The 72,089-nt window shown below is 36.2% G+C and overlaps 2 protein-coding genes across 2 annotated transcripts; one reads left to right on the forward strand and one right to left on the reverse strand.

The window, feature by feature from the left end:
- The first annotated feature begins 14,649 nt into the window (after positions 1-14,649).
- Positions 14,650-15,313, forward strand: LOC131069076 (germin-like protein subfamily 1 member 1). Its single transcript, XM_058004386.2, has one exon. The coding sequence runs from the start codon at positions 14,650-14,652 to the stop codon at positions 15,307-15,309; it is 660 nt and encodes a 219-aa protein (XP_057860369.2). The 3' UTR covers positions 15,310-15,313.
- A 29,961-nt stretch (positions 15,314-45,274) lies between these two features.
- Positions 45,275-45,769, reverse strand: LOC131069084 (uncharacterized). The gene has a single exon (XM_058004391.1). It carries the CDS (start codon positions 45,767-45,769, stop codon positions 45,275-45,277), a length of 495 nt encoding a protein of 164 aa, XP_057860374.1.
- Between the last annotated feature and the right edge of the window lie 26,320 nt (positions 45,770-72,089).

A 72,089-nucleotide genomic window follows, 5' to 3' on the forward strand; every position in this document is an offset into this window, starting at 1 on the left:
AAAGGTCCGGATTTCTGATTGTCTAGATAGACAAGAGCATAATCTCCTACTTTCACACTTTCTTGCGGTTAGACATTATTTTTAAACAGAGCAGATAACAAGAAATGAAAAAAAAAAAGAAATGCAAACTATAGTTAGCGCCTAAAAATTTCAGACAGATTAACAGAGTAGACAATAGCACTAAACAGATAGAAAAATGTCAAAGGTCCAGATTTCTGATTATCTAGATAGACAAGAGCATACTCTCCTATTTTCACACTTTCCTGCAGTCAGAGCATACAGTCGCGCTAAATAGAATAGAAAAGTGAAAGGTCTAGATTTCTGATTGTCTATATAGACAAGAGCATACTCTCCTACTTTCACACAGATTATAATTAAACAAAGCAGATAACAGAGCAAATAACAGATCGGATAACAGGAATTCAAATTCCCACAAAAATGTTCGTGCTAATCGCAGAGCTATCGTGTTGAAACAGAAATAGAAACATAAAAGAACATAAACAAAAATGAAACAGAAACAGAAAAGACGCTGTTGCGCAGAAATACAGAGCCGCTATTCTGGAACCTGCAAAATTTTTTTTTTTTTGTTTGTTTTTGCAGTCGCGCTATTCTAGAACCTGCGTCTCACAATTCACAAAAACCTAAAAAAAAACATTAGTTCTTAGGGACATGGGTCCCACTGAGCGTGCCAAAATGAAGAGGGGAAAACAGATTTGAAGGTCAAATGATCAAAACATAACAAAATAAACATGCAAAATGCTAAAATATCATTAAAAGACCATTTCACCTTGCTATTTTACCTTCTCCTTCGGATTGAGCTTGATGAAGTGAAGGTGCCCCTTGATAATGCTCCACTTGATGTGCTCCTTTGATTGCTGGATGTGGATGGCTTTCCAATGTTGTGCACAAATTGAATGGATTTGAAAAATGATAAGGATGAGATGATCAAGTTGTCAAGATGATTTCCTGGGCTCAAAAGGGCAGTATAAACTTACTGGATTTCAAGATGTTTTGAATGAAGGGATGGAGCCCTATTTTATAGGAAGAGGAGAGGAAAATGGATGGCTATGATGAATTCAAGATGAAGGGCTAAGAATTACTTGTGAGCTCACACAAGGTCCAAGAGAGGGTGTGGAGACCAAGAATTATGCCTTAAAGGCATTTCATATCTCCACACTCCACAAGATGCATTGGAGGAATTAAAAATTCTCCAAAAAAGGATATCATGGGGATTGGAGGAATAAAAAGGAATTAAAAATTCCTTGGGAGAGGGGATGCCTAGAGGAATGTGTGATTTCGAAAATCTTACATTCACCTAGGAAAAGAGCATTTAAAGCTAGTGGTTGGATGAAAAGGACAAAGAGTTGACTTTGTGACTAATCATGATGATTAACCATTAACGACTCATTAGGAGGGGGATTAGAGGAAATGTTAGGTGGGATTAATATTTGTAGGAGAATTTGACTAGGAGAGAGAATGAGTGGAGGGAATAAAAAATTAGAAGAATAATGTTAAGTGAGTTTAGAGAGTTTCTAGAAGAATGAATTAAGAAATGATTTGTAGGAATCATGTAGGTTAACTAATTAATTGAAATTAATTAGCTAAGAGGAAGATTTGTGAGGATTTGATTTTTTTAGAAGAATAAAGAAAGGGATTTATTTAATAAATCAATCATATGCTATAGTGACAATATTAATTATATTTAATTAATATTGAGAGGAATTTGAATTAACATAATCAATTAATTAATTATGCGAGGAATTAAAAATAATTAAAATAATTATTTTTAAGTGTCTACAATACCATATCTAATAAAAGGAATATTTTTACATAAATCGAATTGGAAATAGATAAAATGTGATTCAAATTTTAGAGTGTATTGTTTAAGTCAAACTAAATTTAATAGTGAGGTCTCTAGAAACAAGTGCAGAGACAATAGGGACTTTTCGGATAGTCAGTGAGGTCTCTATTGTAGATGTTTGTGCTGTGCACAAATGATACCGCAACACACAAACAATAGCATAGTGCACTATCATACTATATAGATAGAAAATGTGATTGCCATGAGAAAAACCTTTATGGACCTACATGAGTTATGAGGATAGAAAATGCTAAAATGCAATAAAGTAAATTGTATTAATTACTAGTTATTGAAAGGAAATTTAACTAGAGAAATGGAGAAAGATTACCCAAAGAATAAAGAAAGATTATGAAAGATTCTATAGCATATACTCTCCCTAAAACTGCATACAAAATACCAAAGAGAAAGGTTGTGGTGACTCTTCATGGGTTTGTTATAGTCAAACCCCCACTTTGGTGTTTCCATCTTCATGGATAACCAAGATGGATTGAGATATAAAAGACATCCAAAGAGACACAAGAGAGAACAATATGGTATGAAAGGAATGACAATGTAATATATTCATATAGTGCTTCAAAGATGTAAGTTACTAATATCCTAGTAGAAGAAGACGAACTTTCTAGGAGCAAAGTTGCCTTCACATGGCTTCCACAAGAGAGGAAGAGCAATATCAAAATCTTCAACATTAATCTCAATATAGTATCAAGTTCTTCAAGAGAACAATATGCGATTGTGCATGAGGGATAAAAACAAGAATGCATGAGAATACTAGGGAAATTGTGAGAGATATTGAATGAATGAAATATAGGAGGCAAAATAGAAGTTTGAAGTTCAAAATAGCATGTCTGGATTCATCTCTAATGCTTGGGACGTAGGATGACACTACTAAAACACAGGAAGTGTAACACTCCAATAGTTAATCTAGTCATAGATTTTCACATAATGCTAGGGCATCACATGGATGTTTTCACATAGTGCATTCATCTAGGAGAAATCGAACCAAGGGATCAAGAACTAGACTTATTTTATTGGAATTGAACACGTTTAATTAAATTAGCAATTACACTGCACAATTTTCTTTTAACAATCTACAAGGGAGGTTTATGTGATGTGAAATTGTTGGGTATGCAATTTATGACATTACATTTTTAAGCACTCTTCTTCAATTTTATTTTTAAATAAAATTATTAATAATAATTTTTTTAGGTAAAATTTGGACAAAATATTGGAAGAAAATAAAGAAGAGGGAAAAAAATTATGGAGCTACATGTCATTTTTTTCCCCCAAATATGCATATTTCTAGCTTATCTTTTCTTCAAAGTTTATTTCAATTCTTAAGAAGTGATTCTACTCAAGTTTAAAGATTTTAAAAATTGTGAAGCTTAGAGAAATGTTAGAGTTACAAAAAAATTGTGTTATATCTTCATCATATTATAATAATATTTGTGTTGCATCTCCAATCTTTAATTGTCTTGCACAAACTCATTATTATAGCTTTCATTTTTCATCAAGATCTTTTGTGTTTGCATAAACACCTATTTAATGTTTACATTATATCAAAACTTTTGGAGTGATCACAAGCACCAACATGCAAGGTTAGCAAGATTGAGGTCATTTGTAGCACTGGGAGGATTGTCGCCATCCATCGAGTTTCGAATCATTGAATAAATTGTCCCAACACATAAAAAACTCAAGAATTTGTTCACATTGTAGAGTTAACAATAGTGGGTTAAATCTCGACTTAGTTCTAGGTATCAGAGGAGACTAAATGCATTGAAAATCTATGGTATTTAATATGTGTGTGTGTGTGTGTGTGTGTGTGTGTGTGTGTGTGTGTGTGTGTGTGTGTGTGCGTGCGTGCGTGGTTTTTTTAATGCAACAAGGTACCTATTCCATACTTGAAGCAAATGTCTACACTTAAAGCACAATTTAAAATGAAAGTAAAAGCTGGTTTGGTTAAGAAATCGAATAGCCTAGACAAAATATCTTAATTACGTCTATTTAAAAAGTGGAGAGTGATCAAATTTGAATTATTTTATTTTACTTTGGAATCATTTTATTTTCTACATAGACCCTATTGTTTAATTTAAAATTATTATGTTTATTATTAAATATTAATATTTTAATATGTAAATGACTTGAGTATCAAATTTAAGATTTTTTTTTTTCCCGAACTCTTTTAAACCATTTATAAAATACAAAAATGATAAATGCCTCTTCTAGAAACTTCTTAAAATCAATAAATCTTAATGACCTCCCTTAGTTTGGAAAATCAATGCATAATTAAGGTCAATTGAATTAGATATCAAAAATACCCAACACAACTCTCTCAATTGGAAACTTGATGATTAATGTTTATATGTGCAAACACATAACTTAGCAGCTACGAATGGCAAGGAAAACACTATGTATTGGTAATGGTAGCCGTATGATCAAATGAGTATTATTAAATTTAATTCCCCACGATTGGTTCCCTCATTTTTGCCGCTTGTGGTCACTTCCCATTTCCCTTTGACCGCAAGTTTCAGACTACCAAAAATAGCGGGATAAAATAAATGAATTTGGCTTAATTTGTTATTTCGTTCATTACAAGTACACTTGTGTTGTTCCATACTAATAATTAACTTGTCTAAATCTGGCTCATATACTCAAAGTAAGTCTATTTATATTCACATATAATTATGTGAAATTTTATGTTTCTTTTGACTAATGCTCTAATGCATAAACTTTGTTATCTATTAAAATAATATTATAAAATATTTATTATATTAATTCATTAATGTGTTTTAAGGTATTTAAGTAAAGATTTGTTTATTATATATTGTAAAAATTTGGTTAATATAGTTAAGAAAAAGATGGTCCAAAGATTAATTAATAGATTTGTAAGAGAGACAATATATAAAAACAATTTATAAATCAATTTTCTCGATAATCAATTTTTACTGAAACTAGATGACTTAGATTAACACCTTCGCTTGTGATGAGTTCAAATTTGTCCTCCAAAAACATATTTGTTTCATATGTTAGATAAAATAGCTATGGATTCAATTAATGCACATAGTGTAGGTTAATGTGTCAAAATATCCGTTTCCTTGTATTGAATAAAGAAAATCATACAGGGGAACTTACCTCAATCTTTCATAAATCAATTAATTTTTTTAGACGAATACAACTTTATAAGCAATTAAAGTACCTAAATTTTTTTCCAAAATATGTGTGTCCATTTTTGGTGGTTTGTGCCACTTATTTACATAAATATTCCTATATACATGGTATTATAAATCTTAGTGCTCCCAAAATGTTGAGATCTATGAAATAAAAATTAAGTTTGGAGCTTGTTGCTTTATCTCGAGGCTTGATTATGAATCAAATTTGGTGAATAAATATTTCTATATGTTACAATTTGAAGCAACATTTTATTAAATAATATTTCTCCACCATTTAATGTTATTACGCTACGTCCAAATTTGAATGAGGGTAACATTTTGGCATTGCTTACAAAAATGACAATCTTATTAAATTCTTACAAAGCTAAATTTGAGTAGTCATATGAATCGTCAATTGACATTTTTTTCATAATTATTCACATTGATTTGCATATTCTACCATTTTTCCAACACCAACCACTTAGTTTGGTTCATGAAGGAATGTAATGATGAACCTATCAATCACTACTTATTAGAGAATAAAAAGGCTATGAAATACAAGCTTTTAGCATTTCTTCTAATGCCATCATAACCACTCCAACCAATAAATTAAATTCACACTATGATTCTCAATTGGAAAATCATGCCTTTCCATTATAGTTTTCACTCAATATGTATAGGTCACACAAAATTTAATTTAGATTGAAAACCACTCTAATAACATGTTGAAAAATAAAAAGAGAATGTTTTGATTTGATAAAACCCAGAGAGGCCAAAACCATTACATAATAGCCAACAAGGTTAGACAAGTGGGAGAAACTCACAAGCAGTGAGCAAGCAAATATTTGGACTAATGCAACAAACCGACGAGAACAAGGGTCCCGAATCCCCAACTTTACATACTTAAAATTAATGGGTTCTAGAAGGAACCCGAAACCATTAGCCAAACAAACCTTGCATGGGAAACAAAACAACCAAGGAAATAGAAAACTAACAATGGCTTTTGAAAGGCGACCCACAACCTTTGGCCTAAAGGATCGCCTTGGAGAGAGACAATCTCCAGCAAGGGAGGAACAAAGACTATCTTAGACAAGGAGGGAGACCATAAAGGTCTAGGAACACCTAGAAACCTTGTGGAACGAGAAATACCTAGCCATTCCCAAAAAATACTAAACAAAGGAACCAAGGAATGGTCTAGCATAAAAAATAGGATCTACTAGAGGGGCAAGCCACATAGGATCTTCAGTGGCTAAGCATGACAAAGCATCTGGGACACCCACGAAGACACCATACAATAGAAGGGGAATGAAAACACAAAACCCACCAATTGCCAAGGCAACACCACTGAAGGGACAACCAAAGAAAACAAGGCAAAGTAGCTACCATAAATAGGGACACCAACGAAAGCCAAAGGGATCCCCCTTGCAACACCTCCAAAGACCCAGAAGCCACCATAGCCGCCACTCTCCAACAAGCCCTCCTTCCTAAGGAATAGAAAGGAAAAGCCCCCAATAGAAACACCATAGTGCCCACGCTCATAACCTTATGACCTCTGGCAAAATAGAAATGGGACAAAAACAACAAGGAAACCTTGTCATCGACATCCACATCCTCATCTCTACCTCCCTCGCCTTCTGCAACCCCTCTAGAAACCCTAGCGGTGCCAACTGCACTTGTTGTAACTCTCCTGCTCAAAAAAAGAATGTTGAAAGATCTAAACCATGATAATATTAAATTATTCAAAATAATTACCTATATAAAAGTCAAAATATATATAATAAATTGTCCAATAACTAACATGACACTAATTATTTAGCTTAAATATTTTTTAAAAAGAAACCAACACTTTTGATACGAAACTATGATCTTTAAGTCATAAAAGATGGAGCTCATCCCCAATATAAATACTTAACAACATTGCCTCACTAAGATTTGAACCTTAAACGATAATGAGAACAGCAATACGACAATAATTCTAAAATATTTAAGTCACAAAAATGCCAATTTTATTTTCAAAACAAACTGAGTGAAACGAATGGAAACATGTGGAAGCCATTTATTACAACATGCGAGTACCTCGTTCGATCATTTTGCTTTATTACGAAGCCCACAAAAGTGGCCTTTCTAGCAGTCGCAAGTTGCAGCGACGTGGGGAAAATCTAGAAACCTCTTATTTTTTAACACAGCAAAGACCTGTCGAAAACGGGTCTCTTACTCATTTCCTCCGCCCTTAAAGGCTACTGCACATTATGTTTTCTCATTGCCCTTTTAATGGCTGGAACTAAAATTTTTGGTCAAAATCCTGAATTATCTCCCTGCAAAACTATTGCAATTCAATAGCGTTATCTTTGGTTTGGGCAGCAAGAAATTGGAGGCGGGACTAAAAATTCTACGCTCTATACAAAATATCTCCTCTATTTTAATGGTGTAGAAACATGATATTCCGGGAATGGTCTAGTGGGCTATAGACAATGTGCATCTTATCTCGTTGTCAGCAATGCAGATGAAAAACATGGCATCCACTAACACACCCCAATTGCTGAAGAATTAATCAACACCGGCCAGCCTTAAACAGCACACACTAAGCTTTGACTGCTTAGGTGGCTGTGGGCCCATTCTCTCTCTCTTAACGGACTTCCGTCGGTTTCCGTTTAAAAATTATCGCTTAACATTCAAATTCGATTAACGGTATTCCCGCCTGTTTGATTGCTTTGGGCAAAGCAAATGGCAGACGTCAGATATCTACCTAGCAGCAGTCATTTAATGCTTCGCAGCTCTCATTTTCATATTCAACATGTGTTATTGTCGATTTTTTCCACTTCCCCTGTTTCATATTACTTACAAGTAAAAAGAATTTTCCATGCCGTGTGGCTTTTTTCCAATCTGGATGGGCTAAAACTGTTTATTAATCTTTACCATTAAAACTGTTTTTTCAGATGATATCTTCAGAAGAATTACAAAATCAATAATATAAAAAGGATACAAATTCCAGCTAAACATTGTAACACTAATATTTGTCTATTCCATCCTGTAGCTTACAAATCTGAAAAACGGTGAAGAAAATAGTATAAACGATTGTAACTTGGAGGGGCAAGAAAATGTAACTCAGAGGGGCAAACTCCTCCACCTGCATTTCGTGTACACACATTGAAAAACAAATTACTAAATCCATTTCATCTTTGTAGTTTTAATGGTTCATTTAGAACGATACCTCTCAGCGTATTCTATATATATTATTAAATATATATAAGCTAGTTACCACTCAGTCATAGCATGCAGTAATAAAGATTGGTATAATATAATCACCAAGGAGGTATCTTGCACCAAAATTGTCTATGTAAACACAACAAACACATTAATTAAGAGTGCAATAGTGTTCTATCAGCGTCCGAAAACTTTTTATGTTTGGTTATTTTTATTTATGTTTATATGTATAATTAATCATGATAAAATTATTTAGATTTCATGTAGATATACATGAAAAAAATGATAATGATGATATAAATCTAATTATTTAGATAACATTATAAGACAAACATATAATATCACATTTAACATAATAGATATAAAAATTTATATAAAAAATATTGAGCATACTTATATAATATAATTTTTTTCAATAATTGTATTTCTAATCTACTTTTTTCTTAAATATGCTTACTCAATATTTGCATAAAAAGAAATTCATTAGAAAACTAGATAAAGAGATAAAAATACAACAAACCAAAACCACATAATCTATAAGAAAAACATGGTATGCCTATAATTGTTGCATACAATGATCTACAAAACCTTATCATAAGTATACAAAAGACTAATATAGGACTAATTACATTAAAACCAGTATAGTCATTTCTTTGTCAAACATGTGGTTTAAGGATTATATATTCATGTTTTAATACATGCCAACATGTAATCTCAAAAAAATTATGACACATTGTTGTATTGTGACAGAAAAAAGGTAAAAAATTAAGAGCTTTATGGTTGGATAATTTTAAAGATATAATATTGTGAATTAAATTTTGATGTTTAGAAGAGAAAGAAATGTAAAAAAGATGAACAACAACAATGTGTTATATGTTATATGTGGTATAATAATGCATGTTGCAAAGAGTACACTTGCATCATTATTTTAGGTCATGTATCAAATCCAAGTTTTAATACTCATCAAATGGTTGATTAAATATGATATATTTTGATTTTAAAGAATTATAATTTGAATTTATAATAAACTCTGTACATAGAATTAAAAAGTGAAATTCTAAAAAAATGCATAATTTAAAGAAACAATTATCAACAATAAAATCTATTGATTTAGTTTATTATCTTAATACTATTTATGTAATTAATTTGCATCTTAAATGTTGTTTTTCTAAAATATTTCATATATAGTTTGAATTGTGAAAACTCTTTTCAATTTAAAAATTAATTGATTTAATTGAAAAACATCATACTATACTAATAAAACCACGAATTAATATTTAACAAATAACATCACAAAAAATAATACTAATAAGATTACTCATTTTTTTCTAAAACAATAAAATGCATGTTTTCCTAATTATAAACAAATAAGGTAAATACCTAATATGGACAAATGAAATAATTTGATCCAATAAAAACTATATTATAAGGAAAAAGAGTATCTATGTATATATGTTTTTGCATTCACATGGATTTTTAAAATTTATTATCGCATATTAGTGTCTTTGTTTCATATCTTTAAATAATTAGAATGATAGTTTATAAGGTGTTGATATAAAAAATAAAGTTTTTGATGGTTGAATGTAACATGTCCATTGTTCTACCCATTCAATTTACAAACTTTTAACCCATAAATGAAAGAAATACATTGCAAAAATACAAGTAATAAAAAAAATTCTCTTTCCTTTCAAAAATAAGATACATATTTGAAATAAATTTCTTTTCAATTTTCATTTCATCATGAATCATATACAATATCATATTCATAAATGCATGAATACATTTACATTTTACCTTTAAAATTTCTATTTACTTTAGGAATATTTGAATACATATAAAGCTTCTAAGAGCTTAAAGAAACATAAAAGATACAAAATGGTCCAGATGTCCTTCCTGGCATACATCCTCAAATACTAGTTGCCGACTAAATGATGAAGAGCATCACTCAAGCGCATTTCCACCCAGCCAAGACTTCACAGTCCCATGTGCCTCTTCTAATAGAGCTAACCCGACCCTTCAACGAAGAGTTTGGTTTGGTGACCTCATAATAATACAACCTTATGAGCATAGTGTTGTGTCCTAAATAATTAGAGTTGTCATACATTGGCTACAACCTACATGTATGATGTTCCCTGTCTAGTATGAAAACCTGGATCATAGTGAACCAATAATGTACATAGTGACAACCTATACTACTATGGCCAAAGAATTTGTCACCCAGTATTTCAAGTGAGAGTCGTATGTCCGCCCACTTGATTGTTCTATTTGGTAAACTGGCCACTAATTCTATTCCCATACCTTTTCCACAAGGTTAAATAATAGAATGTCTATGTAGGTTATTCCCATCCACAGATTACCCTAACCCCAGGATTAACCAAATCAATCATTCCTGCATTCTAAATATACACTTCATAGCATAATACTATCCTAGCCATTACATACATATACGTAATTATGTATCATAAGGAATATCAAGTTTCTATCACCTCAAGAATGCATATCCTACCAATAATTCAATATCAATCATTGCTTTAAATCAAGCTCATGCAACAACATAACCTATATATAACATTACTCAAAAAGAAGGTAGAATCCTCATGCCCGTATTATAGCTTCCACGCAAATACTAATTCCTTTCCATAAACACGCAAGCTGCACAGATTATCCACTGGGATAAGAATTCACTCTCTCTCTCAATGATAACCACTAACCTATTCTATTGTAATGATCATTTAGAATAGTTGTGGTTTTTCATATCTTTCCCTACTATTCCTTCTTCTACTTCTCTACATTATTACATTATATATATATGGATACCTAATGGGATGTGTCCCTTACATTCTATTATTTTCTCCAAGTGTGTCTACTCATTTAGGAGCTTTGCAACTTTTTGTGGTGGATTATGGTATGTTATTCATCACAATTCTAGCTCTGGTAGATTCCTTGCTAATAGGAATTGACATAAAACTAATCTGATGCAGGCATTATAAATTAAAATCTATTGGAACAAAATAGATAAAATATCCCATAATTCATGGTGAAATGGGTTTAAAAAGCATTAGTTGAGCCTAAGGAAACCTCAATTAAAGTTATCCACAACATAAAGTATTATACTTGAAATAAGGAGATTACAAATACCTTACCGAAATTGGTCAATTCATTTTCTTCAAGATGGCTTGCTCCCTTAAATTGGGAGAAACTCTGTAGCATGAATGTATAAGTCAACTATCAAACGAAAAAGCTCCTCTCATGGTTTCTATTTTTTATCGAAGTAGGTGTGATCAACAAAATAATTAATTGAAAACTCTTTTAGGCAACTAAAATTATCTCTAAACTATAATTTTCTATTTGCACCATAAAAGGACCTAAGTGCCCCACCATTAGGAGAAAACTATGGGAGATTATATGGTACATTATAAAACTCATAAATTAATTATACATGACATGTGAATATTTCACTACAATATTAACCTCAAATGAAAAATAGGGCAGTATACAACATTTAGTCATGATTTTAGTCCCTTTATATATAAATGAATACACTCTTAGATTTAACACCTAGGAATGGAACACTCACATGGACAAACAAAAGGCCCAATTCAAGTAAAATAGCAAAGAGATTGGATATTATTTTTATATTTCCTAAGTGGATTGAACATGATGATTTAATAAAATGTTAAATAATCATATGCTTGGTTTAATATCACCTTTTTTTGACTTTACAATTCATTGAAGATCATCTTAAGCCCAAATGCACCTTCTACTTTAAAAATATGTAGTTTGAAGATCAACCTTTCATATATCTTGTTGAACATTGATGAAGTGAGCTTATAGAAATAAGAATCACCAATATGTATGTCCTAAAAAACTCATTGTCTTAAAAAATCCATAAAGATTGGAATAATAATTATAATTTTCAAGAACACTTTGTTGATAAAGAATGGATAAAAATGGATAAAAATGGAACTAAACACTCTCAATAGATTTATCATAGTTAGAGGGATGGACTAGGATCAATTCATGAAGAAAGATCTTTTATCTCAAAATTAATAATTATCCAAGCAAAGGAAAATAAAATCTAGAGGTAAAACTCTTGAGAAATTTAGCTGGCTAAGGATGAAAAGACCATAAATTTTTTAACAACATAACTAGGGAAAGGAGGAGCTTGAAAAAACACTTCTGTAAAATTTCATAGTCGAGAACCTCTCATTGATCCTAAACCCATCAGAGTTGAATCAATCTTATTTTTCAGTGAAATTATTGCAAGTGAGGGGGATTCAAGATTGTAGGAGCAAATAGACTTCTTATATTCCATTCCCTTTACTAACCCAAATGAAGATATTCAAATATAATTGGCTCCTTTTGTTAGGAGGAAATGAATTTGGATTTATTCAAAGTGAACTCAAACAAAGCCCAAAGGCCTAATGGATTTCTTGTTTCCTTTTAGTAATGTTGGCATATCATTGAAAAATAAGTCACGGTGGCTTGTAGTGAAGCACAAAGATTCAAAAAGTAATAAAATAACTTGATTCTATATTTATTGCATTAACCCCTAAGAATGCTTCCCTTGAGTCTTTTATAGATTTTTGAAAAATCTCCCTTTGTAACACTCTATATAAAGTCCTATAAAAGTCAATGAAGGAACATCTAAAAATACACACTCCCTTTTCTAATCGCCCAACAACAAACTAGCTTAATCTTTGAGATATTCATCATTGAAGGTATCAACACTAGACATTAAAGAAGTCACTCAATTTCCAATACAAATAAAAAAAGCTTGATAATTAAGCATAATATTAGCAAAACATATGGTGGAGTAATTGGAGATTACTCATGAAAATCCTAAAAAAAAGTTTATTTCTATGCTAATTTGAGGGAATTGATCTTCAAATGAAGTAGAAGTTGAAGCCTTTTTGCTTGGTTTCTTATTGTTTGAATCATGTAACATTGACAAAATAATAATTAAGGTCAATTTTATGCTGATCATTCTATGTATATAGAAAAGATGCTCTATTAATTAAAGAATAAATATCACTTTGAATGAATTTTCTGGTGTACTTGGTAATTTAACATCTTTAATTGCCATCTTTAATTGCCACTTATTACTCTCAATGGTTGACCTAGCATTAACAAAACATGTAACCAACTATACATTTTCTCTTCATGTTATTATAATCATTCCACCTTCTTATGTAGGAGTGACACTTCCCACATGTTTGATTTAGTTAAAAAAGGTTTTGACCTCATTATTTTGTGTTAGTTGTTTTTCACTCCATAAATATACGATCATCATTTATTTCATTTATTTTACTATAAAATTCAGAATAATGAAGTTGCTTATTCACTTTGGTGGTGAGTTATAGTAAATGGGCATCCTTGTGAAGATCAACAAAGCAGATTAAGAAAAGTTTTCTTTCTTCCACACTAGTGATATTACAGTTATGAGATTTTACAGCCCACTATCGGGTGTTTTGGCACTCCGTATACCTAAGAAGAGATCCTCAATCCATTTTGTTAATATCCTACAATTAGGGGAATCTACGAGAACATGTTTCTTTGAGCCATTATGTCAAACCGTTCAGGTCCCTTGTCTATGCTTAAACATTTTACATATCCCTCTGCCAAACAATTTTTGTTTGCATTCTGTCAAACAGTTCACATTCCTTTTCTATGCTTACACATATTAGATACGTGCGTGCCAGAAAAATTTCAGCTACAACATCTGCAAAGATGTTCTACCGTTTATTGTGTGACGGACCTCCATACCCTGTTCCAAAGCTCCCATTTTCGCACAGGCTTTGAAGATGTTGGCAGAGGTTGCGGTGTTTGGCTTTACTCCTACTAATCACTTTTAACTCAAAGCTTCTAAATCCTATTCAAGGAATGCATTTTGTGCATATCCTGTAATCATGCGGGGTAAAAGATGACAGCATAGCTGCTGCTAAGTCGGCTTGCCCCACTCCGTATTGAAGGTCCTGGAATGGAGAGTATGCTTTCTCTGTTATTGCTGCTCAGGGATCTTCAGTGCTGATTCCCTTCAATGGAGAGTAAGCGGCGCCCTATTCAAATCAATTCCCTTCCATTACGCTTTCTTGGATGTCCAAACCCTGTTCCAAAGCTCCCATTTCAGCATAGGCCGCCAAAACACAGCGAAATAAAAGATGCCTACGGGCTGCGATCAAACATATACGCCACAGTCATCCATCCAAATCTGCGCGGGAGAAATGTTTGTTTGAATTTGTAACGGAAACGGAAACGGCTGAAAGCAGACCTTGGCAAAAGGAATGGGCCCACAACTGCCACCTAAGCGGTCAAAGGCTTAGTGTGTGTTGTTTAAGCCATCCCATCAACACCCATCTGAATTGCATTCTATTTATAGCAAACACACACAAAGCTCAATCACAAAACCACTGCAAAGCGCTTTTCCTAATTGATCAGATGGCTTCACTATTTCTCTTTTCCATTCCTCTCCTTTTGGTGTTGTTAGTTCCAATGATAAGTGCAGACCCAGATGCATTGCAGGATTACTGCGTGGCGGATACCGATTCCTCTGCAATCTTCATAAATGGGTTGCCTTGTCTGAGTCCAAGCCAGACATCTGTAAAGCACTTTACTACCTCGGCTCTGGGCAAGCCAGCCAATTCATCAGGAAACCCACTCGGGTTTGGAGTGATATCTACGACTCCACAGATTTTGCCGGGCATTAATACGCTGGGAATTTCAATCACTCGTGGAGATATTGATGTGGGTGGAGTGGTGCCTCCTCATACACACCCGAGAGCCACTGAAATTATCTACATTATGCATGGAAAATTGGTGGTGGGGTTCGTGGATAGTTCCAACAAGTTGTTCTCTCAGACTGTGAATACTGGCGATGTGTTTTTGTTTCCCAAGGGGACTCTTCATTTCCTTTATAACGTGGGTGTCAGTCGTGCGAGTTTGATAGCTGCATTTAACAGTCAAAATGGAGGGGTTGCTGTTACTCCATTTGTTACGTTTGCTGCGAATCCAGGCATTCCCCCTCAAGTTCTGAGCAAGGCGTTCCAGATTAGCTTGCAAGAGGTGAATAAAATCAGAAAGGGTCTGGGTGGGAATTAAGATAAATTGCGTCTTTTCATTTATGTAGCCCATAATAAGTGATATCACCAGCGCTGTGAAACCATTCCGGAGCTCGAAAATAATTGAATCCGTCCTTCCTATCATTTGTTATCTTTTTCATTTTCGTTTATACAAGTCGGCCCAATTTCGGATGAACTATTTAAATAAGTTTTATGTTGTTCAAGTCAAATTGTATTTGATAGAGGTTTAATATATTGTTTTTTATATTAAAAGCAGCTAAAACAAGAGTGCTGATCTAGATACATTTACATTAACAGCAGACGAGCAATTGTTAGCAGAGAAACAATAGAATCACAACCTCCTAAAACTTTCCTCTATAAAAAACTTTAAAATTTCTAACCACATTAACAGAGTTTAAAAGAGTGATAGTAAACCATAAAATATGTCACGCAGGGCTAAAGATAAACAAGTCCAAGATTATCCAACAAGCAGTATAACCATAACTATAACCAATAAGGCCACGAAGGCCATTCAAAAACTCAAAAAACCACCAAGTAGCTAACATCCCTACTTCCTTTTGCCATGACTCATTTTGGGTAGGAGCCTCCTAGCCCATTCCTTAGTGAGAAATTTGAAGAGGTCTTTGTAGTCCTCTTCCTCCTTTTTACCGTTCTGAGTATTTTCTTGCAAAAGACACAGAGTGGTCGTAGAACTGTGCATGACATTCTACGCGAATCTGATGACCTATTGCAGTCTTTTTTCGGCGACATTCGCTCTACTAGCAATTTCCTGCACTTGTTCGTTCAACGCGTTCACTTTGTTCTCCAGATCCAGCAGCTTGCCATCCGCTTCCTCCTTGATACTGCTAGCTTCCTCAATAACCACCATTTTCTCAAACCTGAGGGTAGGGGAAGGGGAATTGGCCTGAGACTTGGGATCAACATCCGAGATCCCAAGGTTTTTAGGGCTCTCAGAGGCATGGGTAGAGCTATCAGAATGGGGGGCCGAGGTAGAGTGAGACAGGGTTGCATTATCATAGGGATTAATCACCGTATCATGGGAAGAGGAGGGGTCCTTAAAGGATTTCTCTTTTTAAGGGGGCTTGGACGCCAGTCTCACAGAGCGATGGGGAGTGTTAGCTTCATCAATGATCTCCACATCAGAGTCAATTTCTTGGATTCTCACTTTTTTGGATTCGAAGGGTTTTGAATCCTTCGAGTGACAAACACACTTGGGTATGTGCAGGATCATGGTGTGCCAAAACAGGCCCTTAAGTGGCAATGAAATTTCAGAAAATCAGAGTTATGCAACTTGACATGAAAATTTGAATAAGTTGTGAACATTATTTTTAAAATATGTAAGAAGAGAATATATAGAAAATTGAATGTAGTTTCTAAGCTACTAGTTGTTTTTTGGAAGAAAAAAAATCCTATTTGATGAAAATTTCAAATTTCAATGTAATGGTACTAAAATTTCAGGAAAAAAATAAGAAGTAGACGTATGTCTGACCACCCTAATCACAATCAAATCATAATATTTTTTTATAATATTTATAATAAAAGTATTAGACTTATGTCCGGATGTGACACACATTTTTTTTAAATTTTTTAGAAAGTAAATAATTATTTATGAATTTTTTACTACAGCTTTTCAGAAATTCATAAATTCCTACGTCTGACCACCTTAACTTGGTCAAAACTTTATGAAATTTAATTTTTTTAAATTTTTCCCTATAGTAGACGAAGCATAGGATGTGACGCATGTTTCAGATTCAAAAATGTTATACCAAAGTTATGAGTGTTTTTCAATTAGTATATCAATCAGACTATTGTCAGAATTCAATTAGAAAATAAATAATAATTATTTATTAAAGTCGAAATAAGACAAGCCTTATATTGTTGGAAAGCTGAGAACATCCTTAAAAAACTCTTCGTTTTATCAATTTTGGCTACAAAAAACGTCATCAGCCACCAGTGTAAAGTCTGGAAAATCAAGGAATACTAAAAAACACGTTTTTTCAGTTGACTTTTCAAGCTTGTCACTTCCAAGCCAAATACCAAAGCATTCCCGAGCCGAAATTTGAAATTTGAAAATTTGACTACAAAAATCAGATATCCGATTTTAATGTATAAATTTGTGGTCCCCAAAATTTTTCCCGTTGCCGCCTTTTATTTACTAAACAACCACATTAATGGCGATGGTAGAAATCCGATATCCAATTAATATCTGATTGGATTTTATTAGTCATATTTTAAAGAGAGAGAGAAAAGGAGAGGGAGAGAGAGAGAGAGAGAGAGAGAGAGAGAGAGAGAGAGAGAGAGAGAGAGAGAGAGAGAGAGAGGAGGAGGACGAGAGGGAGAGAGAGAGAGATTAGGGGAGAGACAGAGAGAGAGAGAGGAGGAGAGGGAGGGGAGAGAGAGAGGGGGGAGAGAGGGAGAGAGACACAAATTGTGTCGTTATGGGTCATATGTTGTCCTAAGAGGTTGTAAGACACAATATGACCCCTTAGGACACAATATGACCCAAAGTGACCCCTTAGGACAACATATGATATCATATGGTGTCATTAGGGGTCATATGGTGTCCTAAGAGGTCATAAGGGTTCATGGGACACCATATGACCTCTTAGGACACCATATGACCCCTAATGACACCATATTGGGTCGCTTTGGGTCATATTGTGTCCTAAGGGGTCGTAAGACACAATATGACCCCTTAGGACACAATATGACCCAAAGCGACCCAATATGGTGTCATTAGGGGTCATATGGTGTCCCAAGACACCATATGACCCCTATGGACACCATATGACCCCTAATGACACCATATTGGGTCACTTTGGGTCATATTGTGTCTTACGACCAGACACAATATGACCCAAAGTTACCCAATATGGTGTCATTAGGGGTCATATGGTGTCATTAGGGGTCATATGATGTTTTAAAGGGGTCATATGACACAATATGACCCACTAGGACACAATATGACCCATAACGACCAAATATGATGTCTTAAGGGGTCATATGGTGTCCTAAGGGGTCGTAGGACACAATATGACCCCTTAGGACACAATATGACCCAAAGCGACCCAATATGGTGTCATAACGGGTCGTATGGTGTCCTTAGGACACAATATGACCCAAAGCTACCCAATATGGTGTCATTAGGGGTCATATGGTGTCCTAAGGGGTCATATGATGTCTTAAAGGGGTCATATGACACAATATGACCCACTAGGACACAATATGACCCATAACGACCAAATATGATGTCTTAAGGGGTCATATGGTGTCCTAAGGGGTTGTAGGATACCATATGATCCCTATGGACACCATAGGACCCCTTATGACAACATATGGTGTCGCAAGGGGTCATATGGTGTCCTAAGGGGTCGTAGGACACAATTTGACCCCTTAGGATACAATATGACCCAAAGCAACCCAATATGGTGTCATAACGGGTCGTATGGTGTCCGTAGGACACAATATGACCCCTTGAGACACCATATGACCCACAATGACACCATATTGGGTCGCTTTGGGTCATATTGTGTCCTAAGGGGTCGTAAGACACAATATGACCCCTTAGGACACAATATGACCCAAAGCAAGCCAATATGGTGTCATTAGGGGTCATATGGTGTCCTAAGGGGTCATATGATGTCTTAAAGGGGCCATATGACACAATATGACCCACTAGGACACAATATGACCCATAACGACCAAATATGATGTCTTAAGGGTTCATATGGTGTCCTAAGGGGTTGTAGGACACCATATGACCCCTATGGACACCATAGGACCCCTTATGACACCATATGGTGTCGTAAGGGGTCATATGGTGTCCTAAGGGGTCGTAGGACACAATATGACCCCTTAGGACACAATATGACCCAAAGCGACCCAATATGGTGTCATAAGGGGTCGTATGGTGTCCTTAGGACACAATATGACCTCTTAGAACACCATATGACCCCTAATGACACCATTTTGGGTCGCTTTGGGTCATATTGTGTCCTACAGACTCCTTAGGACACCATATGACCCCTAACAACATGATTTGGTGTCTTAAGGGGTCCTATGGTGTCATTAGGGGTCATATGGTGTCCAAAGGGGTCATATGGTGTCTTGGGACACCATATGACCCCTAATGACACCATATTGGATTGCTTTGGGTCATATTGTGTCCTAAGGGGTCGTAAGACACAATATGACCCCTTAGAACACAATATGACACAAAGAAACCCAATATGGTGTCATTAGGGGTCATACGGTGTCCTAAGGGGTCATATGATGTCTTAAAGGGGTCATATGACACAATATGACCCATAATGACCAAATATGATGTCTTAAGGGGTCATATGGTGTCCTAAGGGGTCACCATATGACCCCTATGGACACCATAGGACCTCTTATAACACCATATGGTGTCGTAAGGGGTCATATGGTGTCGTAAGGGGTCGTAGGACACAATATGACCCTTAATGACACCATATCGGGTCACTTTGTGTCATATGGGTCGCTTTGGGTCTCTCCCTCTCTCTCTCTCTCTCGCTCTCTCTCTCTCTCTCTCTCTCTCTCTCTTCCCTAATCTCTCCCTCTCCCTCTCCCCCCCTCTCTCTCTCTCTCTCCCTCCCCTTCTCTCTCTCTCTAAAATATGAGTAATAAAATCCGATATTGGATTTAATCAAATATCAAATTTCTGCCATCACCATTAATGTGGCTGTTCAGTAAATAAAAGGGGGCAACGGGAAAATTTTTGGGGACCACAAATTTATACATTAAAATCGGATATCCGATTTTTGTACCCAAAAAAAAGAAAAATAACCTTGTGGGCCATTTTGTGGATTCCAACGGCCCACAGTCTGCATATTCTGTTTTCTGTCGAGGATCACGGGTTTTCAGACAGGTTGAGACAAATTTGTTCTTTTGGGAGATTCTTAAAGTCAAAACTTACAATGTCAATCATGTAGGAGCATATGTGTGTGGAGGGAAATGGGAAGTAGTAGTCGTCGGAAGTCTAAACGCAAAAGAAAACTTTCAAATGACCAAATTGAAGTGTATAGAGAAAGAGATAGAGAATGTCATAGGAGGAGAAGACAAGGTAAGTTAAATATTGCTAATGTTACTTCAAGTGAAGAGGAAATTGAATTTGAAAATGTGTCACAAGTTATTGAAAATGAAAATGTAGATTTTGAAAGTGAAAATATTAAAAATTTTGAAAATGTTGAAAGTGATAATGAAAATGCTCAACATGTGGAAAATTTTGACATAGGAGGTGAAAATGTGGAAAACTTTAACATTGAAGGTGGAATTGCTCAACCAAGTGAACCATATGTAACACCTAATTACTTTAGAAATGAAGACCCTCTCATGGATGAAAGACAAATTCCAAATCCAAGACCTTCAAGAACCCCAAAATGGTTATTTGAAATCGCTGAGAACATTATTGTGAATCTTGAAGGCAAGAGGTCAACAAGAACCGTTCGGTTGTGGGCTATACAACTTTTCAACCAAAATTTTAGCAATAAGAAATTGACTGAGTAATGCCAACTCTTTGTTCAATAGCTAAAGATGATAAAGATGAGACCATTGCTAAAAAAATTGAAGATTCGTATGAACAAGAAGATTGAGAGACATTCTATTATTGCAAAAAATCTATTTGACGCTCTCAATTCTATTGGAAAGAATACCAAAGAAAGAGATAAGAGAGCCACTCAAAGAGTGATTACAACCTCCTTAGTAAGCCATCAATTGAGGAAGGCTTGTCAAATGAGACAAACTTGGGTTGATTTTAACATAAACCGTAAAACTTTGGATAGAGCACTTGCACGAAGACAAAGACTTGACGATCCACTTCAACAAGATACATGGGCATTTGGTGGGAGGCTTTCACGTGTTGATAGAAAGTTGACTGACAATGTGAAGGAGGAGATTCAACAATTTTGGCACTCTAATTCTAGAGTGTTACCCAATGTAAAGGACGTTTTAAAATTAAGAATTGGCAACCGAGACCGCACACCGCATCCCAAAAATTTCTTGGAATCAAGCCAAACAATGTTGTACAATTTTTTTTGTGAATTACATCCAACTTTGCAATTATCACAAAGGGCCTTTGAATCTTTGAAACCATTTTATTGTGTTCCTCTTAAGATTCGCAATACTTATTGTTGCAAGTACCATGCGGAGTTTTCAATGTACCATGAACTTTTATGTCATATATGTTCTACGATGCATACTAACGAGATGTTGTAGGAGTGTGGTGCAATGCTATTTCCGAGATCATCAAGAGACTTGCAAGATCTATTTTTATGCCTTAGAGATGATGGCTACTATTTCTATAGAAATGATTGTTTGAATGAGAAGTGCTCAGAATGTGGTGGGTTGTCAAAGTTTGTTTCATGTTTTCATGAGGGCAGCGAACATGAGTTTGGAAAGAATTATGTTGAGAAAAAAAGATACGAGACAGTGAAATATACTTTGAAGAGTGGAGGTGAAGGTTCTAGATGCGAATTCGTCTCAAGAGAAGTGAGTATTGCTGATTTTATTTTGGATTTTAAGGAAAATCTTTTCTACAAGTATGCAAGGAACACCCATAGGTCTCAATGGTTGGATCGGCTATTCAGGATGTGTAAGAACTCTTTCCCGATTAGCACTATTGTATCGGTGGTTGATTTTGCAGAGAACTATACATTGCAACCATAGAATGAGGTACAATCTTTGTACTACAATTCAGTCCAGATTGCTATTTTTGTTCACATTACATATAGACATGCTCCTGATAGTACAGAAGAGGACACGAAGATAATTAGGGAGTATCATTTTTATATGAGTGATGATAGATCACACTCCTTTGAGTATGTGCAACATTCTTTCGAGAATTTTTTTGAGTATTTGCATGAGAAAGATATTGCAATTGACCGACATATAATATGGTCAGATAACTGTACGGGTCAATTCAAGAATGCCCGTATGTTTTATTGGTTGAGTAGAATGCATGTAGAGAGGTGTATACCTCATAATTGGTGTTTTTTTGAGGCAAGGTATGGGAAGGGAGAGCATGATGGAGCAGGTGCATGTTTGAAGAGAGCTCTAGTTAAGGAGCAATTGAGGATTTCAGGTGCAAATTTCTCTGATGCACGTTCTATTGTTGATTGGTGTAGTTCAACATTGTCACATGGAGGTACTCTTGATTTAGCAGTGAGAAGATTCTTTTGGTTGGTTGAGGAGGAAACATTGGGAGATAGATTGGATTGTCAAACAATTAAAGATTCTTCAAAGATGCATTCATTTCTCAGCTCAGATGCAAGTACATGGACCATTTGGACACGAGCGTTGGCTTGTTTTTGTCAGAGTTGTGTTCGATGTGATTGGGATCAATGCGATTCAAGTGAGTGGGTTGATACGTGGGTTCCCCACTATCTAACTCCTTTATCTCAAACAATATCCTTGTCAAATGATGATATGGAAAGTTCACTTGAGTATGATCGTCTATCAGATCTTGTACAGCCAGGACATGTTTTTGCAATTGTCGCACCGCAAGGGAATGAAGAGAGATCAGAATATTGGTTGGCACGATGTGTACAGGGAAAACAAAAGCTAACACAACCAGTGACAGATGATGACGGGTTCACATATCCTATAGGTTTAGTTGTTGTTGTGGGAACTTGGTTGTGAACATACATGATTAGAAAGAATGACATACTTGCATTTGAAGACTATGAGAGACACAAAACCATTATAATATATTCACACCTTATTATAGCTATAAATGTCAAGTTGTTGAAGCATCAAGCAAAATTGAAGACCAAAGAGCTATGGACAGTGACTACTGTTGATCATGAAGCAATACTGGATACTCTTAAGCAAAGAGATGACCCTTCAGACACTTGAGTAGTAGGTCTTTAATGGTGCCTTATTTTTTTTAATCATGCATTTCATTTCAAACAATGATCATCAAACCTTAATGTTCAAGTTTGTTACGTGTATATTAAGGATGTGTTGAAAATGCAGGTCTATTGATGAATGGTTTTTTTTGGAAACACGGTTTTTGCATGCACATAGCGGGTACACTCGATATAATCGGAAGGGATGTATTTTTGCAACACGACTTATTATCATGCATTTGATGAGCTTTAAAATTTTTGTTATTAGAGAACACTATTTGACTATTTTTGATGATATAATTATCGCAAAACCTTTATGCTCATGCAGGTCTTTTTTGATGATATACAATAGTATCACATTATGATTTTTGCGTCAACATAGTGGGTTTTGTTGATATAATTCGAGGGGATGTATTTTTGTGGTATATAATCCCACCTTTTCATTTATTATCATGCATTTCAGTTGAAGTGATTATCATGAAGCCTTTATGTTCATCCATGCATTTTATGTGTAGACTAACAATTCTTAAAAATATAAGTTCATGCTAGATCATTCGTCGTTGACAAGACCCTCTCTTGGTGATGGCACATATTCCTTTGTGCATTAATGAGATAAAATTTTGTGCATAAACATTAAGTCAAGTGAATGTATTGCTATTTAGAAATGACCATATCTACCATCATCTTCAACCATGCTGAGAAATGCAGTGAGAAGGGCTTTAATCAACATGCGTCTTTCTTCAAAGTTATTCTTGTATACTTTGTAGAGAAACTGGTAAGTTTCGTAATTATACAAACTTTTGCGTCTTAATTATACATTCGATTGAGTGAGACTGACGATTTTTTTGCCAACTGAAAAATTGTTGCCCTAATAAAACCATAGGGCAACTTGAACAACCGAGATAGGCTTTTGTAGGGACCCCTCTCTTGGCCTCGTAGGTTCAAACGGATTGTTTACAGGTGCCACGGATTCTGAGTTAGGGCTCGTCAAAGTTTGACAATTTTGAGCACTTAGGGCGCTCAAGGGACAACACTGGTAGGGTATGACCCCGAGCATTCGATCGAGTGGGGGGGCAAAATAGGAGCATGCATAGGGTAATAATGCCTAACTGGACATGTTGGAGCCGACGATTCATCATTGCGATGAGCTGAATGAGAATTTGGCCACGCGACAACATTCGATTGAGTGAGACTAACAATTTTTTCACCAACCGAAAAATTGCTGCCCTAATAAAACCCCGAGCATTCGATTGAGGTGGGGGATAAAATAGGACCATGCATAGGGTAATAATGAATTGTATCAAGTATTGTTCATTAAATGAATTGTATTGTATTGTTCATCAAATGAATTGTATTGTTCATTAAATGAATTGTATTGTATTGTTCATTAAATGAATTGTATTGTATTGTTCATTAAATGAATTATATTGTTCATTATACAAATAACACTTACGATGAAATGAAATGAATTGTATTGTTCATTAAATAACCATTATTAACCATTGTTAATTATTGGAATGAAGATTAAAGATTTCCATGATAACACCACACACAGATGAGAAACAATTTATATGATCGAATATCAACTTTTGTATATATAATAATGTCAAATGATTACAAATGTATGTCCATACACAACTATGGCATAAACTCCAACTGAAACAAAATGTATGTCTAAATACGTGAATGTATGTCCATATACAAAATATACATGCCAACTAGACATTTAAGCATCCCAAAACTATCTATAACATCCTAAGCTACTGATGGATCATCAAAATCGATCCTCTTTGCCACACTGCTTGGCTCTGAAGGATCCTGCACAAGAAAAACAAACCATGATTAGTATTAGTTATATTATATAATTCACATTCAAAAAGTTAACATAAAAATGAACTATAATTGAACTATTCACGTTTACCTCATCTCCACGTTTTCTCTTCAACTTTGCAGGACTCTTGATGTATGTCTTCGGTAGAGGAGGTATGTTTTGAATATTTTGATACACAACCTACATATGTTCAGAAACATGACATTGATACAAGCTAGCATATAATTGTCACTGATAATAACAAATTATATCTACTAATCAAAAAATAAAATAAACACATATCTACTCAAGGCATCTCTTCTTCTTCTTCTTCAGGTATACTTGGTGTAGTCATCAAGGATGTGAAGCCAAGAATTCTCTGTATATATACACAACAAGTATATGAAACTATCAATCTATGTCTAGACATGTATAATCACTATAAGTTATTTAAACTATTCATTCAATCATATTTGCATTCAATTACCTTTCCCTTGTCTCCAACTGCACTACCAGATCCTAAATCACATTGCCTCGCACTCGTGCTGCTTGTGCCCTACAAGAGTAAAATAAGATATACATGCAAGTTACTACATAATCTAATTAATACCAATATAAATGATGAGCATGTATGTACAATAAAATACAAACGACTAGGTGCAATAATATATGTACCGTCAAGCTATCAAGGCCAAATGAAATGGCCGACAAGGTGCCCTCCTAAATCTATCTCAACTGCTCATTGGTCATCAACTGTTAAATAGACCATGTAAATAAAATTTAGTACTTAATATTATCTAGATTATAAATATTTTATTAAAATATAACATGAACTGTGAAAATACAAATCTTACCAATACATCATCAATGTATGATGACAGTGCCTCCTCACCTCTAGCATGTGAGGACTCCCCAGGGTATCCTCCAGTCTGTGTAATAATATCTGGTGCATCATGCATCTCATGCACCTCATAATCTGCACTGTCCACAAGAGGATCAACGACCTCTCCAACTGGACCCAAGCATACGTGCCCACACATGACACAATTATGGGGCACACATATGTGTGGAGCCGAGGATGATGTGTCAATGCCATCGGATGCACTGCTACCATCAAGAGTAGGCTGAGCTACTGACCCAGCTTGAGAAACCAAAAGGCTACTCAAAGAGTGAATAGCCGATATGGTCCGTGAAGCCGCCTCACAAATGATATCAGGATGCTGCACTGCAGGTGGGGGATCAACGGGAGGAGGGGGGACATATGGGCCCTGGACTACTCTAACTGCCCCGGGTCTATTTTGGGGCATACCTAAACCTACACCCTGGAAAGGTTGGATGTCAAAGTAGTTCACATGTTTGCATAAAAAAAACTCAGCATACAATTTTTTTATGAAATAGAAGGGGATATCAAGATTGTTGTTGGGTGGTTTGTCGAAAACCATCCACCAAAGATCCCAAAAGTTTTTCACAATAGCATCATTTGTGCACCATTTAATAGAAAGTTTTTTTTTTTGGGATCTATGGGTTGACTAGTGCGGGGATTGACAAACAATGAGGCGATTTCGGCTTTGGATATCTCGAGATCCTTGATATCCTTATACGACAAGCCATCTGCATATTTTTGCCTCTTAGAATCTCGCCACAAAAGGACGACATTGTGCTCCTCAGTCATGGTTTCCATACTATTTATGATCGATGTGAGAGGATCAAACATTGGGTTTAGACGAGGGATCCTACGATATACTTCTGCAATACCCCTCAATTCATTCAAATTTTGTGCAATCAAATCCTAAATTGAGGGGGGGTTTGGCAAATGAGGGTTTGGTTGTTGCAGTTGTGGTTGGTCAATGTTTTCATTGTTATCCCCCATTTTTAACCTAATTGAATGTAAACAATTAAATTTAGTTAACAAATTTAAACAATTTGGTATTTGATTTAAAAAAAACCTAGTTTTCATGAAAAAACCATATTTTCAATGAAAAATCAAATAAAAATTAACAAAAAATACAAAAAAGGAATGAAAATGATTGAAAACGATAAAATTCTTACCTTTCAATCTATTTTTTAGCAATTTTTTGCCAAAACACCAGATATCGGGTGCACCGGATATCGGATTTTGATAAAATTGCGCAACTCGTCAGTTAAAAATGACTCACGGGCTGTCACTGTTGAAATATATGTCTCAGAAAATCGGATATCCGATTTTTACACTTAAATTATTTTAAAATATAATAATATAATAATATATTATATAATATATTATTATATTATTATATTATATAATACATATTGTATTATATTATAATATATATAATATAATACATAATATAATATAATATAATATTATTTATTATATAATATATAATATTATATAATAAATTATTATAGTATAATATAATATAATATTATAATATAATATAATATTATAATATAATATAATATTATATATTATATAATATAATAATGTATTATATAATATATATAATATATTATATAATATAATAATATATTATATAATATAATAATATATTATATAATACGTATTGTATTATATTATAAAATATAATTATATATTATATAATATAATATAATATTACAGCCAAGGTGTTCGAATTATCATTTGTTCAACTAGCATTAAAAAGGATAGGACATAATAGTTCGAAACGCTTATGATTACAGAGATATCAGATTTGGCAAAACCAAACAGATTGTTGGGTTGGATCAAGAACTTCATGTTTCCTACTAGCTAATTTATGCGTTACCAAAATTTTAAGAATACAGATCGAGAGCTAGCAACGAAGGCAAAGGCACAGTCAGTACTATAGCTAGCATCTCCTTAGCCCACAGAAGTTCAGGTTCCGGGGCCATCAATGACCCCGTTTCTGTTGATCCGGTTGGTTAATCAGTCCTATCACGAAGATCGTGGACTAGGGTTTGAACTCGATCTACACATTAGCCGGCGGATTGACATTTTCGTCAACAGGAAACCACACGAAACCATGGCCTGCCTTAGCGGATCTGTTGAGAGAGAGTGCAGAAAGAATGTTATTGTGTAGGGGAAAAAGTGACACTAAGCAAACATGCCCTAATCTCACTTTCAATCACACACTCGTGGAATACGAAAGAGCCTAGAGGTATCACACAATTGGCTACTTCTTTTTGTGGAAGAGAGAGCCACGAGCTACCTATTAGGATTTCTATTCCTTTGTTGCAAATGATAGATAAAATGATGCAAGTTCAACTACTAGCCCTAGAGTGCAAGTATGAACTAGTAACAAGATTGCAAGATTGAGATTAAGTGATGAAAAGATGTAAACACAAGGATAAAAGGAGAATGTAGATGTGTACTTGGGGTTAAAATCTGAGTGGAAATGTTCGGGACAGGGGCGCATGCGCCACTGACCTGATTCTGCACCTGAAACTGCTCCTTTTGGCAACCTGAAAGCTGTCGAAAAGTGCTGAAAACTGTTGTTGTCTGAGGGACCAGGGTGCCCAGCGCCCCTATCCCAGGGACTAGGGCGCCCAACACCCCTGTCCTGTGAGGACCAGGGCGCCCCACGCCCCTGTCCTAGGTTTCTGCTCTGCAATTTGGTGTGTTGTCCCATCTCAGTCTGCTTCCGTCAGATCTACAACTTGCGGCGTCCTTCAAATTCGAAAATCTGCACTTATATCTGAAAAGGGTTATAGGCGGCTATATAGGGTTTTGCCTTAGTCAATCCCCCGCTTTGGTGATTTCCACCTCCACGAATAGCCAAGTTGTATTGTAAAAGTAGTGTGTGTGCAGACCTTGTGTGTGTGCAAGATCCTAAAATGAAAGTAAGCAAGCTAGAGCAACCTAGAAAGTAAACCCTAATTGCTTGTAAATGATAATGTAAATGCTCCAAATCAAGATGCAAAGTGATCTAAAGCATGAATACAAATGATATAATGAGGCTTATGCAAAGACATGAAAACAACATGAAATCATACCCAACCCCAAGGGAGGGGTACAAGCCAATCTTCAGTCGGTGATCCCTCATTGCTCTTCAATGTCTTCAAAGCCCTAAATGGATGAATGAAATTGATGAATCCTTGATGGATAGATGTTGAATGTTGTTGAAGTCTTCAAAGATCTGCTCTTTCGCTGCCTAGAAGGTCCCTTAAAACAAAATTTTGATCCTTTCAAATGAAGAAAGAGAGCTCTTATATATGAAACCCTAGGTCTTAATTTCAACTTTTGGCCGACCTAGAGATTGAATCTCCCGCCAATTTCTTGGGGTTAAGCTTTATTTTATGATTGGATTGCGCTCCTAAAATTTCAGGAAAAATGTCCGGGACCGTGTGCACGCCGGGTGCCATGGTCCCGACAACTTTTCACCAAATTTTCAGGGTTGTCGGATATGATGATTTTAGAGCGAATCTCGAAGTTACAGCTGATTTCGAGATGTTTTGACCCCCGAAATCAAGCCCCCAAGTTCAAAATAGGACCTAATTAGGGTTTTTGATTAAATGATGTATTAGAGGAATAAAATGAAAGGGGCACACTTTAATGAAAAGGGCCCAACTTTATGATATGGGAGATGATAAAATAGAATCTTAGACCTAATTAATTTAATTAATTAAGTGCTAAAGGGGAAATGCAATGCAAAATGCAAAATGCGCCAAGGCGGGTGCTAAACTAGGTGTGAAATTGTACCACCCTAGCAAGTGCGTACAATTTACGACGCTACATTTAGCCCCCACTTTAGCGGTCATATGAACACTACATGCATATGCAAGCTAAAGTACAGAAAGGTAAATATTATTTGAAAAAGGATATATCCATAAGTCTGTCGAACGAAGCCCCCAACGGTATCTGCGGTACACAGTTAGGAACCGCACCCTACAAAACACACGTTAGATCACAAAAATCACCTAATGCTTACTAAGGAAGGTGATAAAAATTCGAGGGTAGCTATATGCCCCCCCCTGTTTCGGCTTGCTAATTTTAGTGAGTTGAAACAGGGTATCATGTTTACCACTTCGAATTGTTAAAGAATATTGATGACAAATGCTCACAAGAAGATTTGATATGAGATCAGAAACTAATGGAGAATCATTTGGTAAGAAAGAGGACTAAATCTCAATTCCAACACAACAAAGAGTGTGAGGATTTGAGAGTTCTCTAACACAAGATGAAGGATGTAAATGGAAACAAAATGCAAAGAGAAGAAAAGATAAGATAGTTGAAAAGGGATATCTTGTAGTATGTGTAGAGGAGATCCTTAGAGGAGAAGAGGTCTTTGTACAAAAGACACCTTTCCCCGAGAGGAATTGTCTTAGACAAATATAACATCTTCTAGAATAAGACAAAGAAGAGAATAAGAATGCAATACTTCCTTCTTTTGCGAGGTGAAAGTGATTCTTAATGAAGGATGACGCTCTTTTTAACCCAATTGGGAGAGTGAATTCATTATGGATGTATTTTACCAAGTGCAAAAGAGGTTGTAGTCAAGGACTTACACCTCTTGTAAGAGAGAATCCTTGAACAAACAACAACAAGTGCATACAAGGAATAACATCAAGTAATAAAGTTCACACCATCCACGAAATAGGAAAAAGTGGATCCTTAGATAAAAATAAGGAAAGATCATTGCCTCCCAAGGATAAGGACAATGAGAAGGACTTACACAATCTTCTAGGGAGAGATTTAGACATAAGAAAAATGTACTACATACTCACATGAGTTCATGCAAGCAAGACATTAGTGTATGTAAAATGCTCCTCACAAGAAGTGGGTAGGATAAGAAAGAGAATACACATCCTCTCCCATATCTAGGAAAAGAGGATTCTAAAGAAAAGATGATCAATATTTCCACACTATTACCCCAAAGGGAAATTTTAACCATAAAAAGAAGAGATGTATGAAATCACTCTTGTCCCCATAGGAACAAGAGATAACATTGAAAAATTAGGCTATTATGTTGCTTCAAAAATATGATTGCACTTGAAATTGTACCGTCATGAATGACAATGAGCCCCCAGTAAATGAGCTACCAATGTCACATAATGATGAGCAACATAATAGCCATTAATGTTATTTAAAGACATGATAGATTGAATGAGGTATTTGAATATGACATGCTGAATGCTCAACTATAAGTGAGATCAAAAACATGTATAAAATGATAAAAATTGAAGAAGGAAAGTTACGAGAAATCTTAGAAGAGAGATGAGTGTAATTTATTAGAGCCTTATCCCTGGAGGAAAGGACTTTATGATGAATAGGAGATAAAGATTCATAAGTGGATTTAGAAATTTGAGGGGAGTCATAAAGAGATTTGTTCATCGCCAAGATTTCCTTATGAGGGGAATGAGAGTTGATAGAAGTAGAAGATGATTTAGTTGAAGTGAGATCATCATCACTACTAAATATAGAATTCACATTGAGAGATGGTCTTTTAGATGCTTTGGTGGGCTTACAAAGATTATATCCAAGTCCAAATGAATATTCATGCATGGTATGTTCTAAAGGAACTTTAATTCCTTGTTCATTTGCACCACAACCATTTCCACTATAGCCACTCTTAGCCAAAATATGAAAACCATGACCATAACGATTAGCCATTTTAGAAAGAGAAGGTGGTTTTTCATAAGACAAAGAATCAAATTCTTCAGAATTAGAGATGTGAGGAGAAGAAGTTTGAGAAGCGGCCACAAAATTATTGCTCATAGGTTCAGGTAAGACTGATTGATCTCTAGTTTCTTCCTTCTTTTTAACTTTAAGCTCTCTAGGAGGAACCCTATAGTCACCTACAAAGGTGGGATTAAAATCAAGAGATCCCCAATCATCTTCTGCGAGAACCTTCTCAGGATCAATAGCAGTTTCATGTGTAGATTCAAGTTGAGAAGAATCTTCTTTAGGAACTTCAGACTCATCCAAAGAATTTTGATTATCAGAGGGTGATGATTCATCCATAGGTATCTTTTTTAACGAGTCATCACTAGAAGAGGAAGGCTTAGAAGAACTCCCTTTGGAAGTAGATGTTTGCAAACAAGCTTGAAAATTAGTATCACCTATCAAGGTATATGTCTTATTATTATAAATAAATTTAACTTGTCTATGCAATGTAGAGGGGACAACTTGCATACTGTGAATCCAAGGTCTCCCTAATAACAAGTTGTATGTTAGATTTCCCGACATAACATGGATAGGGGTAGGCAAAGTAACAGGTCCCACTGTGATGGGTAAGGTGATAATACCTAATGAAGACTTAGCCACATTATCAAAGCCTCGAATGGGATGAGAGTCAAGCTCAATAAGGGATGTATCCACATTCATCTTATGCAATAGATTAATGCTACACACATTAAGGCCAGAACCATTATCTACCAGTGTTCATCTTATAGCAGTGTCATTTATGATAACCACAATCATCAAGGGATCATATTGATGTTGAATTTCACTAGTAGGCAACTCATCTTGAGTAAACACAATTTGAGCTTTAGGATTCATCACAGAGTTAACCAAAGACACTATATTACTAGATGTATTAGGTGGAGGAACATTCAAATCTTTCAAGGCATCTTGTAACATTCCATGATGAGTGGAAGAAGTTTGGATCAAATCCCAAAGGGATATCTTAGCCGGAGTAGTTTTAAGTTGTTCAATAAGATCATAGTCCTTACTAAGCATTTGTGAAATATGAGGAGCTTGGGAAGGAGGAAGTGAAGTTGGGATAACTGGAGGAGGATTAGGTTGCCTATTGTTTCTTGTGTTATAGGTATGAACGACCGCATTATAACTCTCTCTAGTCAGTTTCTTAGCATACTCATAAGGGCTCTTAGTAGAATAACCTCCTTGCATAGTAATAATAGGTTTCTTAGGAGTGCAAAAAAGAATCATTAGCATAACCACCTTGAACCACTAAGATAGGCTTATTTAAGGTTGAGAATTTTGAGAAGGACAAGCACCTTGGACAGTGAAGAGAGGTTTGTTAGGTGTTTCATTCACATGTATCAAATTGATTGAGGATGGCTTAGAGGAATGAACAAAAGTGTTGGAAGAATTGTTGATAGCCTTCTCTTGCACTAAAATCTCATCATGGATTAAATCAATTTTAGGAGAGAGACAAGGGGTAGGCATTGATGTTCTAGTAGGCAGAGTAATACTAGGAAAGGTCATATCATCCTCTATCATCAAAGGATCTACATGGGGAATAAACTCTCTAGGAGAAGGATCAACATTACTCTCTAAAGTCTCACTTTTGAGAGGGAGATCTTTGAAAGAGATGTTAACCATCCTGCTTTGAACTACGGTTTCCTTATGAGTAGAACCAAGTTGAGGAGAGGGAGATGCTTTATTTTTAGAAGGAGAATAATTGAGATTCAAGGAAGGTGAGAAACTATCAAGGGAGTTTTCAATCTTTATTTCATCCCCTTTGGCTAGGGTTCTCTCATGGGGTAGAGAATAATCTACACCTTCTTCTAATGGTTCATCCCAAATAGTGAATTTGTTGAAAGGAATTTTTGAAGTATTGTCAATTTCGGGAGAGGAGATAACATTGTTTATTAATTCCTCATCCTTAGGAGGGAGAGCATCAATAGATGTGTTAAACTCATCCTCTTTCCTCAAAATATGTTCAGTATGATCTTTAGGGGAGAGAGAATTAAGGAAATTGCTTATTATTTCATCTTCTTTCTCTAAGGGATGCTTATGGGTAAGACAAACTTTAGGAGAAGGGTAAGCATTTATCATTAATTCATCATCTCTAGTGGGAATTTTGTTGGAAAAGGAAATGTCATCACTAGGAAATGTAGGGATCATGTCATCTTCTTGCACAAAAGGATCCTCATGAAGGGAGTGTTTTTTAGGAGGAACATGAACATTTTTCTCCAAAGATTCATGCTTAGGAAGGAGATCTTTGAAAGAAGTGTTCATAACCTCTTGTTGCACTAACATGCCCCCATTGGAAGGACCAAATTTAGGAGAAAATAAATCAATGTCCATCAATACCTTTTCACTTAGAGAGGCATCATGTAGGGAAGGTGAAGTAACATTAAGAAAGGTGTTTATGATATCATTCTCTTCCTCTAGGATAGCTAAATAGGAAGGGCACATTTTAGGAGAATTGTCAAGATCACTCTTAAAGTCTTCATCCTTAGAGCATGGGAGAGTCTCAAAGGGATTGGTAGCAACTCTTTTAGGCACTAAAATGTTGTTATAGATGGATGGAGGTTCTTTAAGAAAAGGAAAAATTGAAACAAGGGAAGCTAACCCATTATCCCATCTATGAAATGAATGCATCATGACAACAAATTTTCCTCTTTCAAATGATAACACATGCAAAATAGAAGGAAATGTTTAATTTTAACCAATGCAAGCACTTAGAATGTAGATTTAGAAAATGAAATTTATGATTCAAATGAGTTCCTAAATCAGATTTGAAATTATTGATCCCAATTAAGCTATCCACAAGTTCAACTTTGAATTGAAAAATTAGGGTTTTAGCAAAAATTTCCTCTAAATTTTTGAATCTTGCAAGAAATTAAAACTTGTAAATACAAATTTGAATTTGAAATAGCATAAATACTCAAATTTGAAAACATAAATTAGAATTAGAGAAGATTGGAGTTCACGTCGGGTTCACCAAAAATGTGTAGGGGAAAAAGTGACACTAAGCAAACATGCCCTAATCTCACTTTCAATCACACACTCATGGAATACGAAAGAGCCTAGAGGTATCACAAAATTGGCTACTTCTTTTTGTGGAAGAGAGAGCCACGGGCTACCTATTAGGATTTCTATTCCTTTGTTGCAAATGATAGATAAAATGATGCAAGTTCAACTACTAGCCCTAGAGTGCAAGTATGAACTAGTAACAAGATTGCAAGATTGAGATTAAGTGATGAAAAGCTGTAAACACAAGGATAAAAGGAGAATGCAGATGTGTACCTAGGGTTAAAATCTGAGTGGATATGTTCAGGACGGGGGCGCATGCACCACTGACCTGATTCTGCACCTGAAACTGCTCCTTTTGGCAACCTGAAAGCTGTCGAAAAGTGCTGAAAACTGTTGTTGTCTGAGGGACCAGGGCGCCCAGCGCCCCTATCCCAGGGACTAGGGCACGCAGCGACCTTGTCCTGTCAGGACCAGGGCGTCCCACACCCCTGTCCTAGGTTTCTGCTCTGCAATTTGGTGTGTTGTCCTGTCTCAGTCTACTTCCGTTGGATCTGCAACTTGCGGCGTCCTTCGAATTCGAAAATCTGCACTTATATCTGAAAAGGGTTGTAGGCGGCTATATAGGGTTTTGCCTTAGTCAAACCCCCACTTTGGTGATTTCCACCTCCACGAAGAGCCAAGTTGTATTGTAAAAGTAGTGTGTGTGCAAGATCCTAAAATGAAAGTAAGCAAGCTAGAGCAACCTAGAAAGTAAACCCTAATTGCTTGTAAATGATAATGTAAATGCTCCAAATCAAGATGCAAAGTGATCTAAAGCATGAATACAAATGATATAATGAGGCTTATGCAAAGACATGAAAACAACATGAAATCATACCCAACCCCAAGGGAGGGGTACAAGCCAATCTTCAGTCGGTGATCCCTTATTGCTCTTCAATGTCTTCAAAGCCCTAAATGGATGAATGAAATTGATGAATCCTTGATGGATAGATGTTGAATGTTGTTGAAGTCTTCAAAGATTTGCTCTTTCGTTGCCTAGAAGGTCCCTTAAAACAAAATTTTGATCCTTTCAAATGAAGAAAGAGAGCTTTTATATATGAAACCCTAGGTCTTAATTTCAACTTTTGGCCGACCTAGAGATTGAATCTCCCGCCAATTTCTTGGGGTTAAGCTTTATTTTATGATTGGATTGCGCTCCTAAAATTTCGGGAAAAATGTCCGGGACCGTGTGCACGCCGGGCTCCATGGTCCCGACAACTTTTCACCAAATTTTCAGGGCCGTCGGATATGATGATTTTCGAGTGAATCCCGAAGTTACTGCTGATTTCGAGATGTTTTGACCCCCGAAATTAAGCCCCCAAGTTCAAAATAGGACCTAATTAGGGTTTTTGATTAAATGATGTATTAGAGGAATAAAATGAAAGGGGCACACTTTAATGAAAAGGGCCCAACTTTATGATATGGGAGATGATAAAATAGAACCTTAGACCTAATCAATTTAATTAATTAAGTGCTAAAGGGGAAATACAATGCAAAATGCAAAATGCGCCAAGGCGGGTGCTAAACTAGGTGTGAAATTGTACCACCCTAGCAAGTGTGTACAATTTACGACGCTACAGTTATAGGTTTCAACTTCAAATAAAAAAATATTTCAACTGCAACGCTTCAGGAAATGAATAGTTTCAACTGCAACGATTCAGAAAAGAAAATTTTCGGCAGTACTGTTTCAAAATAGAGCATGTGAGATCAGAATTTATAGGAGTTTACTAAAACCGGGACGCTGCTTGCACATACCTTTCGGCATTGCCATTCCACAGTTGGAGACCAAGATCAGTGAACATTATATTTAACGATGGTTGGATCCAATTTTTATCAAAACAATTGACTGAGATCGATCTTGTTATGGATCATTTCATATAATCGAGCAATTCATAAATAATACAGTGATCAGATAATACAGTGGTTGGACATGGCTGATAGAGGACATTTGGGTTCATGGGTGGATGTGGGCTGGGAAGACCCGCTTCATGTTTCGCAGTGGGTCTACACAAAAGGCAGATGGAAGGACATGGCGATACAGGTAAACCGAAGCAGAAATAACAAGGTTTTTCAGCCAGCTTCAAAATACTTTCAAGGCTTCTTTGGGAACAGACGCAGTATGGCATGGAGGCTAAAATAACAATGGAAGGAGATTCACTCAAGGGCATTTTAATAATGGTGCAAATCATGGGAATTATGAGAAATAATTCAAGGGCTTTTCAAGGAAATGGTCTTTGGATTTGGGCAATCAACGAACGTTTGCTAGGGTTGTTGGCTTGGCAAATAAGGAGACTGCGGCTAGGGTTTTTGTTTCTTCACAACATGTGGGAAATAAGGTAAATGTGAACCTCAAGGAAGCTAGTCCGGAAAAGGTAAGTAAGATACCTTCCGATCCTATTTTGCCCGAGGTTTCTTCATCACAGGTTTGGGATCCTATCCCTTGTATCGATATTTTAGGTTCCTATGTCGATAAGAAAGCAAATTGTTTGCATAAGAATGCTATTTCTGGGGAAATTTGGGGTGATCAAATTAGTTTGTTAAAGCTTTATCATAAATTGCAGAAAAGATGGGGAGATATGCATTATTTTCAATTATTGTCTGTGAATGCTTTTATTATTGTCCTTGATTCTCCTTCTTTCAGAGATGAGGTATTAAGAACTTTGCATCATTGGTTTGGAAAAAAATTAATTTCAATTGCGGCTTGGAAACCTTTTTTTGTTCCTTCTTGGTCTAGTTCGAAACTTATTCCTTTCTGGTTTGGTTTACCTAAAAATCTTTTTGAATTTATGGATCCAGATGTTCTTGAGAAAATTGGAAATACTATTGGAACTTTTTTAACATCTAAAATGGACTTTGTGGAGGGGGAGGTTCTGGTAAAAATTTGTTTTCTTATTAACCCTAACAATGTTTGCCCCCATACTTGTAATATCAAGTCTCATGATGGTATTTGGCACCAGTCAATTGAGAAATTAGATACGGGGCTTCTTAAGTCTCCTTTACTTTTGGATGCTCCTTTACTTATGGATTTTAAGAAAAACCAGCAGGTTGTTGACTCTATCCCTAAATCCCTTAATAAAGATAGTTTGTTGGCGGGACCTTCAATTGAAGGATGTGGAAATGTCTCTTCACATAAATTGGTAGAAACAGGTCACATTAATCTTGAAAATAATCCATTGTGTCGTAGTTCTGGGAAACCAAATGATCACACTTCGGGTTCGGTCTCACTTTCGTCTTTACTGAAGACATTTTCTAATAATGGGGGTATAGTGGATGGTAATCCCCCGATGAATGGAGTAGATCATCCATTGATGATAGATTGCCCTAGGATGCCAAATAATCACACAAAGGGTAAGGACGACAATTTGTCTTCATGCACTCAAAAGGAGGTTTTGGATTCTTCAAAGAATGTGAATTTAGATAAAAATGCAGTGGTTGATATGGAAACTATTAAACAGGTGCCTGCCATAGGTTTTCCTAATGATGCTTCTTTAGTTCAAGAAATTAAGAATTTGGTGTCTAATAATTCCCCTCTGAATGTTGAAATTAATATGGCTAATGAATCTTCCTTAGGGAATAGTAATCTGTCAGATGTTGTCCCTGTTATTATGCCAGATGAGAATCTGGTTCAGCAAGTACATGATATTTTTAACAATCATGCACATCAAATGGATGAGGGTATTACTGATAGAGTTGTTTGTTCAATTGAGAATGATTTGGGGGGTATAAACTCGACCCTTCCAATTTCTGCATCTGCTAATCCTTTTACGGTTTTGGCTACAACAGAGTTGGGTTTTGAAGATAATCCATTTATCTTGGCTTCTCCAAAGTCATGCAAGAGTTTACCAATTGTCCAAACAACTCCGTTTTTTTCACCATCAGTGGTTTCTCCTAGGAGAGGTAGGCCTCCAAATAATCTTAAGACTCAAATGGAAATTGATGTTGGAATTCAAAAGACTTTGTCCCTTTCTCCTACTGGTGGGCAAGGGAGGCATTCGGTCTCTCTTGGTAGGCCTAAGAAAACATGCCTAACTCTTGTAAGTGTAAAAAGAAATAGGAGTAAAAGATTCGTGACTAGTCCACCTATGACAAGATCAGGGGTTGTGAAACGTAATTTGCAAGGTTGCTTTGGGGAAAGCAAAAATTCTCTGATTAATGGGGAGAGGGGAGCTTCGGCCTCCCCTCGAGGACAATGAGAATTATTTCTTGGAATGTTAGGGGCTTAAATGCCCCTAACAAGAGACGCTTAATTAAGTCCCAAATGGACTTAATTAAGTGTGATATTTTTATGTTGCAAGAAACAAAGTTGTCAAAGGAGTCTATTGATTTGGTTTTTTCATCTTGGAGAAGGTGAAATTTTCTTTCTTCTCTGGCTTGTGGTGCTTCACAAGGTTTGGCACTGCTTTGGAATAATTATAATATTGAGGTACAGTTAGTGGCATCTGCTACAAATTGGATGTTGGCTTTAGTTATAAGCAAGATTTCGAAGGTTAAATTCTGGCTTTTTAACATTTATACTCTATCAAGAATTCAAGGGAAGAGTAAGTTATGGGGTGAATTAAAGAGGATTTCTTCTCCCTTAAAACATGGTTCCTTTATTATCTTCGGGGGTGATTTTAATGCTATCACTGATTTAGATGAGAAAAGAGGAGGTGTTTTCCCTAATAAAAGGATTATGGATGACTTCGGGGATTTCATTTATGATATGAGCCTTTTTTTATTGTAAGTCTCAGAATGGGGTTTTCACATGGACAAACATGAGAAGGGATTTTTATCAGATTGCTGAGAGATTAGATCGGTTTTTGTTATCCAAGAATTGGATTGATTCAGATCTTGAATTCTTTTCCTCTATTCTACCGGTCTCAGGTTCTGATCATTTTCCAATTTCCCTTTTAGTTATTGAGGATAGGGCTTCTTTTAAGTCTCCATTTAAATGTGTGCCCATGTGGTTTAGGGATTCTTCCTTTTTGACTCTGCTTATGAAATGGTGGAATTCTGCTCCTTTTTGTTCTGGGTCTCGTATGTTTCAGAATGCTAAGAAGTTAAGTTATTTGAAATTGAATATTAGGGAATGGAATATCTCACATTTTAAGAACATTTTTTAGGAGAAACAAAGGATTCAAGATACGATGGAGTGTTTTAATACTCAAGTGATTCAACATGGTATGGTGCCACAAGTCTTTGATGAATTGAAGTCACTAAAATTACAGCTTGAGGAGGTGTTAGCTAGAGAGGAAATCTATTGGAGACAGAAATCTAGAGAGTTATGGCTTTTAGATGGTGATAGGAACACAAAATTTTTTCATTCTTCAACTAAGATTAAAATATGTAAGAATAGGATATCTTGTATTTAGTGTCAGAATGAGAATTTATTGACAGAGCCAGAGGACATTGATTCAGAGGCAGTTAGGTTTTTTAAGTCATTATTATCTTCGGAAAATGGAAATCTCAGCAATGATATTATATCTAATATTTCTCCTTTAGTATCTTTGGAAGACAATAAGATGTTGATGTCTCCCTTTTCATTAGAAGAAGTTAAGAGTGTTGTCTTTTACATGAATCCAGATAAAGCCCTGGGACTAGATGGTTTTACTCCTTTATTTTTTCAGAAATGTTGGGATTTTGTGGGAAATGATGTTTTATTGGCTCTCAAGGAATCTAGGAGAAATAGGTCCATTTTAAAAGAACTCAATACTACAATGATTGCAATTATTCCTAAAAAAGAGGATACTAAGACTTTTGCTGACTTTCGCCCCTTTGCTTTATGTAACACTTTGTATAAGATATTTACGAAGGCAATTTCCCTTAGGTTGGCAAAAATTCTACCTAGGATCATTTCATTGGAGCAAGGTGGTTTTTTTCCCGGAAGGGAGATGACAAAGGGTGCAATTGTAGCACATGAGGTGCTGCATTCTATTTCCACCCAAAGAACCCCAGCCATGATACTCAAACTAGACATGATGAAGGCTTATGATAGAGTAGAGTGGGGGGCTTTATGTGTTGTTCTTGAGAAGTTAGGTTTTTCCAAGGTTTGGGTCAAATGGATTCGTGCATGTATTTCTTCTGTAAGATTCTTGGTTTTAATTAATGGTTCTCCTTGTGGTTTTTTCACTTCCTCTAGGGGTTTGAGACAGGGAGATCCCCTTTCTCCCTTTTTGTTTATTCTCCTAGCTGAAACCTTTAGTTGGGCTATTAGGTCTGCTAAAGTGGGGGGGCTTTGGAAAGGTATAAGGATTTAGAATATTCCCCAAAGTATTTCTCATTGTCTCTTTCCAGATGATACTCTATTATTTGGACATGCTTCGTTAGCTGAGGTAAAAGTGATTAAAGGAATAATACAAAATTATGCATCATTTTCTGGTTAGAAAGTGAATGGTGATAAATCAAAGATTTTTTTCCTTAATACATCACAACTGGTTCAGCATAGGTTGCAATCCTTTTGGGGATTTGAGATCGGAAATCTTCCATGTACTTACCTTGGGATTCCTTTCTATGTTAAACAAGATAAGATTGGTTTTTGGGATAAGATTATTTCAGTCATTTCTAAAAGAATTCTCTCATGGAATCATAGATGGTTAACTTTGGCGGGTAAAATTGTTCTCATCAAGTCTGTTTTGAATGTTGTTCCCATATATCTCATGTCTGTTTTGAAGTCTCCAAAAGCAACCATTGTTAGTTTACAGGATACTCTTAGAGATTTTCTTTGGAACAATAATAAAGATGGCAAGAAGAAACTCCCTTTAGTTGCATGGAATAAGGTATGTTTGCCTAAGGAACTTGGGGGAATAGGAATTCGGAGTCTAGAGAATCAGAATTTAGCCTTAGGTGCTTAGTTGGTTTGGAAATTATATGACAAGCCTAGCTCCTTATGGGCACAGATTATGTTTGCCAAATATTTAAATAATGGACCGAGAGAGTACATTTTTAAAGTCTCAAATTTGCCTTCGAGTTCTGCTATTTGGAATTTCCTTTGTAAATGTAGATTAGTTATTTTGCCTCATCTCTCATGGATTGTTCATAATGGTAGAAAGGTCAGATTCTGGGATGAAGTATGGAATGGACACACACCTTTGGTGAATATTAGGGATTGGTCTCCTCTGATCACTGTTCTTTCCTCCCTTTGGGGTGTTTTTGTAGAAGATTATTTTGAAATTGTGACTAGTGGACCCCTTAAGCTAGCTAGATGGAAGTCGATTTATTTCTTAGATGCTGATCAAAGCAAGAAATTAGATTTGAAAAGATTTTGGGGGATAGAATTGTATTTCTTTCTGATTCTAAGGAAGAACTTATTTGGACAAAGAATATTTCTGGTAAGTACACTATTAAAGATGGTTACAACTCTCTTATGGTTGCTAAAGATTTATCTTCTTGGCCTTATAAGTTGTTTTGGCATTCGACTTGTCTTCCCAAAGCTAGAGCCTTTGCTTGGCTGGCAGTTCAGGACAGAGTCCTTATAGGTATGAGACTAGATAGGCTTGGTATTACTGCTGTTTTCCCTTGTGTCCTTTGTAACAAAAATTTGGAATCTTCTTCACACATGTTCCTACATTGTGATTATGCTTATGAATGTTGGCAGTGGTTGTTTGAGAAGTTAAATATATCCTTTGTTATTGGTAAGGATCTCATTTCCCATTTTAGATCTTGGCCCTTTATGTTTGCCTCATCTTTTTATGCATTCTTTTGGATCATATCTCCATCTATTGTGATTTGGAATGTTTGGCTAGAGAGAAACAACATGATATTTAAAAAAATAAGGTCTTCTATGTCTGAGGTTCTATTAAAAATTGAGTCTTCAATCTTTGAGGTTGCTTTGTCATTTATTTATAAGAATTTGGAAAATCTTACTTCTTTTTCGCACTGGGATAGTAGAGTTACTAGAGTTTGGAAGCTGCTGTCAGTTTTACCCTCTCATGGTTCAATTTTAAAAAAGAATGATGCAATAGGTAAGAGATGCTCTGCTAGATGGAAACCTCTTCGCAGGGGCACTTTAAACTAAATTTTGATGGGGCCTCTCATGGTAACCCTGGGCCGGCTAGGGTAGGCATGGTAATTTATGATCACAATGCAAATTTTATTCGAGCTAAGTGTCATGCTATTGGTTTTAAAACTAACAATTATGCAGAATTTCATGCCTTGTCTTTTGGATTGGATATGGCAATCTCTTTGGGAATTAAGGACTTAATAATTGAAGGTGATTCTATGGTGATTATTCAATGTGTTATGAAAAAGAAATCGAATTGTTGGAATTTGCAGTATATACTTGATCCCATTTTACAAAAATTAGAATTGTTTGAATCTTTCTTGGTATCCCATTGTTACAGAGAAGTTAATAAGATTGCAAATTATTTGGCAAATTCAGCCATTGATAGCAATGCTAATCAGCGAGAGGTGGGTTTTGAGGAAATTCCTTCTAGGGTATGGGAAGGTTTGTAGCAATAGTCATATGATTTTCTTGAGTAACGTCGATGTAAAATTTTATGATGATAATTATTCACGCTTTCCCCTTTCATTTCAAGTATTCATGTTCGTTGTCTGGAGAAGAGTTCGAGCTCATGGTATTTGATATAATAGTGTTTTTCCAAAGGTTTTTTGATACTTTCTTTTTTGGCAGGAAGGTTTTTGGCTCATGGGATTTGGCACAGGGCTTTGGAAAAATTTGTCTTCTTCCATTGATAGCAACTATGGAGTCTAAATTTGAAAATTATCCGATGGGTTTTTTTGGCAAATTGTCATATGGGCTCTATGCAAAACTGATATTATATGTGTTGTGACCGCATTTTCTATGTGGTTTTGGGTGGGGTGTATAAATTGATCCGTCAGATACTATAGGTTTATTTTATGAGCTGTGACTAGAGGTTTTCTTCCCAGGGTTCTTTCCTCTGGTATGCTCTTTGAATCCTATGTAAAAAATAAAAAATATTAATAAAAAAGTTTAGTGGAATAATCCACTTTTATTGAAATAATAATAATAATAATATAATATATAATATAATATTATATTATATAATATATATTATATTATATAATATATATTATATTATATAATATATATTATATAATATATATTATATTATATAATATATATTATATTATATTATATATATAATATAATAATATATTATATAATACGTATTGTATAATATATTATTATATTATAATATAATATTATATAATATATATAATATAATATATTATTATATTATATATTTATATAATATATTATTACATTATATATATTATATAATATAATAATATATAATATATTTTTTAAATTATAATTACAAATAAAAATCGGATATCCGATTTGCATAGGTAATTACCAAGCCAAGGTGTACTGACACCCGGGCCAAGCAAAAAGTCAACACGAATTTTCGCGTTTTTAGGCGAGTGAAGAAGGCTATTTTTTTCACATTGCCACTTTTTGGACCCCTTGATCCTGCACTAACCCGCTTCTTGAGTTTCTTGCTAGAGGAGCCGGGCTCGAGAAAGAGAGTAGGGCTTTTTTCAAGGTTTGCAGCAGTCTTGGGCGGGGACTGGTTTTTCGACACATTCTGAACCGAAATCGTGCAAGGAGGGAAAAGGGCCAGATGGAAGTTATACAAGCAGAGGGTAAGGCCTTGGTGGAGGATGGTATAATCCTTTTTTTTCTTCTTAGCCTCGACAACATCTCTCATGTTAGCAGCCATAGAGTGCAATCGATAAAAAGGAATAAAAATAAGGTCCCTATTCCTAAGATGATTAAGAAAAGGGAGGTGGTAGTAATAGAAAACTGCATACCGCCCTTCAAGAGTGAAATACTTCATAAAGATGTAGCACACCTCATCCCATGGTGATGGAAGCTCGTCACAATTGAATCCTCCAGCTAGTGGTGTCTGAGTTACGACTCTGCTTTTTCCATTTTCGGCCTTCCATGGAAAGGCCTGTCACCTGAGATATGTTCACTTCAAACAAAATGCCACCCATAATGACCCTTCTATCCTCCTAGGAAGCCACAAACTGTTTAGACAGTCTCTCATCATTTCCTTTCATGCTCTCCATGAACTTATCAATACCTCCTTCCATGCACACAAACCAAACCACTAGCCTAGCTTTGAAATCATCAGTTTTATCCGGTTGAAGTCTCAGTCTGTCACCCCTATTATCATTTATTCCAACTTAGCAGTAGTAAAGAGAAGCATGCCAAGGAGAAAACAAAGTCGCTCAATAGCCAAAGAAGAGTCTAGAAGCAGACCCAACAAATTTTGATATAAACCAGTGTAATAATCACCGTGATTATTACAAGTAGCGTTTGAGCAGATCTCCCAAGGCCGAGATCTATTCTGCTCGTGCGAACCATTAGTCCACCCAATGTGACTTAGCCGAGACAAGCTATTGCCTTCATCACTGTCACTGTCATTAGATCATATGATTAAAAAAATATTGCCTTTTTCGATATCGATACTCCACAATTAGATAAAATCATTAATTAGCCCACTTGAATTATTTTGGGAAAGATGACTAGGCCATATATCGCTATGTGGCATATCCATCCCACCATTGGCGGGATCCGACTTCAAATTGAAAATTTGATAATTTATGATCCTCATTAGATAATAATTGATTAAAGGGAAGAGCGGAGGGAGGGGGGTCAACATTAAGACTTAGTCTTTTCTTTCTCCAAGATCTCCTTGGTGATCACTAGCAATGGTTCAGAGCTCCTCCAACAACGTAAGCCTTCTTGCAGCATGTCGACAGCAACCATTGAGTCAACAACCACATTTCCTTCTCTATAAATGTGGTAGATAGTGAAGTTGTTGAGATTAGCTAGAAGAATTCTGGTATTCCTCATAATCGCATCCACCTTCCAACCCACCGCAGTTCTACCCTTGACAACCTCAATAATTATTTTTGAATCCCCTTCAATTTCAAGTCGCCTGATACCTATGGTAGTGGAAAACTTCATTCCCCATAAAAGGGCCGTTCCCTTAGCTTGATTGACAATATGATTCCTCGGGCTTCCTTCAAAGGCAGCAATAAGACCACCTTGATGATCCCATATAACATCACCTCCCGCTTGCCTGTTATTGTGGGCTGCCTTGTCAAAGTTTAATTTGTGCCATGAGGGACTTGGGGCTTCCCATTTGGTCATTTTCTTGTTGATCTTTTTAGTGTTGTTAAACAACTTAAACTCAGAGGGAAGTTTTTTTTGTTCAACAATTCTCCAATCATCTGGGTTAGGGGGGTTGGAGGGGGTTTTCCATCTAGTCACTGAGATATTGTCCATGATCACCTTGAAGCAACTTTTAAAAACATTATCCAGGGAGGTTTGAACATCCCTGAATAATCTGTTATTTCTTTCTTTCCAAACACTCCAGCATATATGAGGAGGGATCTACTTCCACGGCTGAATAATCAGGGGTTGATGGGAAGGTGATGACCAATCATTCACAAATTGGTGTATGTCTTCATGGAACACCCATTGGAGGCCACATTTGTCAAGGGTAACGATCCATAAGTGTCTAGCAAAGGGGCAATGGATAAAGAGATGGTTAATAGATTCATCCTCCGATTTATAGAGGATGCATCTATTCGGTAATTGGAAGCCCCTTCTTCTCAAGTTATCCCAAGTCAAAACTTTACCATGCATAAGGGTCCACCAGAAAAAAATAATCTTTGGAATAAGATGCAGGTTCTAGATCTTTTTCTAGCATTCACTGTCCCCACTGAATCTCGAGAGTTGTCTGTAAGAAGATCTGATCGAGAAATCTCCAGACTGGGTTCCCTTCTAGATGAAATTATCCTCATGTGGAGATAGAGGTATCTGCGTCCTGCACATGAGTTCCTAAAGTTCAAGGGCCCTAGGCAATAGGTCAGACCAATCAGAAAAGATCATAGAGATGTGTCTCCACTTACCTCCTCCTGGCATAATGTAGCCAACAATATAGTTATCAAAATGGTCCTTCAGAGTGTTCATTAATTGGCATAAGTGTGTTTTAGCCAGAGGTTTAGATCTTCCAGCCGTGAATCCTCCCAAAATCTGATCTTTCTACCATTTCCAATTTGCCACTTCAGTCCCTCTCTAATAATAGGTCTAAGCTTGAGAATGTTGTTCCACAATTTAGAACCAGGAGGTAGGCCAATAGAACTCAAGTTGAAGAAGAACTTCTCTCTTTCTAGGTACTTGGCTTTGATAATGTTACACCAATCTGTCTTACCTTTAGCTTGGTTCCAGCCCACTTTGTCCATTAAGGCCTTGTTCAAGACAATTATCTTTCTTATACTTAGACCGCCCATGGTCTTAGGTAAACAAATAGTATCCCAATTAACTAGAGAGAAGCATTTTTTTTCTTCCAAATCCATCTAGAGGAAGGTTCTTTGAACCTTCTCGAGCTTCTCCCCCATGGCGCCTAAAATTTTGAACAGGGAGAGGAAATAAATAGGGATACCCTAGAGGGAAGTTTCAAGGAGTTGGAGTTTCCCCGCACTACTAAGAAATTTACCTTTCCAACCCGTAAGTTTCTTATGTACTCTTTCAAGGATAGAATTCCAGAAGGCAGGAGTAACATCTTTAACAATGAGAGGAAGATCCAGGTAAGTCCTCGGTAAACTGGCAGAATGGCACCCAAGAATATTAAGATTTTTTTTACTATAAGTCCATGGGGGTGTTGAAAAAGAAAAGGTTGCTTTTATTATAGTTGATACATTGGCTTGAAGCAGAGGCATAGTCATAAAGCAGGTTCTTCCAGAGTTTAGCTTCTATCATAAAAGATTTTCCAAATAGAAAGGTGTCATCCACAAATTGCTGGATCATAGAAGGGGGAATAGTAGTAGCAACCTTGACACCCTGTAGTTTCCCATTGGCCAACATATCCAAGAAATTTCTGCTCAAAACCTCAACAATCATAATGAAGAGGTATGGGGATAGGGAGTCCCCCTTTTCTAATACCCTTTTTCATTTTGAAAAACCCCCTATGAACCCCATTGATCAAGACAACAAACTGAACCGTAGATGCACACTCCCGAATCAAATCAACAATTTTAGGACTAAAGCCTAGTTTTAAAAGCGTTTTAAACATGAAACCCCAGTTGACTTTGTCATAAGCTTTTGAGATGTCCAATTTAAAAGCCATACCTGGAGATCTTCTTCTATCCATGTAATGTATAATTTTATGTGTGGTAATGACTACATCCAAGATTTGATGACCTGGGAAAAAGCCTTTTTGAGAGAGGCTAATAAACTTAGAAAGCAACGGTTTGATTCTATTCACTAAGACCTTAGAGGTGATCTTATAAATAGTATTACAGAGACTTATAGGTAAAAAATCCATCATGCATCTAGGGTCCTAAGACTTAGGAACAAGAACAATGAAAGTGTTATTCAGCTTTTTCAACAATTTACCAGTCCTAAAGAAATCCTTCACAGCTCTAGTGACATCAAAGATGACAATGTCCCAATATTCCTAGAAGAAAGTTGGGGGGAAGCCATCTAGACCCGATGCCTTGTAAGCACCCATCGCAAAGACTGCCAACCAAACCTCCTCTGAGGAAATAGGCGAAAGAAGATGGCAATTATCCTCCTCACCAATAATAGTAGGTAGCTTACTCAGAAGTCTGTCTTGAAGAGCCTCACTTCCTCCTCCAAACTCAGTATACATACCGATGAAGAAGTCAGTGGAAAATTGACCGATTTGGACTTCATCTGTGATCTCCTATCCATTGTCATCCCTTAGAGATTTGATCATGTTCCTTTTTCTGTGAATCCTAGCTGAGAAGTGGAAGAAGGAAGAGTTCATGTCTCCCTCCTTCAACCATTGAATTCTGGATCTCTGCTTCCAATAGATTTCCTCCTTAGACAAAATTTCCTTCCAATTTTTTCTACAGTCTTCTTCTTCAATAAGGAGGGAGTGAGGGGGATCACTAGAGGCCATAATTTTTTGAATCTTCTCCATCCTAGAGCATAGATCCTTCTTCTTCTTGAATATGTCACCAAAAGTATCTATGTTCCAACCTTTCACTTCTTGTCAGATGAGGTTTAATTTCTCAACAACCTTGAACAAGTGAGGCCCACCACCTCCTAACCAGTGCTCTAAAGTTCAGGTGGGAGGCCCACATAATCTTATAACAAAAAGGGGGAGGACCCAAATGGGGTCTATCAGCCCAGTGGAGGAGGAGAGGGCTATGGTTAGAAGTAGTTCTTGGGAGAGCCCTTAGGTAGGAGTTGTGACCAATATCCCAATTAGTATTTATAAGATTAGCCAGATCCTCCATACTACCTAAATAATCCACAAGACCACCACATTTCTTAGAAGGGTAGAGAGGGGTGTTGAAGTCGCAAGCCAACATGTAGAAGGAATTTGGATCCTCAAGGATGCTATCAACAATTTCCTCCCAAACCAGACACCTTCCCATTTTGGAATTGGGAGCATAAATATTGAATAGGTGCTAGCAGAGATCACCAACTAGGAAGGTTATTGCCAGATAGTTCTTTGAGCTAACATGAACATTACCTTGGAGCTTGCAAGGGTTCCAAAGGGTAGAAATTCCACCAGATGCCCCTAACGCCTCCACATAAATAAATGTCACGCCCAGCCATAGTTTGCCAACAATCATTGCAAAGGTTTGGTAGGAGATTTTGACTTCTTGAAGTAAACAGATATCAATCTTCATCTCTAAAATATATTGCTTTATGGCTATTTTATTTTGGGGGATATTGAGTCCCCTTTTGTTCTAGAAGAGGAACTTCATTTCTTAATATTGTTATTTCCATCAAGGGTCAACTGTTGCCCCCTTGTAATATCCCTTGCCACAACACTCTCTCAGTTGGTCTTCCCACTTTGCTATCATTGCAAAGGGTTGGTAGGACATTTTTACTTCTTTGAAGTAAATAGATATCAATTTTCATCTCCAAAATGGTCCTTCAGAGTGTTCATTAATTGGCATAAGCGTGTTTTAGCCCGAGGTTTAGATCTTCTAGCCATGAATCCTCCCAAAATATGATCCTTCTACCATTTCCAATTTGCCACTTCAGTCCCTCTCTAATAATAGGTCTAAGCTTGAGAATGTTGTTCCACAATTTAGAAGCAGGAGGTAGGCCAACAGAACTCAAGTTGAAGTAGAACTTCTCTCTTTCCAGGTACTTGGCTTTGATAATGTTACACCAATTTGTCTCGCCTTTAGCTAGGTTCCATCCCACTTTGTCCATTAAGGCCTTGTTCAAGAAATTTATCTTTCTTATACCTAGACCCCCCATGGTCTTAGGTAAACAAATAGTATCCCAATTAACTAGAGAGAAGCATTTTTTTTCTTCCAAACCCATCTAGAGGAAGGTTCTTTGAATCTTCTTGAGCTTCTCCCCCATGGCGCCTGAAATTTTGAACAGGGAGAGGAAATAAATAGGGATACCCTAGAGGGAAGTTTCAAGGAGTTGGAGTTTCCCTGCACTACTAAGAAATTTACCTTTCCAACCCGTAAGTTTCTTCTGTACTCTTTCAAGGATAGAATTCTAGAAGGCAGGAGTAACCTCTTTAACAACGAGAGGAAGACCCAGGTAAGTCCCTGGTAAATTGGCAGAATGGCACCCAAGAATATTAAGATTTTTTTACTATAAGTCCATGGGGGTGTTGAAAATGAAAAGGTTGCTTTTATTATAGTTGATACATTGGCCTATAGGAGAGGCATAGTCATAAAGCGGGTTCTTCCAGAGTTTAGCTTCTATCACAAAAGATTTTCCAAATAGAAAGGTGTCATCCACAAATTGCTGGATCACAGAAGGGGGAATAGTAGTAGCAGCCTTGACAACCTATAGTTTCCCATTGGCCAACATATCTAGGAAATTTCTGCCCAAAACCTCAACAACCATAATGAAGAGTTTGCCAACAATCATTGCAAAGGTTTGGTAGGAAATTTTGACTTCTTGAAGTAAATAGATATCAATCTTCATCTCTAAAATATATTTCTTTATGGCCATTTTCTTTTAAGGGCTATTGAGTCCCCTTATGTTCCAGAAGAGGAACTTCATTTCTTAATTTTGTTATTTCCATCAAGGGTAACTGTCGCCCCCTTGCAATATACCTTGCCACAACACTCTCTCAGTTGGTCTTCCCACTTTGCTATCATTGCCTACATTCGCCTTCTTAGTCCTAGGTTTTTTCTTCTGTGTCAGCCAATCCTCATTATCCGCAGAAGGAAGGCAAGGTGGGGAGGTTTTCACATTGTCCAAGATCTCCAAGCTGTTGGGGGACTGAGGTGGAGGTGAAAAGTAGGGAGCTTTCACATCACAGGTTATATGGGGGGAATGGGTAAGCAAGGGGCTAGCTTCACCCATGGGGTGAGGGGAGTGGGGAACATCATCCTTGACTAGAGAGGGGGAGGAGGGAGGATTGGGGGATAAACATAGGCCAATCATTGGGGGGATTTCCCCATCTTCAAGAGTCTCCATTGGCCTCATTTTCTTCACCAAATCCTAATGAGATTTGATAATGTCTAGAATCTTGTTTGTGTGGGGGTAGTCATCAGACATTGCACAGGGATTAGTCAGCCCCATAGGGGTTGAAGAAGAGGGAGCGCTTGGGCTAATAGGATCATCATTAGTAATAATCTTCTCTTTAAGCTTGGGCTCAGAAGTAGATGGGACTTTACAGTCAACAATAGTGTGCCCTTGCTTAGCACATTTCTGGCAAAAAAGAGTAGCATTTTCAGAGACAATGGACTGAGACCATTTACCCCATTTTGATTTGAGGGACACAAAGTTGGGTAACGCTTTGTTAATAGAAACATTAACACATAAACGGGCATAAAATAACCTAGATTTAGCAAGGGTGACTAAATCAGTAGTGACATAGCTGCCAAAGGAGTTCCCAATCCAACAAAGTATTTGATAATCCCAAAATTCTAGTAGGAGGCCAAGAAGTCTGACCCAAACAGGGGTCGTACGATTGAGCTCAGCAAAGCGATCGAAGCCAAGCTTCCATTTGGAGAGAGTTAAAATATGTTTCCCATATGTCCAAGAGCTTGATAGGACAAATATCGAGTCTTCCTTAGTATTAAACATGAAAAGGAAGAGACCTCTCAGCATAGTCGAGATATCCACACTTCCCTTTAACTTCCACCTTGCAGCAGCCCAACATCTAACCATATCAATAGATGGTCTGAAGGAGAAGAATCATCCAACGAGCGTCAGATGCAGGGATGAAGCAATTTTATCGATGATATTATCAGGTAGTTTAATCTCTGTCCCCTCCTTAGTGTGGATGAAGTTAGCCAAGGTTGTCTCCAGGGTCGTATTTGAAGAGCCAACAAGGGCACTTTTCTAGTTGGATTTAGACCCATTTTTGTCCACTTTCACATCCTTCTGACCAGAAACATTTTCCAACCCGATAGAAGGGGATTTCTTGTTACCCTCTTCAAGATTAACCTTTTTAATGTCTGCATCATTTTAACCAGATTTCGTCGGTACCAAAGGGGATGAACCACCAAAAACTCCGTTATGGTCAAACTTTTCTGAAGTGCCTGTGGGAAGTGGGGTGCCAGAGGCAGACACCAGGGACTCATGAGGAACATGTGAACCGATAGTATTGGGAGGGGGGCCAGGTTGCAGGGAGGAAGGATCCTCCCTGGAGGTAGCGGACATGCGGGGATTCAAATTCAAACACAGGTAGAGCGGGAAAGTTGCAGAGCAGGCAACAATTGATAAATGTTAAAATAATTGAATTGTTAATCATACAATAGGTTTTATATATTGTTATGAAATTATGAGGAATTTTATTATATTGTTATAAAATTATGAGAAATTTTAATATATTGCTATGAAATTATGTCAAATTGAAGATACCAAATCTAATGAAAATAATACTGTTACATAAATATAATTGGAAATCGATAATTGTTTTATCTAAACAAGTTAAAGCTTAAGGTATGTTGTTTAAGTCAAATTGTATTCGATAGGAAGGTCACCTAATGTTATAAAATTATGAGGAATTGGAGATAGAAAATCTAATGAAATTAATAGTGTTACATAAATATAGTTGGAAATGGATAATTGTGTTATCTAAACAAGTTAAAGCTTAAGGTATGTTGTTTAAGTCAAAGTATATTTGATAAGGAAATCACCTTATGTTATGAAATTATGAAGAATTGTAGATACCAAATCTAATGAAAATAATAGTGTTACATAAATAGAATTGAAAATAGATAAAAATGAGTTACCCAAAATAGTCTAAGTTTAAAACGTGTTGTTTAAACCAAAGTATATACTTTATAAGGAGATCACCTAATGTTATGAAATTATGAGGAATTGGAGATACCAAATCTAATGAAAATAATAGTGTTACACAGACAATGTTGGAAATGGATAAAATGTGTTACCTTAAAAAGTCAAAGTTTAGAGTGTGTTGCTTAAGCCAAAATATATTTGATTGGGAGGCCATCTAATGTTATGAAATCGTGGAAAATTGGAGATACCAAATCTAATGAAAAGAATAGTGTTACACAAATAGAGTTTGAAATGGAGAAAATGTGTTACATTAAAAAGTCAAAGTTTAGAGAGTGGTATTTAAGCCAAAGTGTATTTGGTAGTGAGGTCACCTAATGTTATGAAATTATGAGGAATTGTAGATACCAAATCTATTGAAAAGAATATTTTTACATAAATAGAGTTGAAAATAGATAAAATATGTTATAAAATTTGAAATATTAAATAATTAAAATATATATTTTAATTAAAATTTTAGTGTAAATAAGTTATAAAGATGTAAGAAATGATTCTCCATAAATCTAACGGTTTGAAAATTTATGAAATTTAGACAAATGTTATGAAATTGGAAAAAAAATTGTTATTCAATTTGAATTATTTTTATGACTATAGAAATGATTTATGGAAAAGGATTTTGTGATTGAAGATGTGAATTTGAATGCATATCTAATCTTTCAATATTTATGAAAATTCTCTCAACTAACCTTGATCATATGTGCCTATAGTAGTTGATTATTTATAAGAAAAAAATATTGCTACATAGATGAAATATGCATAGATAGACCCTATTAGTTCCAACTATATAGGAATTATAATAATTACTTGTGATTGGTTTAATCGGTGGTTTAAATGTCATTGAATAAGCTCCAAATCACACTACATGGAATGTTCAAAGGGCATTGACTAAGCTCTAAATCACACTAAATAGAATAACCCCATATCCCCATGTGGCTACTTAAGTCTATTTTCTGCTTATTTTAAAGTAGTGAAAGTGTCCCCATATAATTTTTTAATTACAAGGAAAGGAAAATTTAGAATCTTTTCCTACTTTTGTGTACCGACTGTTGCTTAAAAATTGAAAATAAGCTGAAGAAAAAAGGAGGTGCTAGAAATAAGCAGCAAGTGCTTATTGAAAAAATGGCATATGGCTTCTTTCCTATTTTTTTCTCTCCTATTTATTTGCCTTCAATTTTGTCTCCAAATTGTATTTGCAAGAAATATTACTTTTGGAAGGTGGCTTGATGCCATTCAAGTAGCAATATAAAAATATCATTTAAGAGGGCTGCTTAAAAACAAACACCAAATTTGATTATCCATGGGGTCACAGCTAGCCAAAATAAGCTAAGTAGCTACATGGGGAGCCCTAAGTGAGGCTAGTTAATGTAATTTATCTCAATTTTTTATATTATTAAATCAATGCATGTAATTAGTTTTTTTTTTGTTTTTTTTTGCTCGGTAATGGGTGGAAGTCGAATCGCTTTTGTCAAGAGCTATGAACCAGTGAGATCATATTTTTGAGGGGACTCATCCTCATATTTGCTCGACAATAACACCCTTATATTTCCTTGTGTCATCCTATCTTCCACGCTCTCACATCACCTTATCTCTCCATTGCCTATGTGTGGGACACATGGGCCTCGAGTAGACTTGAACCCAAGACCTCCCATGTAAGAGGCTCATAGCTAATCGTTGTGTTGTGGGGTCACACCCGCATGTAATTAGGTTTTTGTTGTTGTTGTTGTTGTTTTAATTTGTCTCCTAAATTTTTTGGTCCTTAAAAATTAATCAGTCCTTTTAATTTTAGAAGAAACTATTGTAAAAAAATATATTTATTTCTCTTTTTTTTTGACATTTCTTAGTTTTCCTAATTATTTTTTGCAAAGTTCTAAAATTTTCAAATCTTGTGAATTTGCAATAGGTTCTTGTTTTCAATAACTTAGTTACCTCTTCTATGTTAAAGTTGTCCCTCTAGGATAGTTCCACATCATATCATGCTAAAACCTCACCTCTCCACAATAGCTCGTCTCCATTATGCATTTGATTTTTGTACTTCAAATTTGGAAGGTTTACTTTTGATCATTTATACTTTACTTTGGATATAATTTTTTTTTTATCTTAACTATTTTTTAATGGATACATAATGATAAATTTATTTATTAGTTTTGTTAAATATATTTTAATAATTTATATTTATATTAACACTTTATTAAATAATTCTTATTTTGGAAGTTTCTAGTGATTCAATATTACTCGTAAAATGTCTATTTTAAACATCTATTATTTTAAATTTGCTTTTTATACAATTGATAGATGTACACTCTACTTATATAATTTCCTTCAATAATCATATTTCTAACATTTTATACAAATTATAAAAATAAATTAAAACCATTGCATACTCTTAGAATGTGGCAGTTGTACATCAAACTAAATATGATGGATAGACATTATTTATTTATTTTGCTCGGTAAAAAGGCCTAAGCCATATTTTATTAATAAAAAGTGTTACAATCTCCACTCAGTGCGGGCCCGGGTAGGAAAGAGCGGAGAGGAGAAAACCTCCGGCCTTGCCCGGGACCATAGGTCTAGTCAGACTAATAACATTTAATTTACATATAAACTTTTACAGGTTCTGCATTCTGGCTTGTCAAAAAGCCCTAGATAGGTAGCATCTTTGATTTACATGGGATAGTGTATTTTTGCCAAACTTTCCAAGTTCACTGTTTCCATATTTGCCATCTTCTGCTTATCCCGCAAAATAGATTTTCAAAACATTCTTCTGCAAAAACCACTCTGTTAATTGTTAGTGCCAAGAGAAGAATAAAAGCCAATATTATTTATGCATACTCACCCCTATTCTCATTATAGACTAGGTTTCTTTCATATTAAGGCAACATCAGAAATTGTTAGCTATATTATGAAAGATTACCCAGTCTACAATAATATCAGAAGTGTAAACACTGGTCAGCAAAGGATTGATACTAACACAACCTATCTAGCCTGTACTTTAGACTCTTACTGTGATATTCGAGATTTATATCTGTTTAAGTATAAATGCTGAAGTAAACCAATATGCCAGAACCTTTAAAGTACTCCCTATTATTGTACTTTAGTTTATGCCCACTTCATAAAACATCCTCATTCTAAACTTCACTTAATTAGTATAACTATATGTTTTGATATTGTCATCCAGTGGGTATCTTACCCTTCGCTATGTATGCTATATCAAAGGAAATAAATAGTTCACTATGTACCATGTTCTAACTGCAGATCCTATATCTCTATGTATAAGATTCGTTATAATAGTAATAGCAAACAAAACTATGTAAATGAAGCTTAATCTTCTTCCTCGTCATCTACAACTTCCATGCTAGAGGCCTGTGATTCGGTGGGGTTGTCATCCTGGAATGAGGTCCATCCCTCTTCTACCATATAACTCACCCACCATTCCCCTTTTGGTTCTTTTACCACTCCAAGCCATTGCTTAAGGAATGCAATGCTTCTTAAAATCTTTGTTTGTCTTTGATGGCAAAGATTCTGATCCTTATTTCTTAGAATAGGCCTTTTGAACTCTACATTGAGCACCTCATCCTTATCTATAACTTCCACAACTTTGGAGTAATCTTCCGGGTAAGGTATTTGGAGATTATCATCCACATATTTTATCACTATTTCCAGGTTGCCCAAGTATTCCTCTTTGAAAATCAACCTAAAATAATGTGACTGTGACTTCTTTTCCTTCTCCCATTGTGAGTAGTATTGCTGCAAACCCTACCGGGATGCTGCTATTAACTCATTTCCTGTGTTCTGAGAGGATAATCTCATCACCTAGAATCCTTTTAGTCGCATGTATGACCAAGTCATCTTCCGATTTCAGGACAACCGACCATCATTTGGTAGAGATGTCTCTGATGAAGGACATTTCATGCTTCTCAGGGCAGAGACAAATAATGAAATCCATTTTTAGGCAGAGCTAAGTGGTGAATGCCTATGTGAAGATATACTAGTTATGGCAACCGGTATTGTCGGTACTATAAATTATGACCCTAGTTGTGCCAGGCTAGTCTCATGATGTTTTCCTATCTACCTTTCAATATGTGTCAGGCTAGTCTCATGATAACTCTGACATATTTCCCTTCCCAAAATGCCCTGTTATATTGGCTACGAGAGTGATGATTACTTTTTTCAAGATTATTGGTTCTCCTTACTCCCTAGCCTTATCAATGCATGAAAACTGAACCAATCAAGCAATATCTTCATGATGATTTCTAGCTGATCATTTTTATATACTATATATATATATATATATATATATATATATATATATATATATAATGTTTGTGGACATATATATCTATATTTCTGTGTAGGTGTATATTTTCTCTATTAAATTTATGTCCATGTACGTGTATGCATATATGTATACGCCTTTACACATTTATATTTATAAACATCTTTGTATACTTGCATGTATATGTGTATATATGTAGATTTATGTATACATATACGCACTTATATGTATATATATATGTGTGTGTGTGTGTGTGTGTGTGTGTGTGTGTGTGTGTGTGTGTGTGCTTATATGCATATATATCTATATCCAATATAGATTTATGTCTACATACATGCACTTATACACATATATCTATATATATACATATATGTACTTATATGCATATATATCTATATCCATACTTATATACTTGTATATATTTACATATATGTGTATGTAATATAGCTTTGGATATTAAATATTGTTGTATGTGTCCAGATGAGCATGTGTGTTTTTGTCACATCTGCGAAAGTTCCCCACCTATCATGTCGTATCAATTTTGAGATTGTTGATCACTCTGTCATTTATTCTCTGTTTGTCTTCTATCCTCGTGTCTCCAGTTTGTTAAGGGTTCCAGCCGTGTCTAAATTATAAAGTCTTGTCATATGATGATGTCCATGTATATCTATATATTATGTAGATCTAACTATATATAGGTTTGCATATATGTCTATTTGTATGTTTGCATATTTCGGCCTCTCTGTATATATATGTCTATATATAGAGGTATTTATGTATATCTCTATGTAAGTATGAAATATGTATCTATCTGTGTATGTATTATATGTAGTTTTGTCATATTCTTGTATGTATTTAACCCTATATGCCTGCCACCATACTTTGTTTATATTCATTTGTATCTATAGAAGGGAGTAATCTCTGCTCTAAGGATACTATTGCTAGGTATATATATGATTACATGCGCTTATAACTATATATGTGTATGTATATACCTATATATATAGTTATATATGTATATGTGCATCTATATATGTCTTTTCTATCATATATATGTATGTGTACACATATAATTATATAAATGCAGCTGTATATGTACATATATATCTCTATTTGTGCATGCACATATGTATACCTTCCAATATACATGTGAATGTGCTGTGAATATACTGTTTCTAGGATTATGTCTCAATTTTTGTCTGTGTATGAGTATCCAGATCTGAACGCCTGTGTGTTAATGATGTAGTTCTATTTGTTCCATCTGCCCCTAAATTGGCTAGCTTATCTACCAATGTGTTAGCTTCCCTATAGATGTGATTGATTGTGTAATCTGAGAAACTTCCCATTAGAGAGATGGATCTATCTAATAAAATTCTAAGCTCCCAATTCGACATTGTTCTGGTCCTTATTGCATTAACAATAATGGTCGAGTCCCCTTCTATTTCTAATTTGGATATTTTTAATTGTTTGCATAGGTTTAAACCTTATATTAGGCTCAATAATTCTGCCTTATTTTTAGTGCAATATGCCAGAAATCGGGAACTCGATCCAATAAATATCCGTTCATGTGACTGGATTATACATCTTGCCCCTGCCTCCCTAGGATTGCCTCTGGATGCTTCATCAAAATTGAGTTTGCACCATCCAATCTCCGGGGGCATCCATTTGCATTCTTTTCTATCCTCGATCTTATCTTTGTTCCCCTTCCCAAAGAAAGGAGGGATTTTGATCCCCTTCCACTATTTTCTGATATAGTTATCCCAATCTTTAAATGTCTTATCCTGTTGTGGAATGGTCATATTCCTATTATTGGAAGTTTTTGTGATGGAGGCTTCTATTTTTGCTATCAAGTTTTCTACCTTCATTTCTATTTCCTGAAAGGTTCTCCTGTTCCTCTCCTTCCAAACCTCCCAGATAACTATTGATGGACCGCATATCCATAGATTGTGGAAGATGCTATTCCTTTTGATGATTGGCCAATTTTTGAGCCAATCCTTTAGGGAAGGGATGATGGCACCTGACCAGCCTAATTGTGCCATTAGCCAATACCAGCATTTCTGTGTGTAGTTACAGGCTGTGAATATGTGGTCATTTGTTTCCTCATCTTTCTTGCATAAGACACAAATTGAGGGTCCTTCGAAACCTCTAAGTTTAAATTGCTCCGCAGTTAGGACCTTCCCCTGAAATGTCGCCCAGGTAAAGAAGCCAGGTTTTGGGAGACCAAATTTGTCCCAACAAATTGTGTTAGGGGTGTAGTCTTTGATGATGTTTGCCTCATCATATATGGTTCTAAAACCATCTTTGCAATTGTATTGACCATCCTTTGACTTCAACCATATAAGCTCATCTGGCCCAGGTATGAGTGTTATTATTCCGCCCTCAAGAATTTGCAGCAATTGTTGGTCTTTGTTGTCCACTAAGAATGGGAGCATGTTTTTCCATTTCCATCCCATTGTTGATTCGGGTGCCAATGTCATATAATCCCTTACATGGTTCCCCCATAAAAGATTTCATTTGGTTTTTAATGTCAGTTGTAGCCCCCCCAAGAATCCTCCTAGAACAAGGTTGTTCTACCATCGTGAATATCCTAGGATAGGTGGTTCACTATGAGCGATCGACTTTCTCTTATAAAGTTCCAGATTCTAGATCCCTTGGGTGAGTTTATTTCCCTAAATACTACCTCTCTCTAGTTTTGTGTTATGTATTTGCTCCTAAGGATTCTGGCCCATTTTGCTTCTGAGTATGTATATATTCTCCATGCCAATTTTGCCCCTAAAGCCATATTTTGCCATAGTAATTTTCTTATTCTGATGCCTCCATCACTCTTTTCTCGACATATCTTTTCTAATGATATCAGTTTCATTTTGTTTTTATCTTCTACACCATTCCAATATAAGTCTCTCATTATTTGAGATAGTTTTTTATAGGCCCCTTTTGGAAGTGGTATACAAGATAGAAGATAGATAGGAATTGTTGCTAATACTATTTTTATGAGGGTTAATCTTCCTGCCCCAGTCATCCATAAGGCTTTCTAGGATGACAACTTCTTCCTCACTTTTTCAATCAGGGGATCCCAAAGTTTATTAGTTATGATACCTTTGTCTAGAGGCATCCCTAAATACGTGAGTGGTAGATGCCCTATTTTGTACCCTAGATACGAGGCTATCCTGTATTCCTCCCGAGCTTTTGTTTTAAAGAAGAATATTTTGATTTCTCTTTGTTTACCATCTCTACTGAGGCCATCCCATAAGACTGTAATATGTTCTTCATTTCCTTAGCTTCCTTTAACTGTCCTTTCCCCAAAATTATTGTGTCGTCAACAAACTGTTGATGGGTGCATGGTTCTACCCCACCAGTGATCTAAATACCAACCAGTCTGTTGGAACTCCATGATGCATCCAGGCTTCTACCTAAGGCTTCAGACATAATTATAAATAAGAATGGGGATACAGGATCCCCCTATCCGAGTCCTTTGGAAACTTCAAAGAAGCCTTCCGGTTTCCCATTTAGTAAGATAGAGAACCTAGGGTTTGAAAGGCAGAAGTAAACCCAATTGATCCGTTGTTTATTAAAGCCAAAGGCCTTCATGTAGCTGGAGAGGAAGTACCAATCCACTTTGTCATAATCCTTTTTGATGTCTAATTTTAGCAGCATATTAGGTTGTCCTTGGATCTGACAGGAGTGGATGGCTTCCTAGACAATAATAATTCCATCTAAGATTGATCTATTGGGTACAAAGCTTATTTGTTCTTCTGATATTATGGCGGGCAGTAATTTTTTTAGTCTATTAGCCATGACTTTAGCTAGTAATTTATAAGTCATGTTACGTAGAGAAATGGGTCTGAACTCATCCCATTTTGAGGGGTTCTCCTTATTTGGAATTAAGGCCAAAAAGGTGTTATCAATTTCTTATAGAAATCTCCTTGCATTGCGGGCAGATTCCAAGGTATTAGCAACCTCGTCCCTTAAGATGTGCCAGCATTTCTGAAAAAAAACTAGCCGAGAAGCCATCCGATCCAGGGGCTTTATCTCCTTGAAATTGTGTCAAGGTCATTTTAACTTCTCCGTGAGTGGTTTTAGAGTTTAACATTTTATTATCATCTTCTGTTATCAGTTTGGGTATGTTATTTGATAAGATTCTATTGTTAGGGAGGTCTGAGTGTTCTCGGTTGTTAAGGATATTTTCAAAATACTTAATTGCATCTTTTGCAATCAGATCTTGATCTGTTATGATCTCATCACTGTCATTGGTGATTTGGGTAATTTTGTTTGCCGCCCTTCTAATTTTGACACTATTATGAAAAAAATTGGTGTTTCGATCACCATCTTCTAACCAAGTCTCTCGAGATTTTTGTTTCCAGTATATCTCTTCTTTGGCCAAAATGCCTTCATATTCACATAAAAGCATTTTCTCAGCCTCATATGTTTCAGAGGTCATCCTATTTTGCATCACATTAGTGTTTGTTCTCTCCAGCTCATTCTCAATTCTTGACTTTTTCTCAAAGATGTTTTTAAATTTCTCTTTGTTCCAATCTAATAGCTTGTACTTGATCTCTTTCAGCTTAGAGACCAAACTATACATTTTTTATCCTACAAAGATACTATCCTTCCACCATTTTTGTATGTTGGGGAGGAAGTCTTCATGTGTAAACCACATTCTTTCGAACTTGAAGGGATACCTTGTTTGCTTTGTTTCCCCCACAAGTTCTAAGTGTACCGGGTAGTGATTAGAGCCTGACCAAGGTAATACTATAGTTTTTAGTTTTGTTTGGAGATTGGCTAGATCTGCTTTAAAGAAGAATCTATCGAGTGTTTCTGCAATGTTGGAGAAATATTTTCTTTTGTTATTCCATGTGTGAAAACCTGTCTCTAATCTGATTTCAAGTAAGTTAGTGTTATTTATCCAGTTTGTGAAGTCTCTTTGTGATTGTTTAATTATTTTTATACCACCGCTTTTATCCGATGAGTATAAGATGGTGTTGAAGTCACCATCTATGATGATGTGTTTTTCATCTTGAATGTTTAAGTAGTGTTCTATTTCCTGCCACACTAATCTCTTTTTGTCTGTTGGGATTGGGCCATAAACATTAATAATTATAAACTCAAGATTTAGACTAAGGGCTCTAACTCTGCCAACCATCCAATTTTGCATCTTGGTTTGACATGTGAATGCAACTGCATTTTTTCTCCACATTATACCTAGTCCCCCTGATGCCCCTGTAGACTCCACAACTTCTATCTGCCATTGGGTAAATTTTCTGCTAAAATTATTTATATCAGTCTTGCCTAGTTTTATTTCTTGTTTCATAACTATATCCATAGCGGATTTTAGTATGCTTCATTTAATCAGTCTTTGTTTGTTAAGGGCTCCCAAACCCCTAACATTCCATGTAAGTATGTTTATACCTCTTCGAGGGGATGAGGATATTTTCATTGCCCCAATAGTGTTGTAATTTTTGCCTACCCCTCTACATCCCCGTCCATCTTCCTTTTGTCTAAAAAGACTTCCTACCTCTTTTGTTGCTCATAGATTTACCACAATCAGGAGTTTATTTCTCACCTCTCATCTAGAGTATACCTCTGTTTTGTGGATTGGTAGATTTGTTGTTTAATATTATGTTATTTTCTATTACCTGCATATTGATTAGTTCATTGATAATGAAATCTCTTTCCTCTTTTGCATTCAGCCCTTCCAAAATAGGGGATTCATCCAGAGTGGTATAGGTTGTGAGTGTATCCTCTTGGGCCTCCTCAGTTGGGTTGGTGATTAGTAGGGGTGTTTTGGGGGGGGGGATTGAACCTGTTCTATATTGGGGATGTTAACATTTTCTGCCCAATTTGTCGGTGTATCAATGAGTATTTCCTCGATAAATTCTTCAGCTATTTTCCCCATTAGGTTTTCTATAACATTGTTTAGTTCTTCTTGGATTTGCTCCTCATTATTATAAGCTTGAGTTTCTATGGTTATGTTAGGACTGTTACCCAAGACTAGGATAGGAGGTAGAGTTGGGGTAGTATCAATCTCTTGTTGACCAGTGTTTATAATGAAGCCACCTCTGTCATCATTAAATTGTATGTTTATTTTCTCATTTGAAGCTTCATTTTTATCCAATACTATCACATGCGGCTTTTGCAAATTAGGACTTGACCTCTTGTAGAAAACTAAATCTTCTGGTACTGGTCCATTATACCATACCAGTTTTAGACTATATATGCCATCTATCGTTTCTAAGATTATATTTTTTAGGTCTTCCTTGCCTTAGTTTATTTCTATTAGCATTTTTATGTCTGAGTTATCCAACCAATTTTTTTCTACAGCTATGAATTTGCCCAGTCTATCCCCAATTTCTATAAGGATTTTAGCATGCATTAATTCTACAGGAACATTGTGGATTTCTATCCATTTTGATTCCATTTTAAATTCATATCCATTAGCATCAAATTTTGGTTGTCAATCAATGAAATTAAAATTTGTGCCTTTGTAAAAAATATAATCTTCATGTAATAATTTGGCCTTCAGAGATTTATCATGGCATTCAATGTATAGAAAGTTATTTGCTAGGGTTGTTATTGATAAATACTACGAGGGGGGGGGGGGGGTGTGAATTAGTATACCCAAAAACCTTACCAAACACTTAAGCAATTTTACTGCAGACTGATATAGCCCTTTAAACAACAAACCGGTTAATACACAAACAAGCCAAATAAAAAATAAAGCATTCACCCACAATAGCACAATCACCATAACACAAGATATTTTGACATGGAAACAAAACCATGGTGAGTAAAACTCACAAGTCTACTATCTACAGAATAGCAACTAGGTCGGTTAATGTCAGACCGGTTAAGGCCTTACAATGTTCTTCACCAGAACAGATCTTGTTAGGAATCCTGATCTCTGTTAGGAGATAAGTCCTGATAAAGACTACCCTATTAAAGGATTTCAGATCCACAACTGTGAATCACTTTGTTAGAGGATTTAGAACAGGCTTAACTGAGCCTACCCGGTTAAGGGTTTCTGACTTGCCGAAGAGATTAGTAATCAACAAGTGATCTACAAAGTAGCACAAAATGCTTAGTTAGATCCTTGATTTCTCTCTATTAATGCATTGCAGCATTACTTCATTCTTCTGTCCTTCACACGTTCAATCTTTGTCGCAAGATACTTTTTGCAAAGACCTAATCTTCTTACACACAAAAACCTAGACATGATGTCCTCATATAAGAATCTGATTTCATGTCGGTCCAATGAGATTAGATTATAATTTCCTAGGTACAATGCATCTAGACACAATTGTAACACGACACAAAATCACCGCATCAGTGTCAGTGGATGATAACTCATCACACTTTACAAGTTTCCCGGTTAACAAAATAAAGTATACTGATTACCAGTTTAAAAACAAAGACTGGTAAATTGGAACATAGTGTTTCAATCTTAAAAAGATTGGCTTCACTTGGGGTCCTCTTACCGCTTGAGGTCCTCGTACCACTTGAGGTCCTCATACTGCTTGAGGTCCTTGGTCATGCTTTGACTAGTAAGCTCCTTCTGTAAACACCGATAGTCTTCTACAAACAAAGACTGCGCATACATTGGCATATAATACCGGTTTGAACAATACATCACATACTACTGGTTGAGAATAACTCATACAACAAATAAGTGTGTGTCCATAAATGACAATCACAACTAAGTGCAAACATCATCAAAATGCCAACAATCTCCCCGTTTGGCATTGATGGCAACACTTAGGAAAATTTGACATCTAAGTGCTTACAAAACAAAAATGATGTCATAATCAAAATTACTCCCCCTAAGCATATACACTATACTCCCTTTGCGAAAATTACAAGCATGTACTACTTCCATTTGCATAAATTTTTTATTCAATACCACTCCCCCTTTGCCAACAATGATAAAGTAATGCAAACATACCACAGAGATTTACCAAAATCATATTGCATAACATGAAAACAGAGTATATGTTTATGACAATAATGAGTAAAACTTCTCAAAAATGGATTTAAAGTCTTTCAGAAATTCCTGCATGTCTGTAGACCAATTATCTAGGAGTGAGGCAGCAATTTTACTTTGAGTCTTCATTTGGAATGCTAACTCCTCCATGGCATCCATAGTGCTCAATTCCTGAGTGCCAATAATGGCTTCCATTTTCAGTAAGCATTTATGAAGAATCTACAACTTAGGTAACATAAGCAACTGAAGCTCTTGTAGATTTTGAGTCCACTTGCAAATCTCTGAATCAATCCTAGCAATTTGTTGCCTGTGAGTCTGTACAGTCTACCCATACACTATGAAGGAATCATATGGAACTTTTGAGGTCTCCATAGACTACTTTAATTCCAATTGGAGTTGACTTTTCTTCTTCATAGCATCATCACAAGATAGATTGAGCTGGCAGAATTTTCTCAAAAGTTTATGTCCTTCAGCCATTGCCAGACTAATATCATCTCTCTGATGGATCAACTTGGTTCTGTCTTCATCAATTTGCTTCACCAGTGCAACTTTTAGTGCCTTTTCATGCTTTTTCTCTGCAGTAGCCTAGGCAACATCTTCCAATGATTGCACTTGATCACCCACTAGTGTGCATAGAAGCTTCAACTGGGCCAGTGAGGAATCGGTACAGGTAAGATCAGTATCGAGGACTAAGTTTGAAAGAGTATCAACAACAAATTGAATAAAATCTTTTTCTTTCTTCTTTCTTAGTTCCTCCAATCTTTCTTTAGCAAGTTGAATACTTCTAAGTAGCTCATTTTCATCTACAGATTTGGTAAGACAGGCAAGAGTCAATTCACTGTGACCAGTGGGATCAACCTATTTAGCTTGATCTCCGATTGCCTTGGGAATCTCGAGAGTCTCTCCTCCTTCCTTTGCTTTGATATCCTCTTGTCTCTTCTTCTCCCGCTCTTCTTTCTCCTTGGCCTCCTTGTCGGCCTCCTCTTTCTCCTTCTCCGCTTTCTCCTTCTACGCTTTCTCCTTCTCTGCTTTCTCCTTCTCTGCTTTCTCACTAGGTGATTCTTGAATATCTAGTGCAGTATCCTCCATTTTAGTGCCTTCAGCATCTAATGCATCCACATCGATAGGATCATTTTGCTTAGCTGCTCTTTCTCCCTGATCATTGAAGGCTTCATCCAGTTTTGACTTTGATAGGTCAATCGCTTGCTCAACCTGTATATTTTCTTCGGATGCTTTTTTTATCTAGAAAAATTCTTGAGCCCGCAGATGAGTGTCCTTTTCTACTTCAGAGATTTTACCTCCAAGTACCTGAAGTCTTCTCTTTCTCATAAAAAAGGTGCCTTTGTATTGATCAAGAATCTCAAATAATTTAGAATTGGAAGCATCTGAAAAATAGAGCAAAAATTTGCTCCCTAATTGCTTGCTCCTTTTCAATGGCAATGCACCATTTATTGTCCAAAGAATCATACAAAGAATTAGAAACTATAAGTTTAATATCGGTTGGAGACCAATCATTCACATAAATACTTAATGAGTTCTTTCTCTACCTCCTGTTTTTCGATATCATTAAAATCATCAAAATAATCTTTTAGATCATCAAGAACTTTCCTTCTAATATTCTTTATAGTCCTTTGACAATGTGTCATAGGCTTGTAAGAAGCAATGTCTATATTTATCGATGCAGGGGTTACAGGTACATTATTGGTTAGCTTGGTCTTCTTACCCGATTGCCTTATCTTCTTCATTTCATCTTCTGATCTAGTGTCTTCTGAATCCTGTGCTCTGTTCTTCATTTTCCTCTTCCTCTCAAATACCTTTGGCGGAATGGCCTCTGGTTTCTTCTTGGTTGGTGACCTCTTGGTCACTTTTGGACTAGTAGCAGATGTAATCGGTGTCGATATTGATGGCACAACTTTCTTCTTCTTCTGCTTCAGTACTTTAGTAGGATTAACCCTCTCAGAGTAGGTACTGGTCCTCTTCTTTGGATCAAGCGGTGAATCAAGTAGGGTAGAAGCATACCCAATGAGTATATCGTTCACCACTTCATAGCCCATAGGCTCAACTTCCTCTTTTCTTGGCTCAACTGCTTCCATTATGCAATGATCCACTTGGATCGTGAAACAAATATCATCTTCATACTTCTTAACTAGGTCACCTGATAGCCTTGTTCTCTGGTTCATCTTCAATCTAAACTCATCAAAATACATGTTCAGAGTCTCCGGATAAGTAGATCCCATTGCTTGTAGACTCTCCTTGATTTGTCTTGTAACCAGTAGGTCACTTGACCATTGAACATCACCAACTCCCGGAATATACCCTTGAAAGTAGAAAACTAACCCAACAAGTAGTTGACCGAACTTGAACCTTAGTGCCTTGTCCTCTTTGATGGATTTCAAATTCTCCATGAGTTGTTTTTGCATGTAGGTACACAATTCATACTCTGCATCTTCCTTGATCATTTGATAAGCGCCATGCACCACAGCTGTAGGAACAAAATTCATCTTGCTGGCATAGAATACTCTATACCCGATCACCATGCATGCATACTTCATCAAGTCATCTCTTATGGTGTTGACAATCATTGCCCGCTTGTCACTCATAGAACTAGTGAGCTTTTCCACTTTGGCTTTTGTGATCTTACAAAGAACAGGGACTTCTCCAATATTGCAGAAACCGGTCACAACATGGATTACCTCCGGTGTGATATCATGGGTTCACTCAAAATACATCCTGTCACCATGAACCCTAATAAGAATAATTCTTATATCATCTTTTGTGAATTCCTCGAGAAAATATGTTGCATTGTGGAAATTCTTCTTCTCGATCATGCTATACTCTAGTTTAATCTTCTTATCTTCTCCACAGAACAAACTTAACTGGGAGTGAATCACTAGAGACCCTAGGTCTTCCAGTCTGCAATCAATGTAACCAGAAACATCCCCTTCGAAAATGACTCTGGTGGGAATTTGAGATAGGGCATTGTAATTCAACTTCTTCCTAACAGACTTGGATGACTCCTCAGGTGTGGAAGAACTAGAAGCAACTTTGGATGGAGAAGCCATGTCTAAATAATTCCGAATGATAAGAGTGATTCGACGAAAAATACCTTTTCACTCCGAACTAGGGTTCGTCGATGTCGAGCACAATATACTTCTCCAAAAGCTTGCTTTACCACTCTGACCTCCACTCTGGATAGCTTGAAATGATTGATGGGTCTTGCACAAGATTTCTTTTTGGATTTCTTCGAATGCAAGATTGATCGCTTTTGTTGCGCTGCTCAAGTTAGAAAAATGCTTCTTCGAAAATAAGTAAGTAAAAATGACTACAAGAGTCACCTTTATACATGCTCCTACCTACCATAATAAATGCATCACTAATAGGGTACAAACCCTAATTTTACCTTTTACCACTTCATTTCTTCTATCGGTCGATAGGTAACCAATATCGATAAAATCACTTTACCAATATACTCCGGGGGTCCAAAAATTGTTACTGATATGTTCCCCCTTATGCTTTTCAAAGCTCAATTTGTCGATTCAGGGGTCTCCACACTGGGTGTGGAAACTGGTACATCTTGTGGCTTCTCTTTATATTTCTTTTTCCAAATTTTATTCATATCTGCCCGAGTGATTTCAACATCGACCTTTCCTTTACCTTCTGGGTCGACCAGTCTGTCTTCCGATGGATTCTGTCTCAGTCTGCATGATCTAGCAAGATGTCTCGGTTTGTGACAATTATAGCATACCATACCAAGTGCTCTCCATGGTCTGGTGTTCACATTTCCATTCTTTCTCCTACATGTTACAGTATTGTGACCACTACCACGATAGATCACATAGGTTGCACTCCAACCATTTGTCGCTCCATAACCATTTGACCAGTGGTCATAGGTTCTATACCAGTTTGAGTTTTGGTTCATAAGAGGTTCTAGGACAATTCCTTTTGATCTCGACGCATATCCTCCAGGGTTGTTCATAACCAACCTGCACTCAAAAGATCTATGCCCAAACTTGTTGCATGCATAAAAATGACCACTAAATCTATTAGTTCTAGCCTTGTGGTCATACACATTGTTTTGCATGTAAGGGAAATTATTATAAGTCTTGCTCCTACATACATTGGTAGTATGTCCTTCCTTATGACAGTTAAAGCATATAGGTTTGAACTTTGACTTACCTTTGCTTTTGTTGATGTTCTCAGGTACCGGTTGCTCTTTTGGTGCATCAATCTTGGTTCCAAAGGATTCACCTTCCTCATATGTAGAGAAACCAATTCTAGTGGTATCCCTTGATGACTTCATTGATTCCAGCTGTTGGTCCAATTTTGTAGAGCTCCGGTTGAACTTTGCAAGTATCTCCTTCATCTCAACAAGTTCTTTGGAAAGAGCTTCATTGGTCTTCATTAGGGTTTCATTCTAAGAAATGGTTGCATTGAGTTCTGCTTGCATTTCTTCTTTCTCTTCCTTACCCTCTTGCAGATAAGCGGTAATGGTACCAATTTCTTGATTCAACTTAAAGATCTCGTGCTCCTTGTCCTTCACTAGATCCTTAGATTTTCTTCGGTTTTCTAGTTCCCGACTCATCCTAATGGTCAGTGCTTCTAGCTCCCTCCTCGGGTTAGCTTTGGACTCGTTCAATTTCTCCACTTCTTCGACTAGGGCATCCATGTCTGCTTCATCAGAAGAGTTGTTTTCAGTAATTTCTAGCATTTGCTCAGTAAGTTCTCTTCTTTTGGCTAAAGAGGCTTTATACTTGACCTTAAGTTCATCATAGGCTCTCTCAAATTCAGCCAGATGATGAGTGAGTTCCCTCATGTTGTATTCCCCCATATCTCCTTTCAAGCGATTGGACTTAAAGAAAGGTTGGCTCTGATACCAATTGATGAATACTAAGGGGGGGGTGAATTAGTATACCCAAAAACCTTACCAAACACTTAAGCAATTTTACTGCAGACCGGTATAGCTCTTTAAACAACAAACCAGTTAATACACAAACAAGCCAAATAGAAAATAAAGCATTCACCCACAATAGCACAATCACCATAACACAAGATATTTTGACGTGGAAACCCAAATGGGAAAAACCATGGTGAGTAAAACTCACAAGTCTACTATCTGCAGAATAGCAACCAGACCTGTTAAGGTTAGTCCGATTAAGGCCTTACAATGTTCTTCACCAGAACAGATCTCGTTAGGAATCCTGATCTCTGTTAGGAGATAAGTCCTGTTAAAGACTACCCTGTTAAAGAATTTCAGATCCATAATTGTGAACCACCATGTTAGAGGATTTAGAATAGGCTTAACTGAGCCTACCCGGTTAAGGGTTTTTGACTTGTCGAAGAGATTAGTAATCAACAAGTAAGTGATCTACAAAGTAGCACAAAATACTTAGTTAGATCCTTTATTGCTCTTTGTTAATGCATTGCAGCATTACTTCAGTCTTTTGTCCTTCGCACGTCCAATCTTTGTCGCGAGATACTTTTTGCAAAGACCTAATCTTCTTACACACAAAACCCTAGACATGATGTCCTCATATAGGAATTTGATTTCATGTCGGTCCAATGAGATTAGATTACAATTTCCTAGGTACAATGCATCTAGACACAATTGTAACACGACACGGAATCACCGCATCAGTGTTGGTGGATGATAACTCATCACACTTTACAAGTTTTCTGGTTAACAAAACAAAGTATACCGATTACCGGTTTACAAACAAAGACTGGTAAACTGGAACATAATGTTCCGATCTTAAAAAGATTGGCTGCCGCTTGGGGTCCTCGGTCATGCTTTGACCAGTAAGCTCCTTCTACAAACACCGATAGTCTTCTACAAACAAAGACTATGCATACATTGACATATAATACCGATTTGAACAATACATTGAACATACTGCCGGTTGAGAATAACTCATACAACAAATAAGTGTGTGTCCATGAATGACAATCACAACTAAGTGCAAACATCATCAAAATGCCAACAATACTTACCTAGCTGTGGAACTTTGTTTTCCACCATTCCGCAATTCCGGCGAGTGGCTGGTTGTTTCCTCCCCATTTTGTAAAGAGTCCATGCCCTCTGCAATGATTGCTTAAATCCTTTGCTTCTCTAGGGTTCAAGATTTTGATGGGCTCTGGGTCGGATTTTGTCATTGCTAGGGCATCCTCTTTTCTTGTGACATGATGTAGCAAGTTTCCCAACCTTGAGACCGAAAATAACCCTCCGCTCTGTTGGTGAGTGGGTGTGTATTTTGTTGTGGCTTTCAGAGGGGCTATCCAGGGCCTGAATAATTTGCTCGAAAACCCAACGGTATCTTGTTTGCTTTGGTGGTGTAGTCAGGGATTTGAGAAGTGATGGGGATCACCCACATTTTTTATTGTTCCACCGCCCTAGCTTCCATCTTCTCTACCCTAGCTGCTCTCTTGCCCACTACCACTTGCCACGGGTGATTATGTGCAGAGACTTCCTTGCCAGATGGAGGTTTCCCAGCCATGTCGAAGTTCCTGCCCTGGAATGGGCGATGGTCATTGGGATAGTGATATGTAGAGTCTACGGCCACCCTAGCAACCCATCACCTCTCTGCCCTAATGGTGTGTTTGCTTTTCACAATCTCCCAAGGTTGTTCCTATAGAGGGGGAACCCTACCAGATGTTGAATAAATCCCATCGCATCTCCTCCCACCAGTGACAGATCGATCGTTCGCATGATCGAAAAAATGCAGAGTGAGAGTTTATGGATAGACATTATTTTGATTACGGGTTCTTTTAATTGAGTTTTTTTGTGGTAGGTTCACTCTTATCGTTGTGCTTTACTTTAAATGTTTTCTTTGAATTGTGTTCTTTCTATTCCTATAATGGCTCAAAAAAAATCTAATTAGATAACATTATATAACTATTTTTCATGCAAATATTAATATGGTAGTAATCCAGATTTTGAAGAAATCTCGGGGAGACCA

The sequence above is a fragment of the Cryptomeria japonica genome, chromosome 1 (genome assembly GCF_030272615.1).
Source record: "Cryptomeria japonica chromosome 1, Sugi_1.0, whole genome shotgun sequence".
NCBI lineage: Eukaryota > Viridiplantae > Streptophyta > Pinopsida > Cupressales > Cupressaceae > Cryptomeria > Cryptomeria japonica.

What these genes read in the sequence shown, in the direction of transcription:
- LOC131069076 (XM_058004386.2), top strand. Translation starts at nt 14,650, where the DNA reads ATGGCTTCACTATTTCTCTTTTCCATTCCTCTCCTTTTGGTGTTGTTA.
- LOC131069084 (XM_058004391.1), bottom strand. Translation starts at nt 45,769, where the DNA reads ATGACCAAATGGGAAGCCCCAAGTCCCTCATGGCACAAATTAAACTTT.